Source organism: Rana temporaria, chromosome 9, assembly GCF_905171775.1.
Source record: "Rana temporaria chromosome 9, aRanTem1.1, whole genome shotgun sequence".
NCBI classification, from domain to species: domain Eukaryota; kingdom Metazoa; phylum Chordata; class Amphibia; order Anura; family Ranidae; genus Rana; species Rana temporaria.
Genome location: NC_053497.1, coordinates 98,622,364 through 98,694,381, shown reverse-complemented (window position 1 = coordinate 98,694,381; position 72,018 = coordinate 98,622,364). Strand labels below are relative to the sequence as shown.

The 72,018-nt window shown below is 42.6% G+C and overlaps 1 protein-coding gene and 1 long non-coding RNA gene across 2 annotated transcripts; one reads left to right on the top strand and one right to left on the bottom strand.

Annotated features, from left to right (window-relative positions):
- Positions 1-15,688: 15,688 nt before the first annotated feature.
- Positions 15,689-19,234, top strand: C9H8orf48 (chromosome 9 C8orf48 homolog). The gene is made up of 3 exons (XM_040323954.1): positions 15,689-15,903; positions 18,228-18,380; positions 18,785-19,234. The coding sequence occupies exons 1-3, from the start codon at positions 15,859-15,861 to the stop codon at positions 18,884-18,886; spliced, it is 300 nt and encodes a 99-aa protein (XP_040179888.1). The 5' UTR covers positions 15,689-15,858; the 3' UTR covers positions 18,887-19,234.
- Positions 19,235-36,964: 17,730 nt separating this feature from the next.
- On the bottom strand, positions 36,965-54,341 carry LOC120913760. The gene is made up of 2 exons (XR_005743570.1): positions 54,209-54,341; positions 36,965-38,091 (listed from the first exon to the last, which is right to left on the bottom strand). It is a non-coding gene; the product is annotated as an uncharacterized LOC120913760 (long non-coding RNA).
- Between the last annotated feature and the right edge of the window lie 17,677 nt (positions 54,342-72,018).

The window sequence follows — 72,018 nt, the reverse complement described above, 5'->3', positions numbered from 1 at the left end:
TTTTAAAAAAATGTCATTTAAAATGATCGTGTGTGGGCTTCACATGATTTTTCGGGTTCTGAAAAACAATTTTTTTTCCGAACATGCTGCATTTTTTAACAACGTTTTAAACAATGTCGTTTTTCGAGTTGTAAAAAATTATCGTGTGTGGGCTAAAACGACTTTAAAAACCTGCGCATGCTCAGAAGCAAGTTATGAGACGGGAGCGCTCGTTCTGGTAAAAATACCATTCATAATGGAGTAAGCACATTCACATCACATCAAGCACAAGGACATACAGGGGATATAAAAAAAATGCCAGGTTTCTGTGATGTAAAAAAAAAAAAATGAGACAAGGATAAATGATTTCAGAACTTTTTCAACCTTTTAACGTGACCTATAAACTGCACAACTCAATTGAAAAACAAACTGAAATCTTTTAAGGGGGGGCGGGGTAAAAATAGAAATAATGTGGTTACATAAGTGTATAAGTTATAACTGGGGATGTAGCCGTGTTCAGAATTAAGCAATCACATTTAAACTTGTGTTAAATAGGAGTCAGTACACACCTGCCATCATTTAAGGTGCCTCTGATTAACCCCAAATAAAGTTCAGCAGTTCTTGTAGGTATTTTCTGACATTTCCTTAGGCCCCTATACACACTATTAGATTTTCTACAGATTTTTGTCTTCAGTTTTACCAAAATCATATAATGTGGAGGTCAAAGCTTAAGAGTTTCAATTTGAATGAAATCAGGCAGGCCCTTGCACTACATGGTTTTGGTAAATCTGAAGACAAAAATCTGCAGAGAATATAATAATGTGTATGGGGCTTTAGTCGCATCCTACAGCAAAAGCCATGGTCCGCAGAGTGCTTCCAAAGCATCAGGAGGGATCTCATTGTTAAAAGGTATCAGTCTAGAGAAGGGTACAAAATAATTTCCAAGGCATTAGATAGACCATGGAACACAGTAAAGACAGTCATCAAGTGGAGAAAATACGGTACAACAGTGACATTACCAAGAACTGGACGTCACTCCAAAAATATTGAAACGATGGGAAGAAAACTGGTCAGGGAGGTTGCCAAGAGGCCTACAGCAACATTAAAGGAGCTGCAGGAATATCTGGCGAGTACTGGCTGTGTGGTAGTCAAGGTAGTGGGAATTATTTACAGTTCCAAATACCAGTCAAAATTTGTAGTGTTTTTGCAAAGAAGAGTGGGCAAATTTTGCCAAGTCAAGATGTGCCATGCTGATAGACTCATACTCAAAAAGACTAATGCCCTGTACACACGACCGGTTTTCCCATCGGAAAAACTGTGATGAGAGCTTTTCATCAGGAATCCCAGCCATGTGTATGCTCCATCCCGTTTCCCGTTGGAAAAACTGCCGGAAAAAAAAGAGAGCAGGATCTCTTTTTTTTCCCATCAGGAAAAAATCCTAGCGGGAAAACTGTTCGTCTGTATAATTTTCCAAGGGGTAAAAATCGTGCATGCTCGGAAACAATTCGAAGCATGCTCGGAAGCATAGAACTTCGGCTCATCATAGTCTTTTACGTCACCGCGTTCTTGGCAGTCAAAAGTTCACCAGACTTTTGTGTGACAGTGTGTATGCAAGGCAGGCTTGAGAGGAATTCCGTCGGGAAAACTAACGTTTTTTTGTCAGACGGGAAAACCGGTCGTGTGTACTAGACATAAGAGTGATGTAATCAAATAAAAAGGTTCTTCAACAAAGTATTAGTTTAAGGGTGTGCACACTTGTGCAACCATATCATTGTATTTTTTACTTCCCTCCACCTAAAAGATTTCAGTTTGTTGTTCAGTTTATAGGTGACATTAAAGAAGGAAAAAGTTCTGAAATTATTTATCATTGTCTCATTTTTTTACATCAAAGAAACCTGACATTTTAACAGTGGTGTGTAGACCTTTTTATATCCACCCTAGCTCTTATCACCACTACCTAATCAATTATATGTGCATTTATTACATGTTACAGTGAATTCTTTTTAATGAAGGTCATACTTTGGATTTTACTCTGTATTTAAAAGAAAAGCTTAAGTACAATGACATGAATGGTTAAATATTTGTTGTAAAACACTGCTGAGTATTTAAGTGTTCCAGCATTGCATAATATGAAAAGCTATTATGTACTGTAACAAACGGAGAGCCTATTCTTTTCTGAATACATTTTAATTGTTGCATTGTGTATGCTGTATATAAGTTACTTTTGTGTGTGTGTAATTCATTTTATTTTACATAACTTTTTTTATGTGGTGTGTGTGTGTGTGTGTGTATGTATGTATGTGTATATATATGTGTATATATATATATATATATATATATATATATATATATATATATAATGTGTGTTTGTGTCCTGAGAAATGAGTATTATGCTATATAACAATAGTGTATTATAATACAATTCAAAGAGTACCTTTCAGTACTGAAGTGTTTTCAATTCTACTCTCACCCAGCACTTTCAGTATTGTCTACAAATTTGCTGTTTCAAGATCTTCTTTGAACAGCTTTCCCAGCACTACAAAGCCTCTGGCCAAGGTCTTCTGATTTCTTCCAAGTTGTACCCGCACATGTGTGCTGTGGCCTCCATTAACATCAATGGAAATCCAATTTGTCCGCCTTGCTAATTGATGAAGGCATCTGTTTCAAATTTAAATACCAGTGCCGTCAGTCACTTAGCACTTAAATATTGCCTTTCCATCTTTTAATATTTCATTTTACCAAAATCGACTTCCAGCTAAACTGCCTGTCCTGGTCACATTTTGCTATAGTCCGTTGTTCTCTGAAAAAGGCTGCAGAACATTCAGTGCAATGTAAATTTAGTAAAATATTTCTCCATACCCTTTCTAGATACAAATAGACCAAATACTGTGGTTTTATAGCTACATCTGTGGGCATTCTCATGCCATGTACTTGTTTTGTTTCAAATTTCAATTGGAGCTTAATCAATTGCGTGGTTAATCTTCAATTTTCAAGTGCAATGAGCACATGTTTATTTCGATTTTCCTGGTGCTTTCATGGTTGTCCCTTGGGGCTTTGTCTTTATTGTTTTATGCACTTAGATGCACAGCCTTGATTACATCCTAATTGTTTTTTCATAAAATTGAAGATGATCTTGGTTAATACATTCAGCTACATAATTAAAACGGTGTTCTAAATAAGGGATGAAAATGGGTGCATTAGGGCATTCATTGTGGGAATATTATGGGATAGCATTATTACTTTACCCATTTCAAGTTTTGAAAGATGCTCTCATTGATCTTACACACACAAGTTTTAGACATTTCAAACAGTACATTATTCATGACATAACATGCTTTCTTCTTTTAGGCCCCTTTTACATTGAGGCGTTTTTCCTTGTCAATATATCTTTATTGAACAGTATTAAAGACAAGTGTACATTTGGGAACAGTAATAATAAAATTAAATGGTATTGAACAGAAAGTATTTCCGTATCTAGCCTGTTTACAAATAATAACGTAAGTAAATTCGATAGAGGTGGCCCTATAATTAGCCTTTCCCTCCACTTATGGCATAAGAATTAAACAAAATGATAATCAGGAGCATAGAGGTGTTAAACCTGTCTATACTAAAAACTAATAACAGTCCAGGAATTGTGGCTAAGTGCTACTGGCCCTAGGATCTATAGCATACTTTGCTTCTTCTAAGGCTTCCTGAGTAGCGCGTGGCTACAAATTTACTAAGTTACTTCATGACTATCCTTATACATCTAATTAGTTTGGTAAAGATGGGTGCTTAAGGAAAAAAAAGAAAGAAAATCGGTCTTGGGTGAGTAGAAGAAGATGTGAGGGAAATGGAAAAAGGAAGTAAAAAGGAAGAGAAAAAAAAAAAAAGAAAAAAAGGGGGGGGGGAGGAGGGAGGGAAAGAGGGGTCTGCGGGGTCAGAACAGGAGTCTACCAACCTTGTGCATATCAATGAGCCGGATACCAACTAGATGACTGGGCTACCATGGCTTGAGTACTTCTCCATTAAATGTGTTTTGTGTTACATAATCCAGCCAGGGCTTCCATACGCTTTCAAATCTGGTGATTGTGTCAGCTTCAATAGCAGACATCTTGGCATATACCATAGCAACGTTCATTCTGTTAATAACTTCATTCAAGTGTAAGTTTGGAGATTTCCAGGCTTTCGCTATAGTCTGTTTAGCTGCCGTTAGAAGCTGGTTTGTCAAAGTAAAGTGAACGTGCGGGACATTAACCGGTTTTAGGTTAAGTAAGGCCGTTTTTGGGTCCATGGGGATCGTTTTATTCGTGAGTACATTAATTATTTTAAATATCTCTGACCAGAATCTCTGAACTATCGGGCACAACCACCAGGTATGAAAGTAAGTCCCCCTATTTGCGCAATCTCTGAAGCATAATTCTGAGTAGTTACTCGAGAATTTGGCTACCCTAGAAGGGACCAAGTACCACCTGGAAAGTACCTTAAAGTTTGTTTCTGCCGCTAGAACGTTAATCGACATTGTTTTGGTATTGTTCCATATTTGACCCCATTCCTCCGAACTCAGCTCCTCTCCCAAATCTTCTTCCCATTTATGGACATATGGTATTTTGTTATTGCTCGAGTTCGAGAGCAGAAGGAGGTACAATGTGGATATAACTTTTCTAGCGTGCGGGTCATTATTGCATATGGTTTCAAAAGCAGATAGTCGGTTGTTGACTATTGTCGTACATGCTGTGGGTTGGAAGAAATTCTTTATCTGTAGATATCGAAAGATTTCCTTGGGGGGTATTCCATACAATTTGTTCAAGGATGGGAAGGGGATTATTGTTGTCGAGTCGAAGAACCTATATTTCTGTGTACAATCTCGATCCACCCATTCTGTAAAGGATTTAGGGGAGACCCAGGCTGGGTAAAAAGCTGGGTTTTTGATGAAAGACAGCAGGGGGGTTAAAGGGGACATCAGGAGATGTTTATTTTTTACTTTGTCCCATAGGGATAATGTGTGTTTTGTGATGGGATTATTTATGTGTTTCCGTTGTTTTGGGGTGACCCATAACAAATTCGAGGTTGAGATGGGATCACTTTCTATTGCTTCAATTGACACCCAGATCGGTGCTTCTTGCTTGGCGTGATATTTAGTCAGAATAGCTAATTGCGCGGCTTGATAGTATTTTGCAAAATTGGGGAAACCAAGCCCCCCGGCTGTCTTTGGGAGGTGTAAGATTTGTGGTTTGATCCTAGGTTTGGAGGGCCCCCAGACAAAGGAGGAGACTCGTCTTTGGACAATCCGCAGGAAATGTGCAGGTACTGGTATAGGAAGCACTCTAGAGAGGTACAGGAGTTTGGGTAAAATGGTCATTTTTATGGCTGAGACTCTTCCAAACCAAGAAAGAGGGAGTTGTGTCCAGGATTTCATTAAGTTTGTCAGCTGCTTCAGGAGAGCTGGATAATTACAGCTATAAAGATTTGAGACGTCAGCGGTCAAGTGTACTCCCAGGTACGGGATGCTTTTGACTGGCCATTCGAATGGGAGGCCCACTTTGGCGGCCGATAGTTCTGTATGAGAAAGGGAGATGTTGAGTGCTAGGCATTTTTTGGGATTTATTGCCAAACCAGAGATTGACGCGAATTGATGTAGGATTGGGAGTAAGATAAGTGAAGTGAACTCCTGCGCTGTCTAGAGTGAGGGGACAAGTGAAAAGTGGGGATACTGCTGCAAATAAAAAAGAGGTCTACCTCGATAGACAAAAAGTGATAATTGTAACAAGTGAAATATTTGCGCTGTAAAGTGTTATACAAATTAATGTGTGTGTGCATATAACCACATACATATACAAGTACAAAAAATGGGTGGGGAAAGTCCAAAAAAGGGGGAGTGACACTAATATACCAGTAAACAATATTGTTGAATAGTCATTAATCGAGGGCACAGTGCTGAAGAGGTCCAGGTACAACAAAATCCAACCATGTAGGGGTGCAGTTCATCAATACTTTATCCAATCAATAACGTTGTGAAGTAAAAAATGTTGAAAAACACAGCAATAAAAATAAAATATAAAAATAGAAATAAAAATAAATATAAAAATAAAAATAGGAATAAGGGTCAAAGTATTTCAGAAGAAGGAGGCCTTGTATCCAAAAAGGGTGAAAGATAGAGAGTGAGCCGTAACCAAGATCTCATATATGCACCTCTAGTGATCCCAGCAGCTCACCTCTAATCTGGCAAGCTGGATTAAATCAGCCTGATCCTGATGGGTGTGGTCCGTTGTTGAATATCACATACGGGTCTCCATAAAGTGTATTACATGAAAAAGTAAAAGGAGTAGAAACCAAATGGTGTGATAACGTCACAGAGAGGGATAGCAATGTCTTCTGATTTAAACCAGTGGAGATGCACTCACATGTGGGTGAAAAAACTGGGGCTCTTATCCACGAACGCCAAGCTCGTCAGTCCCTCCTTCCTCTCCCTTACTGATTCTCCAGGGTTAGGAGTCCCGTGTCCCCAATGGTTCACGAGTCGGCTCTTGTTATGTATGAGGATCTCGGTGGTGTATGTGGGGTAAGAGAGAAGGACAAGCCTGATCGTGTGATATCATCAACAATAAACAAAAAACCCCCCAGGAATGCCCAGGTAGTAATGCACTCACATGAACAATATAACATAAAAGACCTTCCTCCACGAGTGCGGACTCGCAATAAATCTGTGCCTCCAACACTTCCCCTCTATCTGTGGCTCAGTCCGGACACTCAGATGTGGCAGTCATACATGGGGGGAAGTGGAATAAACAACCACAGCGTAGCCCAATCAGACGTGAAAAGTTTATTTAAAAACACTTAAAAACTCACATTTAAAATCGAAATTGCTGCATCAATCCGACGAGTGGCGAACTCGTATATCCAGTGGTCGGATGCTGGAGTGTGTCAAGCCCTCCAATCCCGACGCGTATCGTCAACATGTGACTTCATCAGGGGATGAATCCCCTGATGAAGTCACATGTTGACGATACGCGTCGGGATTGGAGGGCTTGACACACTCCAGCATCTGACCACTAGATATACGAGTTCGCCACTCGTCGGATTGATGCAGCAATTTCGATTTTAAATGTGAGTTTTTAAGTGTTTTTAAATAAACTTTTCACGTCTGATTGGGCTACGCTGTGGTTGTTTATTCCACTTCCCCCCATGTATGACTGCCACATCTGAGTGTCCGGACTGAGCCACAGATAGAGGGGAAGTGTTGGAGGCACAGATTTATTGCGAGTCCGCACTCGTGGAGGAAGGTCTTTTATGTTATATTGTTCATGTGAGTGCATTACTACCTGGGCATTCCTGGGGGGTTTTTTGTTTATTGTTGATGATATCACACGATCAGGCTTGTCCTTCTCTCTTACCCCACATACACCACCGAGATCCTCATACATAACAAGAGCCGACTCGTGAACCATTGGGGACACGGGACTCCTAACCCTGGAGAATCAGTAAGGGAGAGGAAGGAGGGACTGACGAGCTCGGCGTTCGTGGATAAGAGCCCCAGTTTTTTCACCCACATGTGAGTGCATCTCCACTGGTTTAAATCAGAAGACATTGCTATCCCTCTCTGTGACGTTATCACACCATTTGGTTTCTACTCCTTTTACTTTTTCATGTAATACACTTTATGGAGACCCGTATGTGATATTCAACAACGGACCACACCCATCAGGATCAGGCTGATTTAATCCAGCTTGCCAGATTAGAGGTGAGCTGCTGGGATCACTAGAGGTGCATATATGAGATCTTGGTTACGGCTCACTCTCTATCTTTCACCCTTTTTGGATACAAGGCCTCCTTCTTCTGAAATACTTTGACCCTTATTCCTATTTTTATTTTTATATTTATTTTTATTTCTATTTTTATATTTTATTTTTATTGTTGTGTTTTTCAACATTTTTTACTTCACAACGTTATTGATTGGATAAAGTATTGATGAACTGCACCCCTACATGGTTGGATTTTGTTGTACCTGGACCTCTTCAGCACTGTGCCCTCGATTAATGACTATTCAACAATATTGTTTACTGGTATATTAGTGTCACTCCCCCTTTTTTGGACTTTCCCCACCCATTTTTTGTACTTGTATATGTATGTGGTTATATGCACACACACATTAATTTGTATAACACTTTACAGCGCAAATATTTCACTTGTTACAGGATTGGGAGTAAGTTGGGCCCCGAGACTTGAGGAGAGGAAAGAAACAACAAAATATCATCAGCGTAAAGGCATAACTTATGCTTTACTCCCCCTAATTCAACACCAAGCACCTTGGGGTCAAGTCTTATCTTTCGGGCTAGGGGCTCAATCAGAAGGGCAAACAGTAACGGGGATAACGGGCAACCCTGTCTGGTCCCCCGTTTTTGATATCAAACATTTCCGACTTGTAGCCTGCATATTTCACATATGCTTTCGGGTTGCGATAAAGTTGCAGAACCCAGCTTATAAAGTTGGGGCCGAAGCCCCATTTTTTCAGTGCAAATTCCATATACGACCATGAGACTGAGTCAAATGCCTGTCTGACATCCAAAGAGAGAAAACAGGCAGGGATCTTCCTTTTTTTAGCTATACATGCCAACAGGCTTGCTCTCCTGATGTTATCGCCTGCTTGCCTGCTGGGCATGAAGCCTACTTGGTCCCGGTGAATCAAGGATCCTATTGTTTTGTTTAGCCTATTGGCCAATATTTTACCGAGTAACTTCACGTCTGTGTTTAGCATGGATATCGGACGGTAGTTGTCACATAGGGTTGAGTCAGAGTGTGGCTTGGGTATCATGCAGATAGTGGCTGTGAGGGACTCCTGCCTAAAGGATTTCTGGCTCAATAAATCATTGAAGGCCACCACCATCATTGGGGAAAGTTGATTACTAAACGTTCCATAGTATCTCGCGGTGAATCCATCCGGGCCCGGACGTTTATTTAATTTTAGCTCTTTAATGGCGCACATGACATCTTCTTGCGTGATTGGTGCATCCAACAAATTTTTGTGTGATTCATTTAGTCGAGGCAATTGCAAATTGGTAAAAAAGGAATCCGCTTCCCTTTCGCTAAAAGAGTTTGATTCTGTGTACAGTTTTTTAAGATGTGTGCTAAATTTTTGCACAATTTTGACTGGGTTACTAGAGAAGTTGCCATTTGTTGTTTTAAGATGTATTGGTTTATAGTTTTTATTGATGGAATTGAGCGATCTCGCAAGAAGAGTGCCTGATTTATTGGCTTTATTATAGAAAGAGTGTTTGCGTCTAAGTATCATCTTATCAGCCGTGTCCGTAAGAAATAGGTCTAATTCCGTTCGTGCTTTGTCCAGCCGGGCTTTTGTCACGGGTGTGTGACTGTGTTGGAAGGCCATGAAGGCTGTCTCATGTTCTTTCTCTAATTTGTGGAATAATTGTTTCCGCTCCCTTTTAAGGATCCCCATTTGCCTTTGTATTTTCCCCCGTAGCACTGGTTTGTGCGCCTCCCAGAGCGTAAGCGAGGAGACATCGGGTGATGTATTAAGTGTTATATACTCGTCTAAATCTTGTTCTATTATTGTCCTATAGGAGGGATGTTTAAGAATAATGTCAGGTAAATACCATGTCGGGTCTTGTTTTTTGGGGATCATAGAGGATAGGACAGTGAGGACTGCATTATGGTCGGACCACGGAATTGGAATGATGCTTGAGTCCAGGACTTCTGGCAGCATGCCAATCGACAGAAATATATGGTCTATGCGGCTAGACGATTTATGGGGGTTCGAGTAATAGGTATAACCACGTTTGGTGGGGTTTGTTTCCCTCCATGAATCCGCTAAATTATATTTTGCCAGTAGGCTGGAAAGGTTCCATTTATTCTGGTGGGACGGGGAAAAGGGCGTTTTGTCAAGAAAAGGGAGGAGAACTTAATTAGAGTCTCCACAGATGAAGATGGACCCAAATTTATGTGCGTTTACTACTTGCAGGAGATGCGACATAAATGGTAGGGGATTTAAATTAGGTGCATAGTATGAGACTACTGTTATTGCGTTGTCCAATAAATGACCAGTTAGGATGAGATATCGGCCCTCGGGGTCTATGATTTCTGATTTAATAGTGAATGGCGTAGATCTGTGAAATGCTATAAGGGTACCTCTTTTTTTGGATTGGGCTGATGCAGTGTAAACCTGTGGGTAGGAGGCGTGGAAGAACTTAGGGGTCGTATTAGGGGTGAAATGTGTCTCCTGTAAACATAAAATGTGCGCTTTCTTGGTTTGGAAGTATCTGAAAGCTTTAACTCGTTTCTGCGGTATGTTTAAGCCCTGCACGTTCAAGGTTAATACATTTAGGGGAGCCATGGTAGCCTAACCATCATGTGCTTCTTACCTTGGCGTCCTGCGCATCGACATCCCGAACTGAGCCCCGCAGACTGGGGAGGGGGAGGAAAGGGGGGGTAACTGAGAACGATAGCCTTCAAAGAAAAAGACAAAACGTTATAAATGAACAAAACAATGCACAAATCAACAAACAACGTGCATACAAATCTGGCCCGTGATCGGGGGGGGAGAACCCGATCAGGGGAAAAGGGGGTCCACGTCTGATCCTCGCAGGTGGTTGCGGAGACCAGAGGGGAACCAATGGTGGCGCATGTGGGTTCCGTGCCCTGGAGACCCGCTGCCTAAAACATTTTTGCAAGTATCCCGAGAGGATACTATGTATAAAGAACTATAAATATATACAAGTAGTTAGCTAGGTGAGATGACCTGTCAGGGGAAGATGTCCAGCTTTTAGGAAGGAGGGGGAGTGGATGCTGTGACATTCTTCCTTGTGGGCATTAAACGCTATGGGGATCCCTCCATTCTGCTTAATATTAAGGGTTATCGTGGGACTGTCTGATCCCAGGTAACACAGAGGGTAGTTGACTAATGGTAATAGTGGACTGGATGATAGTTGATATAGGAAGCTCTGAGGAAAATTAGATAAAGTAAGAGGAAAGTGAGAAAAGAGATATGTAAGGTGGGAATCAATCTGTATACTATGCTTACTAGCCCTCTGAAGGGGAGAAGCAGTGAGATAGACCTACATTGAAGGGATTAGGAGCATCTATTGCTTTTGATGGCGACATGTATGGCCTTAGACCTTATGGCATATATGTGATATGTGGAAAGAGAAGAGAGAAAGAAAGAGAGAGAAAGTAAATACATTTAAATGACAGAGTCCAGAGCTGCTGCTCTATTCAAATGGTACATCTGCAGAAAGGATTCAAGTCGGTGTGCCATGAGGTAAGTAAAATGCATAAGCTCTTAGGTATCAGTCCATCGTGTCTTCTTGATCCTGCTGTTGTTCCACGAATCTGCCACGCTTATGCAGCTGTTGAATACCGTTGCCCTGGTTTTGTTGCGGTGAGCTATCGCGTGGGGAGTTAGATGCCGATCTTCTTCGTGCAGCTGTCGTTGTCGGTGAGGTCTCTATTATTTTAAAGTCAATCAGTGCTTGGTGAAGCTGTTCTGGGGTCCTGCACACAATTTTCGTGCCTTGATAAGTAAAGCGCAGGGAGAAGGGGAAGCCCCATTGGTACCTAATGTGGCGTTGCTGCAATTCCTGTAATAGGGGTCTCATTGCTCTTCTCTTATTGATTGTGAGTTGCGATATGTCCGCAAAGATTTGGTAGTCGTGTCCCTGAAAAGAGAGCTTGTTTTTCTCCCTGGTGTTCTGAAGGATTAGCTCTTTAGTCTTATAGAAGTGAAATTTAGCTATGATGTCCCTCGGGGGACCATCAGCTTTCCTCTGAGTTAAAGCGCGGTGGACTCTGTCCATTTCCAGCCTGTCAGCTGGTATCCCAGGCAATATTTCCTGGCACAGCGCTAACATTGTGCCATTCAGATCAATGATGGATTCAGGTATACCTCTAAATCTTAAATTAGACCTCCTGGCGCGGTTCTCAAATTCCTCCAACTTACTCTGCAGTGTTAAGTTCTCCTCCTTAAGATTTTCAATTTCAGATATGCAGTCCTGAGTAAAAATTTCTATTTCGTCCACTTTAGACTCCAGAGCATCCGTTCGATTACCAAGCTCTCTGATTTCTTTAGTGAGCTTAGTTGTAATCTGATCTGAGGTATTCTGCAGTGCCTTGTGAAGCATTTTCTCAAATTGTCTCATTATGCTGTTAGGGACCGCTGTCCCTTGAGTTATTTGTGAGGTACCATCCTGCGCTACATCCTCCTCTTCACTGTCTGTGGCGGTGCTCCTCAGGGAAGCCATCTGTTTAGATGCTTTAGCTGAGGTGGATTTAGATTTTCCTGAGGTGAGGGCATCTGAGGAGACTGGCGCCTTTTTCAGAGCAGTGCTCTTAGGATGCTGAGCGCCGCTGCTGCTATGTGCTTTCCCTCTGCCTTTTGTGCCGTTTAACACCATTTTGGTGTCAAAATGTTCTCTCACCCTTCAGTTAGCCTTTCCTGCGGTTTTCCCGGCTCTCACCCGCTCCGTTCCTCCGTTATTTGCGGGTCTTTTCCAGTCACGGTGCGGAGCTCTAGTCAGGCATGACCGACCCGCTAGGCTCCGCCCACCTGCTCCATTGAGGCGTTTTTCATGCGGTACATCGCTAAAAATAGCGCTGCTATACCGCATGAAAAAATCATGCCCTGCAGGCTTCAATGTGAAAGCCCGAAGGCTTTCACACTGAAGCGGTGCGGTAGCAGGACCGCTCCAAAAGTCCTGCTTGCCGCATCTTTGGAGTGGTATAGGAGCGGTGTGTTTACCGCTCCTATACCGCGCCTTCCTATTGAAATCAATGGGAAACTGCGGTAATACCACCCGCAATGCTCCTCTGCAGAGGCGCATTGCGGGTGGTATTAACCCTTTTTCGGCCGCTAGCGGGGGTTAATACCGCACCGCTAGCGCCCGAATATCGCGGTAAATACGACGGTATAACGGCGCTAAAAATAGCGTTGCTATGCTGTCACCGCACCTCCACTGCCCAATGTGAAAGGGGCCTTTGTGAAGATATTGCAGGGATCCTCAAACTATGGCCCTCCAGCTGTTGCGGAACTACACATTCCATAAGGCATTGTAAAACTCTCACATTCACAGATATGACTAGGCATGATGGGAATTGTAGTTCCTGAACAACTGGAGGGCCATAGTTTGAAGACCCATGTTTTAAGGAGTCTATGATCAATTATTTTTCACAAAAGAATCCTATTATTTTATACAACTGAATAGCTAAAGCTAAATATGTACACAGACTGCCTAATTAATCAGAGGATTGTCTTACCATTCCCTCCTCCTTCAAAGATTTTCGATTTAGCAATGTTTAAGCATTGAAAGAAATTGTAGGTGTAAAAAGAATATGCTTTATTTCTGTACTGAAGCCACCCCTTCCGTTCTTTAACAGGGCAGTACCAGAGAATTATTGGTTAGTAGAACATTTCAAAACAAACAAAAAAACTACCTGATGTAGACCAGCTTGACCTCCGGAAGATTTACTCCTCTTCAATAATACGGCTAGTTTTTGTGATACTGCACTGCGTTACATTAACTGACAATTGCGTGGCCATGCCACACTGTACCCAAATAAAAAAAATTGTAATTTTTTCCCCACAAATAAAGCTTTCTTTTGGTGGGATTTGATCACCACTGCAGTTCTTATTTTTTGCGCTATAAACAAAAAAAGAGTGGCAATTTTGAAAAAAAAAATTTTTTTTACTTTCTGCTATAAAACATATCAAATAGAAGAATAAAAAAAATCAGATTTCTGCAAAAATGTAGGCCAATATGTATTCTGCTACATACAGTGTCAATCCCAGCCAATCATTGAGTGCCGGTGATCTGCCGTGCTGGTTCCAGGTATCGTGGAAGTTCCAGCGCATGCGCAAACTGATGCACTGAGATGGTTCCAGCTATCGGGAAAGTTCCTTCAAGGACTGCGCAGGTGCAAACTTGCTGACGGAAATCCCCGAACGGCGGCCGGCATCCAAGGCGACGTGGATTTCGAGGTAAGTGGCCAGTCGGCCTCACGTCCTCGCTGCGCTCGGCCTCCTGGCTCTTTTTTTAACATCCTCCAATCCACAGGGATGTTAAAGAATGAGCCTGGATGCCGGGCGAGGTTCGGAGATTTCCGTCAGGAAGTTTGCGCCTGCGCAGTCAGTGAAGGAACTTCCCCGTTAGGGGAACATTGAGGACAAGTCACCGGCACCCGGTAATCAGCTCTGAGCTTCCCTGAACACAACCTTGTAAATATAAACAATACAAAGCCGTGTTCAGTGAAAAGGGATCTTGTTGTTGTTTTTATTCCCTGCTAAGCAGGGAAAAAAAACAACTAGTTCCCACCTGGTAAAAGCAGAACACAGTACACATAATTGGTAGGCACACATTTAACCCTTTAATCACCCTAGATGTCAACCTCTTCCTGCCAAGTGTCATTAGTACATTGACAGTGCATATTAATGGCACTGATCACTTTAATAATGTCACTGGTGATGTCAGTGGCAATTAGTTCCCCCCCCCCCCAGCGTCCGATTGCCCGCCGCACTATTACTTTCACACAAACCAATCCATATACACTTATTGGGATTTTTTTTATACCAAAGTCATGTAGCAGAATACATTTTGGCCAATATTTATTAGGAGTTTATTTTTTATGGGATATGTTTTATAGCAAAAAAGTTAAAAATATTGTTTCCTTTTTTTTTTGTTTATTTATTCTCACCTTATTTTATAGTAAAAAATTAAAAACACAGAGGCAATCAAATACTCTAAAAAAACTATATTTATGTGAAAAAAATTATATAAAATTTGTTACCTGTAGTAAATTGCATGCGATATTTCATATAAAACACAAATATTGCACACGATAAACATTTGTGAATTGACCCCAGGCTTACACTATAATAATGGTTAAAAAAAAAAAAATAGTTTATGATCAGCGGGGCTGTGTTTGATTAAGCATGGCTTTGTTCAGCTAATCTAAGGGCTCTTAAAACTTTTAAACACATTTTTAAATATTGAAAATAATTTTTAAACTTGTATTAGCCCTGCCCGTAATAAGTTAAAAATAAGTGAAGGTATATTAAAAAGCAATCACTATAGATTTCCTAAATTAAGCACATTTTTTATTATAGATTTCCAGCTGTAATTACTTTTTGTTGCAGTCCACAGTTGTATTGGGATCGTCAAAGGCCTTGTCAATTTGGATTTCCTTTAATTTTCTGATAAACTTCTTCATGTACCAGGTTTTCTCCATATAGTATTATTTGGAGAAGGCATCCAGACCATCCCGATAGATAGATAGATAGATAGATAGATAGATAGATAGATAGATAGATAGATAGATAGATAGGTATGCTTCCTAGTTTGACTCATGAGTATGTATGTCTCAGGGGTTGCAGGGGATATATTATTATTTTTTTTAAACAATTCAGCCTCTTTTTTTCTTCTTTTTGTGCATTAATCCAGACTTTTAATGAAGTTGATTGCTGTGCAGAAGTTAGAACTTTAAAGTGGTAATATACCCCAAAACAAAAATGTTTTATATTACAGCTCACCAATTCTTAGATGCAGTGGTTTAAGAATTAAGAAGCTGCATAATGTAGAATTTTGTTTTCGGGATCAATACTGCTTTATCACACATGAATATTAACTCAATGCCTATCTTTTATTTTGTATGTAAAAAAGTCACATTGTTTCAAGTTGTATGCTTAATAGATTTTGGTTACATGAAGTACATGTTATCTTTTCAGTTTCTCGGCCAAATTATACAGAGAAGGAGACTTCTCCATTGCTGTCTTATTGTTCCAAGAAGATACAGCATCTTCATCAACAGCCAACATTAACCCAAGGAAAAAAGCCACATCCAAGACAACAACAGATTTCAACAGATAGGCATCCTTCATGTTACATCCCCAGTGCGATAATGAACAGACTACAAATGCAGAATATCAATGAAACTATGAAACAGGTATATAATGATTGTGTGGGTGAGGCAAGGCCATCTTATGTTTAACAGAAGATATAAGGGTGATGAATAGGCGACAAAGTAAAAGTGAACATTCATAGGTGGATTCCTAGAGAGTTAGGCCGGCGTATCAGTAGATACGCCGACCTAACTCGGAATCTGCACCGTCCCAAGTTAAAGTGTATTCTCAAACTGAGATACACTTAAACCTAGCAAAGATACGACAGCCTGCACCGTCGTATCTTAGGGTGCAATATTTAGGCAGGCCGCTAGGTGGCGCTTCCATTGAGTTCGGCGTAGAATATGTAAATGACTAGATACGCCTATTCACGAACGTACATGCGCCCGTCGCAGTAAAGATATGCCGTTTCCGTAAGAGATACGCCGCCTAAAGATAAAGATGCCCCCTAGGTCACAGTTAATATGCATAAAACACGCCCCCCACATCCTCATTTGAATTAGGCGCGCTTACGCCGGCCTATTTACGCTACGCCGCGGTAACTTAGGAGGCAAGTACTTTGTGAATACAGTACTTGCCTCTCTGACTTACGGCGGCGTAGTGTAAATACGCTACGCTGCTGCAAAGATGCGCGCCCCTACCTGAATCCAGCTATCAGTGTGACTTTATATAAAAGCACTGTTTAAAGTATGAGCAATCGGAAATATACAGTCAATAGTACTGCCATCATTTGTACTCTGTGCAAGTATTTTGCAGTATTGCACACCATGTTTATGAAAAGAAAAAAAAAATGTCCATGGAGGGGGTTATTCACCAAAACTGGAGAGTGCAAAATCTGGTGCATCTCTGTATAGTAATCAATAAGCTTCCAGGCTTTATTGGCAAAGCTTAAAGGGGTTGTAAACACTTGTTTGTTTGTTTTTAACCACTTCAGCCCCGGAAGAATTTACCCCCGGGAATGGTAAGTGAATCCTCTGATTCATTTTATTTTTTGCGCTATACCCAAAAAAAAAAAGAGCGTTGATTTAAAAAAAAAAAAAGCAATATTTTTTACTTTTTGCTATAATAAATATCCCCCAAAAAGACATAATATGTGTTGTTCTACATAATTTTGGTTAAAAAAAATCGCAATAAGCGTATATTGATTGGTTTGCGCAAAAGTTATGGCGTCTAAAAAATAGGGGATTATTTTATGGCATTTTTATTATTATTTTTTTTTATTAGTAATGGTGGCGATCTGCGATTTTTATTGTGAGTGCAACATTATGGCAGACACATCGGACACTTTTGACGTTATTTTGGGACCATTGTCATTTATACAGAGATCAGTGCTATGAAAATGCACTGATTACAGTGTAAATTACTCTGGCAGGGAAGAGGGTTCAGACCAGATGACCAGCACCTCAGTGCATACAGCAAGTAGCCTCGTACTGGCTCCCTCCTCTCTCTCCTAGGTGAAGCCCTACTGACTCCCATATCCAGACCTCCTGTCTGCAGGGTGAAGTCGTCTCCAACTGGGAGCCTAGAGCCTTGGCCTGGTGATTACTTAAAGCCCAGAACACAGCTGACTCATTATTAACCTCTTGCCGACCGAGGACGTCCCTGGCTTTGTGCGGTGATATCTAAATGATGCCTGCAGCTACAGGCATCATTCAGATATCGCCGTCTTCAGCCGTCGATTCTGTTCACGATAAGAACGATCAAAGCGGCGATCCCGCCGCTTGATCGTTCTTATAGGCAGCGGGAGGGGACGTCTCCCGCCGCCATCCGGTGCTTCTCTGGGCTCTCCCGTGCCATCGGGGGGCCCGGAGAGCGAATCGGTCGGCGGTGCTGGAAAGTACATGACTGTCGGAGGCCCGGGCGTGGCTGTTTATTAGACCTGGACCCTGGCAAGGAAGCGCCCTGCTACAATGCTTACTATTGGATGGAGAAGAACCATGATGGAAAATTCTGGGTGTGGGGACCTATGGATTTACAGAATACGTTTACTGAGGTATTTTCTCAAAATGAATGTGTGGAATTTCCCTAATTGCAAAAATGTACCTTGGATAATGGGCACATACATCCTTTTACTTTCCAGAGTCCCCTGATAGCTCTTGATCCTGGATAACTCTGTAAGCAGTATGAGCTCTTATTTGGAATCCAAAAAGCACACATTTTGGAGCTGGGATATGAGGGTTGACACAAGTTTTCTGACTGTGAAGTCTCTTAGCTACTTTGAGGTTTTCCAGTCATTTTTATAACAATGCCCTTTACTGATTTTATCCAATTGGTTCAGCATTCCTTAATTGGAGTCAAACTGGGAGAATAATTATTTTGTTTGGAGAGCTGGCTCATTAGGGCATTCAATTTTTTATTTTTTATTTAGGTCATACGGGCTAAGATGCATGACCCAGCCTCCTGTCCAGATTGTATCCATAAACAGGCAGAGCTCGCCCAAAGTCAGTTTGTCAGGATGAGAAGCACTAAACTGGAAGCTGATTTGATAAAAATGAAATTGGAGGAATACCCTTACAAAAAAGTAAGATTATATTTGTGTAAATGTGTGTATAAGACTTAATAATGGCCATATGCTTAAAACACTTGAGCTTGAATGACGTCTTTCGCAAATGCTTTTCTTTTCTACTGTGGAGTGAGGTCATCGGCCAAACAAGAGTAAATCTAATATAGAGAGTGATACTTATTGAATTATTAGTGTGTGTCGCACATTAGTATAATATGTCGGTGAAGAGAACTGCTTAAAGGTTAAAAAGGGTGTGAGACATATTGGAGTACATAAGAATGCTTTTATAGTTTGTGAATCTCTGTGTACGTAGCTGTGATTTATTCCTTACATATTGCTGCTGTGCAATTCATCTATTCTAATGTTCTTTTTAATGTTGTGTCCTTAGATATTCTAATGATGCTCTTTTATTACCCTCACAGGATCTGATGACTTGCATTGGAGAAATTCACCAAACCCTGCCCAAACCCTCAGATGGTCCCAGTGCCATCTGGCAGAGACTGTGCACTAGTGTTCGGTCATAACCTAATCTGTGTCCTCTGCTCTTCTTGGATTTTTTCAGCACAGTTTTGTCTTTTCTCTATTTATAAGAGCTTGGTGAATCACCACAGATTCAATTCTGCTAAAACTCTTTTTTTTGTTCGGGTGTCCAGATGCGAACCATAGCTACCACCCATTCGGCATGCAGATCTAAAATCCCAGTTGAATTTTTTGGGCTTTCACATGTCCTGAAGATGGTGGAGCTACAGAATAGTGGTTTGCAGGATGCAGAATGATGTGACATTTTATCAACTGAAATTGTATTTGTCATATCAAAATGTATACCCATAAAAGTGTAATGCTAATACAGGAAAAAAAAAACTAACATACAGGGGGTCCCCGGGTTACAAATAAGATAGGGTCTGTAGGTTTGTTCTTAAAGCGGAGGTTCACCCAAATAACCTCTATATCAGACTAAATTCTTTATGCTTCTAACATGTACAATTGGCATTTTTTTTTTTTAGGCTGCACATACCTTATAATCTATATTTGCAATCCGGCTTCCGGGTACTTCTTCCGCGGGAGTAGGCGTTTCCACGCTGAGCCGCAATGTAATCTGGGAGTTCGCCCAGATGATTGATGTCTATCAGAAAATGTTCCCCCTGGCGGATAAGGCCCCACCCCCCGTATTGCGTAGTTGCATCACGAGTGTCACAGAGTTTCCGAAAGAACCCGAACATGCCGAGCTGCGCGTCAGCTCTATACGGTGCCTGCGCAGTCAGCTCTACACAGCTCCTAGTCGGTGCGCAGGTGCCGTGTAGAGCTGACTCGCAGCTCAGCATGTTCGTGTTCTTTTCGGAAACTCCGTGACGCAACTACGTAATACGGGGGGCGGGGCCTTATCCACCGGGGGGAACATTTTCTGATAGACATCAATCATCTGGGCGAACTCCCAGATTACATTGCGGCTCAGCTTGGAAACGCCTACTCCCACGGGAGAAGTACCCGGAAGCCGGATTGCAAATATAGATTATAAGGTATGTGCAGCCTAAAAAAAATAAAAAATAAATGCCAATTGTACATGTAAGAAGTATAAAGAATTAAGTCTGATATAGATGTTATTTGAGTGAACCTCGGCTCGACATTGAACTAAAGGCTGTAATGTAACAAAATAGGTAAAAAGCCAAGGGGGTGAATACTTTTGCAAGGTACTGTACATGGCTAATGTGTTTTGGGTTTATTCTAAATGCTTTTATGTTTGTGTGTGTGGTTTATTGTATAATTGTCCAGGGGTCAGTTGGCTAATAAAGTTATATATTCTTAACATATTGATTAAGTTTGGATATTTATAGTTGGTTGGGTGTTTTTTTTTTTTTCATTTCATTCTTGGAAAGACCCCCGAAGCTCTTGTTTTTCATTGTGTTTACCATTTTTGCTCTGGAGCCAGGGTTTGTCTCTCCCATTTTGTTGTTCATTTTCTTTGTCAGGGTTTGCGTTTCCCTCTTCTTGGATACAGTTTAAGTGTAATCTGTAGGCGATAGCTCACACTGATACCATTATATTGCATAATTTACAAAAGACAAAACCAACATAATTCACTTGTCATTTTGTTCTTTTTATTTCAAATCCATCATAAGATAAATTGAAGGTTATGCTCATACCGTAGCTTTCAGTGAACCTTATTGTGAAGAACAAAAGCATTAACATAATTACTTAGCGTTGTATTTATTGAAGCACTGTGTAATATTCTGACACTACAATGTCTCAAAATGACTGGCTGATTATTTTCTCGCTGACTTGTTAAAACATTCAGGGTTAATAGCCCTCATTTTCTTTGACTTAGCATGTTTTCTTCACACAAGAAAAACTTACAGTAAACAAAGCCTTTAAAATGAAAGCTGCATAATACACTATTTTATTAGAAAAGTAGTTTTTATGTCAAGTTGTTTTAGAAATGTATTGTAAAACACCTACACTCAGAATAAATTCAGTAATTTTTTAGACCGTTACTGTCATACATCCTACACAAAGTACTGCTGCACTAGTAAGCGGTATTGTGACCAGAAAAAATGAATTTTTAATTAAAACGGTTTTAAACCCTTAAGCCTCGTACACACGGCCGAGGAGAGCCGGCAGGAGAGCATTTGGCCGGGAATCTGTATGCTTACCTGTCCCAGGTAAACCCGCGCATGCTCGATAAGAGTTTGACGCATGCGCAGTAGCATACAAGTTTAGTGTGGGGTGTAGCAAGATGGTAGCGACAGCATCGAATGTGACGAGAGCCGGCTCGTTGTAGTCGATGACGTCACCGCATTCTTGCCATTTAAAAGAACAGCGGTTCTTTTTAATGTCCGTCTGTATGCATGGCTTTGCAAGAAAAGCTTGCCAGGAATCGCGTCAGGAAAACCAACATTTTTTCCTGACGGGATTCCCGGCCGGGTGTACAGGGCCTAACAGACCACTTTGACCTACAGGTAAGCCCAGATTAAGGCTTACCTGTAGGTCCAAGAAATATCTCCTTAACCTACAAGGTCAAGGAGATATTATCAAGAAAAAACGCACCAATGTCTAAGGCGCGCAGGTGCACTGAGCGTACCGCTATTAACAGCATCATGCCGTTGGTGGCGGCTCCTGTGCGCATGTGCGGGAGTGATGTCATCACTGCTTCGGCCAGTCACAGCTCCTGAGCAGCGATACCCGGAAGTCACTCCGGGTATCATGGCAGCAACGGAGGTGGTGTCCGAGGACCGCTGCTGGGGCTTCGTTCTCAGGTAAGTAATTCATAATGAGCTAGTATGCTATGCTAGTATAGTATGCCCTTGTCTTGCTTTTTTTTCTTTTTAAAGCGGAGGTTCATCCATAGAGAACACATTTTCCCCTTAGATGAATGCTCGTTTTGTCTAGGGGAATCGGCTAGTTGTTTTAAAATATGAGCTGTACTTACCGTTTACGAGATGCATCTTCTCCGCCGCTTCCGGGTATGGGCTGCGGGACTGGGCGTTCCTTCTTGATTGACAGTCTTCCGAGAGGCTTCCGACGGTCGCATCCATCGCGTCACGATTTTCCGAAAGAAGCCGAACGTCGGTGCGCAGGCGCAGTATAGAGCCGCACCGACGTTCGGCTTCTTTCGGCTACGAGAAACGCGATGGATGCGATTGTCGGAAGCCTCTCGGAAGACTGTCAATCAAGAAGGAACGCCCGCTCCCGAAGACCCATACCCGGAAGCGACGGAGAAGATGCATCTCGAAAACGGTAAGTACAGCTCATATTTTAAAACAACTAGCCTATTCCCCTAGACCAGGCATCACTAAATGGCGGCCCGCGGTCCGCGTCCGGCCCGAGCTGCTGCTCTTTCCGGACCGCGGCGATCGCGCCATTTAGTCGCCGCTTTGGTCCCCAGCCTCCTCCGCTATTATTAGCAGAGGAGCGGACAGCGGGAGGCGGGACCAGAGAGGTAGCTGCCTGTCGTGTTAGATGGGAGGTGATTGGCTGCTAGGAGGCGGTCCTAGCAGCCAATCACCAGTTCGCCGAAAAGTCAACCCGACAGCTCCCGCGCCTTCAGTCCACGACTGTCCCGCCTCCCGCCCCGCGCTCTGTGAAAGGTAGGAGTGGAGAGGGAAGGGAGGAAGGGAGGAAAATGTATGAAAATGATAAGGATGGGGAGCGGGGGCAGTGCTGTGTGTGTGAAGGGGGGGTCATGTAAAGGGGGCATCATGTAAAGGGGGCAGTACTGTGTGGGGGGAATTATGTGATGGGGCAATATTGTGTGTGGAGGGGGGGAATATGTGATGGGGCAATACTGTATGGGGGGGGGATCTGTGATGGGGGTCATGTAAAGGGGCAATACTGTATGGGGGGGGATCTGTGATGGGGGTCATGTAAAGGGGGCAATACTGTGTGGGGGATATGTGATGGGGCAATACTGTGTGGGGGATATGTGATGGGGCAATACTGTGTGGTGGGATCTGTGATGGGGGTCATGTAAAGGGGCAATACTGTATGGGGGGGGATCTGTGATGGGGGTCATGTAAAGGGGGCAATACTGTGTGGGGGATATGTGATGGGGCAATATTGTGTGGGGGATATGTAATGGGGCAATACTGTGTGGGGGGATATGTAATGGGGCAATACTGTGTGGGGGGATCTGTGATGGGGCAATACTGTGTGGGGGGATCTGTGATGGGGCAATACTGTGTGGGGGGATATGTGATGGGGCAATACTGTGTGGGGATATGTAATGGGGCAATACTGTGTGGGTGGATCTGTGATGGGGCAATACTGTGTGGGGGGATATGTGATGGGGCAATACTGTGTTTGGGGATATTAGATGGGGCAATACTGTGTGGGGGGATCTGTGATGGGGTCATGTAAAGGGGGCAATAATGTGTGGGGGATATGTTATGGGGCAATAATGTGTGGGGGATATGTGATGGGGGTCATGTAAAGGGGGCAAAACTGTGTGGGGGGATATGTAATGTGGTAATACTGTGTGGGGGGATGTGTAATGTGGTAATACTGTGTGGGGGATATGTGATGGGGTCATGTAAAGGGGGCAAAACTGTGTGGGGGGATATGTAATGGAGCAATACTGTGTGGGGGATATGTGATGGGGCAATACTGTGTTGGGAGATATGTGATGGGGTAATACTGTGTGGGGTGATATGTAATGGGGCAATACTGTGTGGGGGATATGTGATGGGGCAATACTGTGTTGGGAGATATGTGATGGGGTAATACTGTGTGGGGTGATATGTGAAGGGGGGTAATACTGTGTGGGGTGATATGTGAAGGGGGTAATACTGTGTGGGGGGATATGTGAAGGGGGACAGGGCTGTGGTGGGGAAGATGTGAAGCGGACAACCAGCTGCGCACAAAATGAGGTGCTGCACAGAAAACGTAAAGGGGTACCATTGACTCCTAAATGCACTAAAATGCAAAGTGCAATTTTCTGCACATGGAAATTGCATGGTACAAAAGCATCATGCAGTTTCCTTGTGGCTGCCTTTTTAAAAAGATGCCAGGACCTTTTCCCAGCAGAAACACAGGCGCAGCAGCCCATTCAAACGAATGGTGTGTCGTGCCTGCACCCTTGGGCTGCAATGTAAAGAATTGGGGTAATTGCACGAAACTGCGATGCGGACCTCGGCTGGAAGAAAATTTTACTTATCGGACCTCCATGAATTTTAATTCAATACCCCTGCCCTAGACAAAACGAGCAGGAATCTAAGGGGAAAAGGTAAAAAAATAAATAAATGGGTGAACTCCCGCTTTAAGAGAGGGTTTACTTCCTCTTTAACCTCCCTGGCGGTATGATTCTTTCAGAAAAAACATGCTGAAAGCGGTACCATTATTTGCAAGGAAATTTGGCGTTTTATATTGTAGGTCTGTAATTTTTAGAAATAACTCACTTAAATCTGACCAAACAAGATTCTAATAGGCATCCCGGGTATGACATTTTTTTAAAAACAAAATTATAAATTATAATATAATAAATAATTATAAATAATTATAACAAATAATAATATAATTATAATAAAAATTATTCAATAATGTAATCAAATTAAAATCACTGAAATTTGCTCAGTTGCAGAATTGTTGCTGTCATTATTTTTTTTTTTTTTATGACGAATTTCCCCACAAATCGCTATCGCACAATTCTGCAAGTGATTATAATTTATTATCGCTGTTTTTTAGCTGATCTAAAACTATTTTTGACATAAAGGGACACTTTTGGTTGCTATGGACAATCTACAGTTTGCAGGGAGAAAGAAACGTTTTTATTATATAAAATGACATGCATGACACAGGACAGACCACTAGGGACAAGGGGGGTGTGTTTTTTTTACATACAGTACTGTAATCTATAAGATTACAGTATACTGTATGTATAGTGTTTGTTTACTTTTTTGAATTTGGCGCCGTTCTCCGTCCCCGTGCGTCGTAACGTCGCAGGGAACGGAGATCGGCGTCACACGGAGGCACTATGTGAATCGAGCGAGGTCCCGCTCGCTCACACAGCGCGGTGGCATCGCTGGATCCAGGGACAAGGTAAGTAAAAAGTGCCTGTGGATTCAGCGAGGCGAGCCGAGACTGACTCGGGGTTACCGATCGTAGCAGGAAAATCTAACCCCGAGTCAGTCTCGGGAACACCGCCAGGGAGGTTAAAGATAACATTCTTCCAAAACTGTTAATCCAAAGAAACTTATAATGAATGAATATCGGGCCCATCAATGTTTAATTAGTGAAGATGCTAATTGCCTGTCTTTCTCTGCTTTAATAACTTTTTTGAGCCCATCACCTGGAACAGGTAGGGTAATGGGTTTCTTTTCATTTTTTATGTGATTGCTTGCAAATTTAACCACATGCTTTCTTTTTATATCTCTCAAACAAAATTGCAGTTGTGAGCTATTATTATCACAAATCCATGCTCCATATGACTTCTGAGACCATTATAAGGCAAATGTATTTTGTAATGCTCCCACAGTAGATCGTGGTGTAGTTGGGGAGTTCAGCTGAGAGAGAGTGGCATAGCTTTATAGGAGTGTCAGAGACACAATTTTTTCAGAAAGATTTCCCCACTGACATTTTCAGGGAGTCATTAGAAGCCCGTAGGCAATTAAATCCAAGAATGATACCAGAAGCAGAAATGTTAACTTTGGTTGATAAACAAAGCACATCCCACTATAGTGTGTGCTAACCAAGTATGGTCATCTCTCTCTGCTATCTGCATTACGTGCTGCTAATAGATTAAAGTGGATATAAACCCAATTTTTTTTCTTTTAATTTAGGCTTATATCTTGTACAGTATGGGATTTCATATTGCCTGCGCCCAGTCTTGCCACGAATAGTTAATCCAGCTCTGATCAATCCTCTTATCTTTTTTCAGTGAGATATAAACAGACAGACAGAGAAATACCAGTCAGTTCTTCCCCTTTCCGGTGATTTACATATTTCATGCAGGAGCCTTAGAGAGGCATTATGTGTAATTCTCATCCCCTCCTTTCTTCTCCAGCTCTCCCAGGATTGGCTGCTTCACAACTCAGCATGATTGGGCATGCTGAAGTCATGTGGTGACTTTTCTGGGTTTTAACTGGATGTTAGTGATCATAACAGAAGTTCAGTGTAAGAAATGCACAGGAGAAAATTCATGTTGACAAGGGGAGTAGGTGTGGAGTCTACTGATATCATGACTCCACCCACTGAGCTCCGAACAACAGACCCACCCACAGAATGTGCAGTTTTTCGGGTCTCATGACAGGCAAAGGGGAGACATTTGTCATGTATATTCTTATAGATAACCACTACGCCAGTAGTTTTGAAAGGATGAGAGTGGGTTTACATCCACTTAAAGTCAAAGCTGGAACTCAACCCTTGAGAGCGGTCGCTGTCTTTGCTATTTCCTATGCATTGCACTGAAAATCACAGAAAACCTGTTCCTATGCCTTTCGTGCCAGTTTCAGCATTCATCCAAGGACACTTGGGGTAGGGGGCCCACGCTGCCTGCGACCAAGTTCTGCTGTGATCATACACAGCAGATGCCGATCAGTGGGTGCCGTCAAATAAATGACTGCCAGCAATCGTCGGGAACACACACAGGACAGGGCTCTGCCTATGTAAACAAGGCAGACCTCTGTCCTGTCAGCAGGCAAGTCACGTATTTTCTTTGCAGGGAAAAAAAATCGATTACTTCCCTTAGTAAAAGCACCACACACAGTACACCAAAACACTGACTATGCACACATTTGACCCTTTGATCACCCTAGATGTTTAACCCCTTCCAGCCAGTATCATTAGTACAGTGACTGGGCTTATTTTTAGCACAGATCACTGTATTCGTGTCAGTTTGAGTCTGATTGTCTGCCGCAATATCACAGTCCAGCTGATCACTGCCAATACTAGTAAATAAATACAAATTCAAGTATATATACCATAGTTTGTAGACACTATAAATATTGGGCCAGATTCACAGATGAAATACGCCGGCGTATCTACTGATACTCCGGCGTATTTTCAAATTTGCCGCATCGTATCTTTATTTTGAATCCTCAAACCAAGATACAACGGCTTCTGGCTTCGATCCGACAGGTGTACGCCTAATTTTTTTTTATTTTTTTTGCGTAAGTCGTCCGTGAATAGGAAAGGACGTAACGCACGTCGCCATTCAAAAAATTACGTTGGTGCGACGTCGTTTCGCGCAAAGCACGGCGGGAAATTTCAAAACGGAGCATGCGCAGTACGTTCGGCACGGGAACGCGCCTAATTTAAATGATACACATCCCATTTGAATTAGGCGGGCTTGCGCCGGACGGATTTACGCTACGCCGCCGCAAGTTTACAGGCAAGTGCTTTGTGAATCAAGCACTTGCCCATAAAACTTGCGGCGGTGTAACCTAAATGCAATACGTTACGCCGCCGGAATTCTATGTGAATCTGGCCCAAAGTGCTTTCCAATAAATATCCGCTTATTGGGATTTTTTACCAAAAATATGTAGCAAAATACATATTGGCCTAAATTTATGATGAAATTTTATTAAAAAAAAAATAATAATAATTATTGGATATGTTTTTTTGGCAGAAAGAAAAAAAAAATATTTTTTCAAAACTGTCGGTCTTTTTATGCTTTCTAGCACAAAAAAAAACAAACAGTGGTGATCAAATACCACCAAAAGAAAGCTCTATTTGTGGGGGGGAAAAGGGCCACCATATTTGTTTACATTGTTGTATGACTGTGCAATCGTCAATTAAAGTAAAGCAGTGCTATCAATCTATTGAATCAGCACACGAGATACCAGCTAGAGGTGGTGTGCTCGTTCCTGTCTGGAGAAAGACAGGGTTCCGGTAAGTATAAGGGGGGCACTGGTACGTAGCAGGAGGTTTTTCACCTTAATGCATTAGGCGAAAAACCATGACGGTTTACAGCCCCTTTAATTGGTTCCTGTACAAATTGGCCCTATTATGTGTATGTATGAATGTGAGTTAGGGACCTTATATTGTAAGCACCTTTAAGGCAGGGACTGATGTGAATGTACAATGTATATGTAAATCGTGTAAATTGATGGCGCTATATAAATAGGTGTAATAAATCAGACTGCGTTGTCGGGAAGGGGCCCTTGTCCTCATTAACTTGGGGACAAGGTGCTTTGGGATGGGGGGCCGCAGGGCACCCCCCTGCCCCAAAGCACGCACCCCCAAGTTGAGGGCATGCGGCCTGGTATGGTTCAGGAGGGGGGGGCGCTCGCTCGTCCCCACCCCCTTTCCTGATCGGCCGGGCTGTGTGCTCGGATATAGGTCTGGTATGGATCTTGGGGGACCCCCATGGCATTTTTTGGGCGTAGGGGGTTCCCCTTCAAATCCATACCAAACCCAAGGGGCCTGGTATGCCCATGCCGGTTTTTTATTTAAAATTTGGCATGGAGTTTCCCCCTCATGATTCATACTGAACAGTGCCTGGTATTGGCAGGCATCCAAGTCGAATCCCTGTTCATTGAAAGTTGGACGTAAGTCGGCTTGAAGTCACAGGGCAAAGTCGGATCCAAAGTAGGATGGCTGTCGTGTCGCACCAGTGTGAACCCAGCCTCAAACATTATTAAACACTTTTAAATAAAACCGTGTAGCAGTTACCCTGTAATAAAAGAATCAAACCGTAAAGAATCGATTTTCTGTCATGGACCTTGGTGTTATCAGATGTGACTTGGTACATCTGGTGGAGGATGCATCACCATGTCATCAGCTGGTGGTTTGGAGTATTATATGTAATGCTGTGGTTAATGTAAGAGAGGCCTGAAATTTGGAGTTGTTACTGGAACAGGAATGCAGGAAAAATCCTCCAATGTGGACAACTGTTTCATTGACAATTACATTTTTTTCTTCCTGTTGGGTCTCAAGACAGGATGTGAAAGAAAGTCCTCGCAATGCGCCACAGACAGCAAAATGCTGTTTTAATCATTCCCTAATTATTTGAAAACGAAGAAAAATATGTTTTTGTTTAGGGTTAGGGTTTCTCCTTGAAGAACTAGGCTAGGACACAGGGATTGGAATAGGGACCTCCCCCAGAGGTCAAAGGTCAAAAGGCATGTCCCCAGGGATCAATGGTCACGAGGCGTGGCTGACCTACCCCATCAAAGTGTGTCGCCTACCCCAACTAAGTCAGGGAATGATTAAGTTGGAGAGAGAACAAGTTGGGGAAAGTCCTAACCCTAAACCCCTAACTCTAATCTTATGGTTTTATATAGGAAACATAACCCTGGTTTTATTGGCTACAACCCTATTAGGCTACATGTAAACTAGTCAACCCTGACCAGCCTCTGGAAAATGCAAAATGCATTTTTGACGTGTTTTGTATTTTCCCTCGGCCGGCAGTCAAAACGTTCCTATCCTGAATGCAATTTTTCCACGTTCAGGAGAGGGAGGGTTAACCTCACCTAAACGCGACAGCTCCTAAACTCTGCTAAAAGCCTACGTGTGTATGTGTGTATATATATGTATATATGTGTGTGTGTGTGTATGTATGTATGTATATATATATATATATATATATATATATATATATATATATATACACATACCGTATTTGCCGGTGTATAAGGCGACCGGGCGTATAAGACGACCCCCTAATTTTACAGTTTTTTTAAGATTTTTTGCCTGTACTCTCCATATAAGACGGCCCCCCTTCCAAGGCTTCCGATGCTTCATATTTCTTCCTTCTGCAGCTATATATTCTTCTTCATTCTTGCTGGAGCTGGAGCCAATCACGGCGAGCAAAGTATTCTATTAATGAATACAAAGCCTGCTTGGATTGGCAGAGGCTGTAACATCATCAGCCCACGCCTCTCTGACTCTCAAAGCCAATCCGAGCAGGCTACTGTATGTTTGAGGAAAAAAAACGTCAAGAGCTCATAAACTTAAGTTTAGGGCTGCCAGTGTACATGAAGCCTTATGCCGCGTACACACAATCATTTTTCGGGTTGTCATTAAAAACTATCGTGTGTGGGCTCCAGAGCATTTTTCGGGTTCTGAAAAACGACCAAAAAAAAATTCGAACATGCTCTATTTTTTTTAACAACGTTTTTAACGTTGTTGTTTTTCGGGTTGTAAAAAATGGTCGTGTGTGGGCTTTAAGGACGTGAAAAATCTGTGCATGCTCAGAAGCAAGTTATGAGACAGGAGCGCTCATTCTGGTAAAACTACCATTCGTAATGGAGTAAGCACGTTCATCACGCTGTAAGGCCTTGTACACACGGCCAGACATGTCCGATGAAAACGGTCCGCGGACCGTTTTCATCAGACATATCTGCTGGGAGGTTTTGGTCTGATGTGTGTACACACCATCAGACCGAAATCCCCGCGGACAGAGAACGCGGTGACATATACGACACCGACGTTCTCTGACACGGAAGTTCAATGCTTCCACGCATGCGTCGAATCAATTTGACGCATGCGCGGGATTTCGGTCCGCTGGTTAGACGTACTAACCAGCGGACATGTCCGACGGACAGCTTTCCAGCGGACAAGTTTCTTAGCATGCTAAGAAACTTTTGTCCGCTGGAAACCTGTCCGCTAGGCCGGAAAACTGTCCGGTAGGCTCTACACACGGTCGGACATGTCCGCGGAAACTGGTCCGACGCACCAGTTTCAGCGGACATGTTCGGTCGTGTGTACAAGGCCTCACAGACAGAAAAGCGCTAATTGTCTTTTACTAACACGAAATCAGCTAAAGCAGCCCAAAGTGTGGCGTCATCCGAATGGAACGTCCCCTTTATAGTGCCGTTGTACGAGTTTTGTACGTCACCGCGCTTTGCTAGAGCATTTTTTTTCACGATTGTGTGTGGGCAAGGTCGTTTTAATGATCAAGTTGAAAAAAACTCAGTTTTTTTCTAGAGCCTGAACAACATCATTTTTTAGAACCCGAAAAATTATTGTGTGTACACGGCATTAGACCTTTAACATTGAAGTGTTTAGATTAACCCTGTAGGTTTAGTCTCTTTTCAATAGTGTGTGGTGGTGGATCACAAGATGTCTTGTGGCATATATATATTTTTTTTTAAGCACTACAACTTTATTACATTATCACATTCTGGGGCAGCAAATGATGAAAATATTTCTATATACTTTGTAAAGCACCAAGCAATACTGTATATTGGCACTGTATAAATAATGTAAATCAATGTACTGTGAGCTACACTGTATATTTATGAATGTTCCAGTGACAGCTTTATGTATTTGTTTTATTGTCTACATACAATGGGCCCCAAACTGCAGACTGGATGTGGCACTTTGCTTTCCTTCAACTAGCTCTCAAGGCACGATTTCTTTCACTGATAGCAGCAATGAGGCACTATTCCCCCCACTGATACCAATGATGGGCGCTATTCCCCCCACCGATACCAGTGATGGGCACTATTCCCCCCACTGATTCCAATGATGGGGCACTATTTCTCCCACTGATACCAATGATAGGTGTCACTGTCAGTACATTTTGTAAGTAAGTAACTTTTCTGCGCTGATGTGCGTTGATGCGGCGGCACTTATGGGTACTGATAGGCGGTAGTGGTGGGCACTGATAGGTGGTGCTGATGGGCGGTACTAATGGTAGGCACTAAAAGGCTGAACTGACTGGCATCACTTATGGGCACTGATTGGTGGCGCTGATGAGCACTGATTTAATGGCACTGATGGACACTGCTAGGGCTGTCCTGTAATCAGTGCACCGAAGGTCTGGGTGGCAACTGGTTAACAATGATGGGGTACTAGTCCTCCCACTGATACCAATGAAGGACACTATATTTCCCAATGATACCAACAGTGGGGTACTAATTCTCCCACTGATACCAATGATGGGGTTCCAGTGCAGTTATGGCTCCAAAGAATGTGCAGACCTTATCAAAGTTGCATCCAAGTTGCACTACATAATCAAACTGGAAATCCGATCAACATTGGATTGCAGCAGTGTGGACCTAGCCTTAATTTTCATTAAGAAAAATACTCTCACTGCCTGTGGCTATTCATATTTATATTAAGATTTCTGCAGGTACTTTGGTTTCCCCCCACACTCCAAAAACATGCTGGCAGATTAAGGCCTGCTTCACATCAATGTGATCTACGATGCGACTTGAATTGCACTGAATCGCATGACAACAGAAATTACATTATTCTTTATGGTGCCCATTCACAGCAAAACATAGTACGTTTTTTGAAAAAGGGTCCCCTGCTTTTTTTGGTGCAATTGCTACACAATTGTGGCCTCTAATGCCGCGTACAAACGGTCGGAATTTATGACAACAAATGTTCGATGTGAGCTTTTGGTCGGATATTCCGATCCTTGTGTATGCTCCATCGGACATTTGCTGACAGAATTTCCGACAACAAATATTTGAGAGCTGGTTCTCAATTTTTCCGACAACAAAAGTTCTTGTCGGAAATTCCGATTGTCTGTAGCCAATTCCAGCGCACAAAAATCCTACGCATGCTCGGAATTATTAAACTTAATTTTTCTAGGCTTGTCTTGGTGTTGTACATGACCACGTTCTTGACATTCGGAATTTCTGACAACATTTGTGTGACCGTATGTATGCAAGACAAGAGTTTAAGGGAACAGTCCGTCTGAAAAAAATCCACGGTTTTGATGTCGGAATTTCTGATCGTGTGTACGCGGCATTGGACTTCAATGGAAATGCACCAAAAACAACATGCAATTTTTTCCTGCATTTTGTGTTGGCACCCGCCAGTGTCCTTACAACCAGTGACTTATTACTGCTGTCAGCCAAACACTCTCGGGTGACAGCAGAATGTAAACAAAGAAGCCCTGTCATAAAAAATGGTGAAATCCCATAATCCATGCCAGACCCTTATCTGAGCATGCAGCTTGGCAGGCGAGGAAAGAAGGGAAGGAGCATTCACCCCCCCCCCCCAAACAATACCAGGCCACATGCTCTCACAATAGTACTTTTCTGGAGGGAGGCAGGGTGACCCTGACCCCATATGACATCATTGACTATATATAGACATGTCCATATATGGTCAATTACATCACCGGATGACCTCACCCCTATGTTTACTTTAGAGGCAGGCAGAACTGGCAATGTTTTTGCTGAAGTTCATCATGATTGACATGTACCTACAAAAAAAGAGAAGCATGGGTGGCATTTTAAATGAAGCATACATCCCAGGACATAAACAGCAAGAAATGATTATGGCAGTATCCTGTTGCATTGGAACTTAAGACATTAAATAAAGGCATTGCAAATCAACAATTGTCAGTCATTACTTTTCGTGGTCATCACCACTCTTCAGGAGCAAGTATACGATGAATGTCTAAAATGTTAAAAAATAAAATTATGAAACTAAAAATAACGTTTTGTAATGGGTCTCGCTATAAAGAGGGGGGAGAGAGAGGGGGGGGAAGTAGAGGCAACAACGATTCCCCAAAATTACTTACAAGTGAGTCTATAACTGATGGCGTAGGCGTGGAGGGCAGATGGCTGGCCGAAGTAAGGTCAGCCCCCGGGAGCTGAGGCAGACTGGCCCCACCATAAAGCTGGAACTCCAGTGAAAGGCTAGGATCCCCAAGGAGAGGCCTCCATGGGTGTAAAAATTGTTGGTAAATCCAAATGAGTGAGGCCATCTAGAGAAGAAGGATGTATCAGTATTAATGGGTGATGTGTGAATGCACAAAGTGACAGTCACAGAAGGTAATAGATAAAAAAGCCAATAGGTGATAAGGAGTTTGGTGGTAAAAATTGTATCAGGGAGAGTGGGATGTGCCCCAATTGTGGTGATAAAGTAGGTAATAAGGGGACTGAAAGCCAACCCCTCGGCTAAAATATATAACCCAATGTAGGTGAGGAGTAAAAAGGAGAGAAAGAAAATTGGTGATTAAGTCAGTAGATTGATTTAAGATCACAGGGATTTACCTGAAACAAAGTAAATAGGGTCCAAAGGTGCACAAGGTGAACATAGAGGTACCAATCGGGTGGGGGGGTAGGCTACACTGGACGAAGTAAATTCTCCAATATAGTGGCGGCCGAGAGAGGAAACAGCCGCGCTAGACAGCCGAGCAGCGTGAACCGCCTACTATCCTGTGCCGGCCGCCTCGTGAAGGACGCCAGAGTGGAAACAGCAGCGTCAGCGCACTGACGTCACAGACATTTTTACACCCATGGAGGCCTCTCCCTGGGGATCCTAGCCTTTCACTGGAGTTCCAGCTTTATGGTGGGGCCAGTCTGCCTCAGCTCCCGGGGCTAACCTTACTTTGGCCAGCCGTCTGCCCTCCACATCTACGCACACCTAGTAATTTTGGCGAATCGTTGTTGCCTCTACTTTTTCCCCTCCTCTCACTCCCCCCTTTTCATAGCGAGACCCATTACAAAATTTTATTTTTAGTTTCATAATTTTATTTTTTAACATTTTAGACATTCATCATATACTTGCTCCTGAAGAGTGGCGATGACCATGAAACACGTCGAGCCAACAGATGCCCCACTGCGCGTTTATGCTACCTTTTTACCAACTACCCCAAATACCAATTGGACTCTACCTACCAATTGGGACTACATCTATTATGGAGACTCACTCCAATTAACTGTTTTTTTTTATGTATTGGGTACTAATTTTGTTGTCATACCATGCTATCTTGAGCTTATTAGCTCACTTGTCTATATACTGCACCACTATCAGCAATCATTACTATATATTAACTGGATTGTACCAACATATCTAGGCTGCACCTATCCAGTATGGAGATACACCTATGAACTGGCCCAGTTGCATTGTGTCAATTATGAACTTATCATGTTATTATACCTTGCTACTAATATGGTTATATTTTATGTATTATTCCATTTTTAACCAATATACTAGGTATGCTGTTACCATTGCTGTTACCATATTTTTGTTATATACCGTATTTAAAGCAATGACTGTCAATTGTTGATTTGCAATGCCTTTATTTAATGTCTTAAGTTCCAATGCAACAGGATACTGCCATAATCATTTCTTGCTGTGTATGTCCTGGGATGTATGCTTTGTATGCTTCATTTAAAGTCCAACCCATGCTTCTCTTTTTTCAAAGTATCGGGGATGGTGGGTGTCTGGCTCTACATACCTCACGCCTCCCACAAAATCCCAAAAATTCTTAGTCTTAGTTTGTATGACATGGACCTACATTGGTGAACAACATGATTGATGATGAATGTACATTTTTTGCTTTTGTCTTTTTATTAACCACTGATTTTATTTTATTTGGTGAGTAAATATGGATACTATGTACCCCTTACTCATTCACATAGGGGTGGGGTTGGGATCTGGGGGTCCCCTTATTGTTAAAGCGCTCGTCCCTTCCCTTTCCTGGCCTGCCGGGCTGCATTCTCAGATAAGGACCTGGTATAGATTTTAGGGGAGGACTTCACACCATTTTCTTTGTGTTTTGGCATGGGTTCCCCTTAAAGTTCATACCAGATCTGTAGGACCTGGTATAGATGGTGGATGGACCCCCACGCTGAGGTTTTTTATGTTAATTTTTAATGATGACTCGTTTGCTCCAACCACTGTATTGGGTTAAGGGGGGTGGTTGGGGGGCTGAGTGGTTTATCAAAAGACAATGGGTGAGGCTGATGCCACTCACAAAACGGCTGTGTGTTATCAGCCCACAATAGAAAATTACAAGCTCAGTGCATTTCTGGCAGAACAAAATGTAGTTTTCTGTACTTGCAGGAATAAAACATAGGCAAATGAACATTTATTGCACATATATACTGGATGTTTTTTATTATTGTTATTTTTATTTGTAATTTTGCCTTGACATACACTTTGAGAGTAAAATTAAGCTAGGAATAATGTTGGGTATGACACATCTAAAAAAGACCTGGTCTGCCCATTTTCCTGGCACAATAGATATTTGGCACTAGTTAAAATATCAAAATATACGTTTTCCCTTTTCTGGTAACTGAATATTCAATAACATATAAAATATTCAAACGAGAATTCTACATTATTTACACAGTTTTCTGGATTTTGTACAAAAGAGCATATATTTAATTCTTTAAGCATTTGTATGAGAAATGTATGCTTATTTCTCTTTTTTCACAAGCTTGATTTCTGACCAATCATCTAATGCAAAAGGAATCTACAGTCTTAATCTGTTCTTATAGATAGCTATGAAAAGTTATTAAATTAATGTCAAAAGTCTGATTACTGTTTAGGGATTAATGTTTTTTTATTTGTTCATGTATGGTTTTATGTACTTGGGCAGCCCTATAACATTACATATACAGGCTCTGTTCTGTGATTTAGTATTAGAGCACAATGTTGCACCTTACTGTATCCAATGCCTCGTACACACGGTCAGACTTTTGACCGTGCAAAAGTCTGTCAGAAGTCCGACGGACAGAAGGAGAACAGGTTCTCTATCTAAGGTCCGTCGGACTTCCGACAAAAAAAAAAGTCAGATGGAGGCTACACATGGCCGGACTTTCCAAGAAAAAAGCCTGTCGGACTTTTTTTCACGGAAAATCCGGCCATGTGTACGAGGCATTAGGGCCCACTGGATTGCAGTAAGAAGTGCAAATTACTGCAATGTATTGGGATGCTATTCATTTTCCATGGTACCCCATCGCATCTAAAGAATGCACCCGTACAACACCACAGTGCAGCACACCACAACACAGGATATGCAATGCAATGAAAAACAAAAAACGGTATTGCCTGCTTTAAGCTGCCAATTTAAAATAATTACACGCTATTGTGCATTGCAGCTCAATGATATCATGGTGTGATGGGTCCATACTTTCAGTACACATATGTGGGTCACTTCTGACCTACTTAAAAACAACCACTAGAGGGAGAACTTGTTTTTCTGTATATGCAGTACAATAATGGAAATGTGGCACCACAAGCTTGTAAAATAGAATTATAAAATCATATCTACATTCTCACTAAAAAAAGTCTATAGTTTCCCTTTGAGGACTATTTTTTTCACATTGCTCTATGAGTAGGAGCTAACTTTTCAACGTTGGCTCATAGTATGTACACTCCAATATTTGTATTTACTCTGAATGCCCGTTCTTTATAACCTACTAGCATATTTACATGCCTGTGTAGAACAGCCATGCTTATTACTATTGTTGCTCTTTTTTTACACAATGCAGATAAAAAAGGCATCACAATAAAATACTGCAGATTCCATAGTTGACCCCCACCGATACAGTATGTTTATATAATAAAGACTGCATAAAAAACGTCTAAAGGCAAACAGCTGTAGGACATCACTTTCCGCACATGATAGAAATTAGGTGGTCCATTTGCTGGAGGGTAAGCTGTCAATATTCAAGTTTTAGTCCATGTGTCCAATGATACTTTCCAGCTGAAGCAATCATTTTGAGTACATTCTATGAATTCAGCTCTTTTAAAACTGTAACTGCCCTTGAAGTCAAGAAGTACAAGGTGATTCAACTTTCTCTTGGTCTCTTTGGTACTCCTCCTGAGCCCGTTCTAATTTTTTTACTTTGAGCTTCCATTTGTGGAAGCAAAAAGTTAGTAGAGATGTCACCACCAAGGTAAAAATAATTGTTAGCACCACAATCAAAACAAGAGTGGAAGACAAAGCTCCCTCCAAAAGTACCAGCTCCATGTCCTCAGTCACATTCTGCTTTATGATGGTATCACTCTCACTGGTGTATGACAGTGTAGAGGGTAAATCCATTGTTGGCTTCATTAGAATTAATGAGAAAGAGACACGCAATATAAGCAAGTGCAACTTTACATTTAAAGTTGAATTCTCAATTTTTTTCTTTCAAATTTCACATTTATTTGTGTGTTCTCTTTTTTTTGCATCATAACAAGAAGAGTTATGATTGTTCTTATTTATGTGCAGCTGGAAACTGAAATAGTTTAAAATTTAATTACGTACAGACACAACTGTTTCATCCTACATGAAGCCAATTTCTCTCCTTCTTGGTAGCAATATGCAGTTTGTGACTAGTAAAGATTGCTGACCATTGATGACACAGCAGATCACCATTACCTTGTTTCATAATAGGTCTGTATTGGTGAAACCAATATTTGTAAGGTCGTTACATATATATTTTTTTGTTCTTTTGTTCTTTTTCCTTATTTTCCATTTATTTTTTGTTTGAGTTTGCAAGCATATTCCTGGTGGATTTGTTGTGGTATCGTTGCCAGTTGTAGAGCCATTCAGTAGATCCCAAGGCAGAAAATCCAACCCGCTGACAATTTCCGCTGTTTTTCTAATTTAAATCTGAAAAACAAAATGTTAATCAAAATAATTTGAACAGGAACATACATTAGTGTTTTTGTGTGCTATGTCTGGAGTTTGAATCTAGAAACATAAAGGAACACTGTCACCTTATCCATTCAGGGGAAAGCGTGCCTCCTGATAATCCCCCTACCCCAGGAGGTTGGTGCCTTGCAAAAATATTTTGTTACATTACAGCCTTTAGTTCAATTTTTTTTTTAATCCGAATTATATGTAATAGATCAGAACACAATAGTCTAAGTTGGTGAAGTAAAATTAGAAAAATATATATACATAAAACTATTTTTCAGAAATAAAAAAACAAAAAATTGGCATGTGCGTATGTATTCACCCCCTTTGTTATGAAGCCTATAAAAAGCTCTGGTGCAACCAATTACCTTCAGAAGTCACATAATTAGTGAAATGATATCCACCTGTGTGAAATCTAAGTGTCACGTGATCTGTCATTACATATACACACCTTTTTGAAAGGCCCCAGAGGCTGCAACACCTAAACAAGAGGCACCACTAACCAAACACCGCCATGTAGACCAAGGAACTCTCCAAACAAGTAAGGGACAATGTTGTTGAGAAGTACAAGTCAGGGCTAGGTTATAAAAAAATATCCAAATCTTTGATGATCCCTAGGAGCACCATCAAATCTATCATAACCAAATGGAAAGAACATGGCACAACAGCAAACCTGCCAAGAGACGGCCGCACACCAAAACTCATGGACCGGGCAAGGAGGTCATTAATTAGAGGCAGCACAGAGACCTAAGGTAACCCTGGAAGAGCTGCAGAGTTCCACAGCAGAGACTGGAGTATCTGTACATAGGACGACAATAAGTTGTACGCTCCATAGAGTTGGGCTTTATGGCAGAGGGGCCAGAAGAAAGACATTACTTTCAGCAAAAAACAAAATGGCAGGTTTTGAGTTTGCGAAAAGGCATGTGAGAGACTCCCAAAATGTATGTAGAAAGGTGCTCTGGTCTGATGAGACTAACATTTAACTTTTTGGCCACCAAAGAAAACGCTATGTCTAGCACAAACCCAAAACATCATCCAAATAACACCATCCCTCGGGACTGGGAAACTGGTCAGAATACCACTCTGTGTGTGATTTGAGGCTAGGGCGGAGGTTCACCTTCCAGCAGGACCATGACCCAAACACACTGCTAAAGCAACACTTGAGTGGTTTAATGTGTTGGAATGGCCTAGTCAAAGCCCAGACCTCAATCCAATAGAAAATATGTGGTCAGACTTAAAGACTACTGTTCAGAAGCGCAAACCATCCAACTTGAAGGAGCTCGAGCAGTTTTGCAAGGAGGAATGGGAAAAAAAAAACAGTGGTAAGATGTGGCAAGCTCATAGAGACTCATCCAAAGCGACTTGGTGCCATGATAGCCGCAAAAGGTGGCTCTACATAGTATTGACTTTGGGGGGGTGAATAGTTATGCACATTGACTTTTTTTGTTATTTTGTCCTATTTGTTTGCTTCATAATCAAAAAAAAATCTTCAAAGTTGTGGGCATTTTCTGTAAATTAAATGATGCAAATCCTCAAACAATACATGTTAATTCCAGGTTGTGAGGCAACAAAACACGAAAGATGCCAAGGGGGGTGAATACTTTTGCAAGGCACTGTATACTCACTTTGCCACCATCAACATGCTACTGGAGTATACCAAGAATAAGCTCAGGTATTTAAACTTAACTGGGTGGATGGGACAACTGATTCCCCCCCCCCCATTCCCACACAAGACAGTGACAGTGTTCAGACCTGGTGATGGAGGCCCAAGCACTGTCACTCAAATGGAGCAGGGTGGGGGCACAGGAGCATGAATCCTTAAGCATACTTTGTTAGAAGGAGGTCTATCAGGGCAGTGTCTCTTTGACTCATGTTTATTAAAGTGCAAGTCCATTAGGGGGGCAGGGGCACCGCCCCCTCTAATCCATGTGCCCGTCCCCTAATCTACATGCAGGGCACCGGACACATGGAGTTTAATTTTTTTTTTAAGCACATGATTAGAGCCTGAAGCTCTTATTGGCTTCAAAAAAGGGTGGGCTTGGGGTGCAGCAGAACATGTGATCAAGCAAAAAATTTGTACGAACACCGTTAAAGTATATGGGATGCGAACGTGAAAAATCAAAAGTGCTAATTTTAAAGGTTAATTAAAGTGTTCGGGGACCTGTATCAATGCAATATTTTTTTTTAAAAAACGTCAGTTTTTTCGTGAGCGGAGATTTTAATAATGCTTAAAGTGAAACAATAAAAGTGAAATATTTCTTTAAATTTCTTACCTGGAGGGTGTTTATAGTATGCCGGTAAAGTGGCACATTTTTCCCATGTTTAAAACAGTCCCTGCATAAAAAAAAGAAAAAAAGTCATTTACAACTACTCTATACGCGGCTATAATGAATTGTTAGGTCCCGGCAATACAGATAAGTAATTGAAAATAAAAACAGCATGGGTTCAGGAGGGGGAGGGGGGGATGAGAGCGCCCCCCCTCCTGAACCAGGCCACATGCTCTTAACATGGGGAGGATGTCCCTATGTTGATGGGGACAAGGGACCCCCAGATCCCGTCCCCCCTATGTGAATTGGTAACAGGGTACATCGTACCCCTACCATTTCACCCAAAAAAGTGACAAAAATGGTAAAAAAAAACCACACACACACACACCGCTTTGGACAAGTCCTTTTAATTAAAAAAGAAAACAAAATTCCAGCGATGTAGTCCTTCCACGACCCAACGATACAGGCTGCTACGATCGATTCCACCTCCATGGGAGACGCCCGGCGAATGACGTGAGACCCGCCGTGACAGCTCTTAAATAGCCAAGGGCGAGCCACCCGTGACGTGCGCGGGTGACCCTGCCCCCCTCTGATGCAGCAGGGGTTTCTGGCGGGTTCCCCATGCGTTTTATGACAATACCATGCATACAATTAGCACTTTTGATTTCTCCCATAGACATTTAAAGGGTGTTCCACGGCTTTCAAATTTGCCGTGAACACCCCAAATTGTTCGCTATTCGGCGAACACCCGATGTTCGAGTCGAACTTACGTTCGGCTCGAACATTGGGCTCATCCCTATTGAGAAACAGCTGCCACTGTTAAAGTGTAAAGTAAAAAACAAGACATATGCTACATATTCTATATCTTCCCTGATAGTTTGCTAATTACTTGCTAACTAGACTTTCCTGTCATTATAACAGATATGTCTATATCTTAGACTTCATTCTAAAATGACAAAAAATAGCTTATAACAACACTAAACTCAAGTTTATTTTACATCAGTTGATTCAAAATATCAAGTATACCATGGTTCTGTTTGTATTAACTCTGGGGAATATCACTGAACAGTCTCTAGTGCTTAGTAAATCAGCCACATTACATTTACATAAAAAAAAACAATATAATAATGCACGCTGCAAAAGGCATGGTATAGGAAAAAATAAAGCCTAGTGCAAACAATCAGAAAATTGGACAAAAAAGTTAATCTGCCATTATCTGAAGGGAGAAACATTTTTGTCGTCCAATTTTCATCTAATCAGCACAGTTTTCGTCCAAAAAAAAAATCCAAAGCGCAAAGCCACTCATGCTTGGAAACACAAGAATACACATTATATTACAATACATTACATCACTTCCAAAGTTGTATTCTGTCATACGAGAATTTTCGTAAGTTGAGTAACCTCTTAATTTTCAATATGAGTCTAGCATGCAAAAAAAAAAGACGATAATTTGTCCAATATTCTCATTGTGTGTACAAGGCTTAAGTCTTTGGATGTACTATACTGTAGAGTGTTTTCTCTACAAATCTTATAAAACACCTAGTATTATTTTTATGTCTAAAATAATACAGTAAAATAATAATAATGTATGCTTTAATATGTTTGCATTTAAAGACTGTGTGTAAAAAGGACATGATTCATTAACTCGCACTACAAAAATGCTTTTTGTAGCATGAAGAAAACTGGGTTACGTTTCGATAGCAACAATGGATGTAATAGGATTTCTAGGTAAAGTCATCTTATTTTCTCATCGTTTTACATGATAATTGGCCACTAGTGACTTTCCAGTCCATGAAGAGATTCCAGTTTACATTCGGTAGCATCTTTTATTCATGGCATTAAGGTGTTAGTTTCTCATGCCTGGTAGAAAGCTTATGAGGCATTGTTTGAGCAGATTGATGTTTGTAATGCAATGCTTACCATGAACCTAATCTGAAACCAACAATACATCTGTGAAGGTAACATTTGTTGACATTATTAAATTTTTTTGTCAGAAACAAACTCAAAATTATTGGTATATAATCTTTAGGGAAGGAGAAATTACCTGGGTATTCAAGGTTGTTGGAGCACAGAGAAATCAAGCAAGATACTGTTTCTATTGCTGCAAACTCTGGGCCAGATCCACATAGATCGACACCGGCGCAGCGTATCTAAGATACGATATGCCGCCGTAACTTACTTGGCTTTGTTTCAAATCCACAACGAATTTGCGCCGTAAGTTACGGCGGCGTAGTGTATCTCTGGCGGCGGAATTCAAATTGGCGATTAGTGGGGCGTCCCCGCGCCAAATGAACTGCGCATGCTCCGTTTCAAAATTTCCCGCCGTGCACAAGGACGTCATTTTTTAAACTTAGACGTGACTTACGTCCATCCCAATTCACGGACGACTTACGCAAAAAAAAAATTCTAATTTCGACGGAACGACAGCCAAACTTAACATGGCATATCTAACTATACACCGCAAAAAAGCAGCTTTAACTATACGCCGGAAAAAGCCGACTAGAGACGACGTAAGAGAATGCGACGGCCGCGCGTACGTTCGTGGATCGTCGGAAATAGCTAATTTGCATACCCGACGCGGAAAACGACGCAAACTCCACCCAGCGGACGCCAAAGTATTGCATCTACGATCCGAAGGTACGCCTGTCGGATCAAACCCAGATGCCGTCGTATCTTGGTTTGAGGATTCAAACTAAAGATACGACGTGGGAAATTTGAAAGTACGCTGGCGTATCAGTAGATACGCCGGCGTACTCTCACTGTGGATCTGGCCCTTTGACTCTACAAATTATATTTCTTCTTAATCTTTGCTACAGTCTAAAATGCCCAGAAACTCTCCCAGCCTATTGTCTACCTGCCTCTGCATAAGTGGTATTAGAAAGAACTTTCAGAACTATTAGCAAGTTAGAACACGATGGGGATGATGTGGTGAGCATGAGCATACCTGCCTAAGAATGCATTGTGCAGCTATGAAGTGCAATATTGTAGACCAGGCATATGCAATTAGCGGACCTCCAGCTGTTGCAAAACTACAAGTCCCATCATGCCTATGCCTCTGGTTGTCATGCTTGTGGCTGTCAGAGTCTTGCTATGCCTCATGGGACTTGTAGTTCTGCAACAGCTGGTGGTCCGCTAATTGCATATCCCTGCTGTAGACTGTCTCTGAGAAGCATTGTGAACTGTACATGAAGAAGAGCATACTGAAAATGGCTATTACTGTGCTGTGCAATACTATTTCTTAAGGGCTGTGCCAAACTTCATTACGCCTCATAATGATTGATTTCTCAGTAAGAGCTATAAATTATAGCTCAGCCCTCAAAATTTCCACTCGCCTGCTCGCATTTTGCGAGTGGATTTTGAGGGCTGTCGAGTGTGGGAGTGATCTTAGGGGAAGAGAGAGGAGAGGAGAGTCGCCGATGCTGCCGCCATTGTTCAAAGCGTGGGCAACATAACAGCTTTCAATTCAATAGCTGTGTTCCCGCCGTGAGCCGTCATATACAGCCCCTCCCCCTTGTCGGGGCACTTTGATAGACAGATCACCCATCCAAGGATTGGACGCGTGGCTGCACCGGGGACACGTGGCTGCACTGGGGACACAGACTGCATTGGTAGACATGGGCAGGCTGCATTTTTGGGCACGGATAAAGTTGTTAATATTTATTTTTATAACTTAATTCTGCATAAAACATTTAAGTGTCGTTTCATGAGATAATTTAGGAGGGCGTGTCTAGGGGCAGGACATGGTAGGGGTTGGGCGGGGCAACTGGTGGCGAGTAACCCTTGAGGCCTGGATAGTAGCTCAGGACTTGAAATTTTGAGCCCTTTTATAGCTAATTAAATCGACCTTCATATATTAAAAAGAGCAAATGCTTGATTTAGGGCAAGCTATTTGTGACTATGAAGGCCACGATCTTTAAAGCAGGGGTTCCCCCGTTTTGTTTTTTAAAGCCAGCAGCTACAAATACTGCAGCTGCTGACTTTTAAAAAAATGGACACTTACCTGTCCAGCGCGCCCGCGATGATGTCAGCCGAGGACGAGCAATCGCTCATCCCTCGACTGCACCCGCCCCCATCCTCGGTTGGGGAATCGGGAAGTGAAGCGTTGCAGCTTCACTGCCTGGTTCCCTACTGCGCATGCGCGAGTAACGCGCCGTCATTGGTCCCTGCTCTCTCCTGGGAACAGTGTGTTTCCCAGAAGACAGCGAGGGCTGCAGGTAGAGGCGTGTCTGTCTCATAAACCTGCCTTCCTGACATACTGGAAGAACTAACTGATTAAAAATATGGAGGATCACGCGGGTTGTGGAGCACAACATTGTTTGTTGGATGAAGTTGCACAGTTCACCTTTAGTTGTGGAGTATTGAATATTTTTCAAGCATGAACACTTTAAAATATTGTATTGTAGTCAAGGTAGTAGTAAGGTTTAAAATATATAGAGCTGTATATATAGTACTATATTGTGTTTAGACACTTGCTTGGGTTAAGATACAGCAGCAGATAATTGTGGGCCAGATCGTAGTGTGGGATAAGTTACAAGCTCTGTTACACTGTTACTTCCTCTTCCCCATCCTTTGCTATCATAGGCTAGTTCTTTCTTATTCAAGAGCAATTTTCCTGTTACAGCCCATGAGGACAGGGCCTATTTAGGCTGCTAAGCAACTTTAGTTTTAGGTTCTTTCTGGTGGAGCAATGATTGTTTAGTTTTGACTGCTCAAGACTGCAATTGATTTCTTCCCACTACCTCAAGAAAAAGTTTCTAGAGTTTAGGGAGGGAGAAATAAAATGACTGGCTGGAATATTGGGCAGGGCTGCCAATCACTGGGGAGGTGTGCGAAGGTGGTGGCTGGGAGAACTGTTAAGTAGTGTGGAGCCCTGAGGAGACTGTCTCTTCTCCCTGGAGGAAAGGGATCACTGAGCTGACAAGGACAGAGCCTGCTTGCCTCTGGAGTCCTGGGACTGGACATTGGATTGTTTTAAAGGTGGCTGGACCCATGGACAGACAGACCCTGAACCAGGACTCTGTTAGTAAAGCCTCCCTTCACTGCTGCACTTTAAAGCTACTTCATGGTCCTCAGCCGACTAGCTATTCCTGTTCTACATTCTACCTCTCCCCTCTTTTTGATACGTTTTACCTCATGGTCCACAGCTGTGAGGGAATAGCCTGTTCAGTATTCATGTTCAGGCAAGGAGTTGTCGTCCTCGAACTGCTGTTTGTAAACCGTTTTGGCAGTGGCGGCTGGTGCTCAAAATTTTGGGGGGGGCGCAAATGAAAAAAAAAGAAAAAAACAATTGCAGCCAAACTGTGCCCATCAAATGCACCCACTGTGCCATGCCATCAAACGCAACTACTGTACCATGCCATCAAATGCAGTCACTGTGCCATGCCATCAAATGCAGCCACTGTGCCATCAATTGTCACCACTATGCCATGCCATCAAACACAGTCACTGTGCCATGCCATCAAACACAGCCACTTTGCCATCAATTGTCACCACTGTGCCATGCCATCAATTGTCACCACTGTGCCCATCAATTGTCACCGCTGTGCCCATCAATTGTCACCACTGTGCTCATCAATTGTTACCACTGTGCCCCGCAATTGTAGCCACTGTGCCCTGCAATTGTCGCCACTGTGCCCTGCAATTGTCGCCACTGTGCCCCGCAATTGTAGCCATTGTGCCCCGCAATTGTAGCCACTGTGCCCCGCAATTGTCACCACTGTGCCCAGTAAAATGTTGCCACTGTGACCTGTAAAATGCCCCCCCCCCCCCTGGCACTTACCTTTCTGGGGTCAGCCGTGCTTCTACCGTCCCTCGACCAGTCTCTCGTCCCGCCCTCGATGACGCTTTAGCCAATCTGGTTACCGATTACCAGAATCAGATTACCTGATTGGCTGAGACGCCTGTCAGTCTTATCCAAGGAACGCACCGCTGGTACGTCCCGAGGATAACCATTCAGGAAGCCGACTAAATATAAAGATTCATACAATGCATGAATCTATATATTTTAGTGGCTGTGCGAGAGCCAGAGGGGGCGTCGCTCAGGCGCCCTCTATGGACGAACCGCTCCTGCGTTTTGGAGTATCTAATTTCACCTCTAAACCCCTCTCAAATTTATACCAGCAAATTAACCACAAAAAGACAAAGCCCTGTAATGTTCAGTGAATATGAGTAAATGGACTGTTGCTGTGTGCCTGGCTGCTTCTGCGCTGTGTTGGAAAGAACCAGTAAATTCCCGCGGCTCCATCGAGGGTAGCACTCTAGATGATTGCCAGGTATGATGTTAGAGAAGTGCTGACACTGATGCAAGCAATGCAACAAGGAAGACCACAAACTTCAGCCGCTGCCCTGCTGTCAAGACTCCTTTTAGGAAAATGTTGCCAAGGTGGAAGTAGAAGTGAGTCAACATTTCTTGAATGACGAGAAAATCTCACCTTTGTAGAGAAGGTTGGCCTCCTGTTTAGTAGACATCCCAGGTGTAACTACGAATATGAAAAAAATAAAAAGATTCCAGTATGGGTGGGATATTGTAAGCTTTGTTCTTGCCTGTATACAGAAGTAACGGAATACCTCAGGATTCAGGCAGGGTAAGATTAAACATTTGGAGCAGTTAGAAAAGATTTCTGGTTTTCAAATTTTTCACAGCTATAAAAGCCAAGAGAAAAAGGTCACTGGTACTCGCCGGCAACATTAAAAATGAATGTACTGACTATAGACAGAGAATTCACCAGCACATCCACGTATTTTCATAAATGTTGACTTTATTATCCACAGTTAGAGAAGCCCATAACGCTGACATTTTAAGACTTTCACTGATCAAATAGCCACAAAACCACTTCTGTGGATCAGGTCCATTTCTGTTCCCTAAAGCTTTGTCACTTTATTGCCACTTCCATCTCTGCCAGAGCTAGAAATACCAGCACTGCCAAGGGCAATAACAATCGCCAGACTTAAAAATAGCAAATTTTCTAGCAGCTGTGTTACACAAAGTAATCAAAATGATCCCCTGCTTTACTCATTTGTACTAGATATCCACAACCCCAACTCCATGGCCCTTTCTGGTGCTTGCTTATCCACCAATAAGGGTTCTCTTATAAAGAATATTCATTGTGGTATGAGATGTTGTTTTCCCAAACATACATCCCAAGACAGCTATTCTCAACCAAGGTTCAATGGCGCCCTATCATTCCTCCAGAAGGTGCTAGGAGTTGCTTTGGCTGTAGTTGATTGACCTCCTATAAGATGGTACCTCCATAGCTCCATCACCACTTGGCAAACCCAGCAGCATTACACCAATAAGTGGTCAATAAGGCTGACCAACACTGTGAAGGTTGTGTTCTTCCTACACCAATGAAAGAGGAATTTTTCCCATTGACCCCTGATAAACTGGTTTTAGTAAGGGTTCCCTGAGACCTAAAAATTATTTTAGGGGTTCCTCTGAGGTAAAAAGGGCTGGTATAGAATTTGTCAGACGCTAAAATAAATTAACCTAGATTACTGAGAAATTTGCTTGGGCCCGATACAATGATGACTTTTCCCTTGTTCATCGAAGTTCCTGCAAGCTTTACTTTAAAGTGGTTTTAAACCTTAAACATAACATATTAATACTTTAATACAATAAAGTTTAGAAAAACCTTGGAGTGGGGTATTTGGGACCCATGAAGCCATCTGGAATCCACAGGTTATTTGGTTGTAAGACTGACAAAGGGGAGTCCTATATAATAAAGGTGGGAGTAACATCGACAAGCTGTGAGGCCCCGTACACACGTCCGAGGAACTCGACGGGCAAAACACAACTTTTTGCTCGTCAAGTTCCTTGTGAAGCCGCCGAGGATCTCAGCGAGCCAAGTTTCCTCATTGACTAACGAGGAAATAGAGAACATGTTCTCTATTTGGCCCGACGAGATCCTCGTCGGCTTCCTCGGCCAAAAGTGTACACACCACCGGGTTTTTCGGCAGAATACGTCTCCGATCGAGTTTCTGGCTGAATTCTGCCGAGAAACTTGGTCATGTGTATGGGGCCTGAAACAGATTTGTGTTCTTATAATTTGTGATACAGTAAATTTGTTGTGCTGAACTATGTTATGCCATAATTTAAATTATTTTTGTATGAATTAAATAAATGAATTACATTTTCATAGTGTTATGTGTACATCACATTTTAGGCACCTTTTAAAGCAGTATTAAACCCAAATACAAACATTTATTATATTGCAGCTTACCAACCCTTAGATGCATTATGCCTGTATTTCTTTCCATTTTTAGGCTTTCTTTCTTCTATTTGTATCTGGTAATTCAGCCAGCAAGCCTATTGTTTTTCACAGCAGACATTCTCCAGCAGAATGTATCAGTTTACATGAATGAGACAAACCACTTAAATCAGAGTTCCACCCACAAATGGAACTTCCGCTGATCCGGTTCCTCCCCCCCTCCGGTGTCACATTTGGCATCTTTCAGGGGGGAGCAAATACCTGTCTAATCCAGGTATTTGCTCCCACCTCCGCCGCAGAATCCGTGGCGAACTACGCCATGTCCGGCCCCTCCTCCTCCCCACCACTGTCTTCTGGGAGACACACAGGTCCCAGAAGATGACAGGGTCCATTCAGAATGTGCAACTCTGCATTGTGCAGTAGAGAACCAGGTTGTCAACTCACAAGGCTTCACTTCCTGATTGCCTTACTGAAGATGCTGGCGCCTGCACCTGGAGCTGAGGGACAGGTCGGCTTCGGGTGAGGACATTGCGGGTGCCCTTGACAAAGAAGTGTCCTTATTTTAAAAGTCAGCACCTGCAGTATTTGTAGCTGCTGACTTATATTTGATTTTTTTCTGGCGGAGCTCCGCTTTAACACTGGCAGGGGTACTTAAAATGTTTGTTGTAACTAATTCTAAAGTGTGAGCTGAAGTTTGGCTTAAAGAGGTGTAACGGAACGTCCCACACTCAGCTTGAGTGCTTCCCCAAGGGGTTTTAAAGCTTCTTGTTTTTTCACCTTAATGCATCCTATGCAGGACTCGGGAGCATGCCCACACGGGTGCCCCCATGGAAAGCGGCTCTCTGTGGGGGCACTCGATGAAGAGGAGGGGCCAGGAGTGCCACCGGGGGATACCAGAAAAAGAGGATCGGGGCACTCTGTGAAAAACCTTAAGTATGACATGTTTGTTATTTTAAAAAAAAAGTTTGTTGTGCACAGAATGGCCCCGATCCTCGACTTCTGGGGTCCCACGGCAGCGCTGGTAGCTCCTCCCCGCATTGAGTGTCCACATTGGAGAAGGCTTTCCCAAGGCGGAAACCCATGTGGGCGCGCTCCTGAGACCAACATAATGACCCTAGTGAATTTGTGAATTTTCATTTAGTGCATGAGGTGAAACATGAAAATTGACTTCACAAAGTCTCCTAGTCTAGTCAATGAGATGTTGAGCTAACTTGTCATGTACAAGAAAAAATCCTGTTTAAAAAAAAATATATATATATATATATATATATATATTGGCCGGGATTCAGAAAGAAATGCCTATCTTTAGGCGGGCGTAGCGTATCTCATATACGCTACACCGCCGTAACTTTGAGAGGCGAGTCTCGTATTCAGAAAGAACTTGCGCCCGAAGTTTCGGCGGCGTAGCGTATATGGGGCGGCGTAAGCCCGCCTAATTCAAAATAGGCTGGTAGGGGGCGTGTTGTATGCTAATTAATCGTGACCCCACGTAATTGACGCTCCTAACGAACGGCGCATGCGCCGTCCGTGAAAGTATCCCAGTGCGCATGCTCCAAATTCCGCAGCAAATAGTCAATGCTTTAGACGTGAACGTAACTTACGCACAGCCCTATTCGCGTACGACTTGCGCAAACGACGCAAAATTCTACGCTGTCCCGACGTCCATACTTAACATTGGCTAAGCCTCATATAGCAGGGGTAACTTTACGCCGGAAAAAGCCTTACGTAATGACGTAAATCAATGCGCCGGGCGCACATACGTTTCTGAATCGGCGTATCTAGCTCATTTGCATATTCTATGCGTAAATCTACGGAAGCGCCCCTAGCGGCCAGCGTAAATATGCACTCCAAGATACGACGGCGTAGGAGACTTGCGCCGCTCGTATCTAGGCAACAGTGAGGCGTATCTGATTCTATGAATCAGCCGCAGAGATGCGACGCCTCACACTCAGAGTTACGACGGCGTATCTGGAGATACGCCGACGTAACTCCTTTCTGAATCCGGGCCATTATTTTATTTATTATAATTTTTTTTTGATTGGGTATTCTATGCAAACAGAATTTTTAATTTGTCTCACCTTTGCCAAGTGAAAATTCTCTACTCTCTTAGACATTCAATCCCATTGACAGCTCTACTTTGATATATTTACCGGTAATTTGACACAAAATAACCTTAGGTGTCACCTAATATTTAGATTATACGAGAAATTTAAGAGCAATTTAATTCTTTAGATAATATTTAATAAGACAAAGATAAAATAAATATATATATATATATATATATATATATATATATATATATATATATATATATATATATATATATATATATATATATACAAAAAAAACAGTCTGTTTGCAACTAATTAGAATTCATCTTTAACGTATCTGACCTTAGTAAACCAACATCTAGTTGGTTGCCATGGATTACTGTATTTTTCAAATCATCATTAAGTAAGTTGGCGTGCTTTATGTGGTATTTATATCTACCCAGCTTGAACTGCAGTTTCTTCTCCCTAATACACCTAACAATTGTACACTCCAGTTACACTAGTCGCAAACAGTGGCTCTTATCCTTGTACTGTGATAAAACTGTAGTTAATTATGTGTTTTCCTAAAATCCACAGAGCAGAGTATCAATTATAAAGTGATTACAGGTCAGTCCTTTATTCTAAACAAGGAAATGTTAGAGCCGGGGCATGTCGTGCTGTGTGCCATCAGTGTGCCATCAGTGTGCCATCAGTGTGATCCTGGAAGTAGCAGGTGCTTTCTCACTCTTGGAAGAACTGAGAATATTTATTTTTAGCATCCAGTCATTTTATTACATATTCTGTTTGCCTTTTATAGTATGGTATTCCGCTTGCTGTGATTTGGATGCATACTGTGGAAAGCAGATTGTTAAACTAAAACAAAGGGACACCAAAATTAAGGCATGCATGTATTACTGGAGCACTATCTGATTATCTATCTATCTATCTATCTATCTATCTACGGTATCTATCTATCTATCTATCTATCTATATGAAATGTATACCTTTTGTATGTTTATTTTATTATAAGACGTTAGGCAATAGTAACCCTTCTGCAGCAGCAGTACAAAGGGAATATGCAGATAGTAATGTAGTTTATTAAGAATATTTCAAAGTAATTTGTCTCTAGGAAGCTTTCTGTCCAGCATGTCCAGTGAGAATGTCAGTTAGATTCTGTAACTGACGTTATTTACAAATCTTAGTTTCTATTGTGTTCAATGCAATCCATTCCACAACCTCACTATACAATCCACAGAACCAGCCCATTTATAGTTCTTGTGTGAAGGGTGCTTCCTGGAATACACCAATACTAAAAAGGTAATATAATGTATTAATGGGTATATATATATATAATACAGTAAAACCTTGGTTTGAGAGTAACTTGGTTTGAGAGCATTTTGCAAGACAAGCAAAATGTTTTAATACATTTTTCCTTGATATACAAGCGATGTCTTGATATAAGAGTAGCGCCATGTCACAACTGAGTATAAAAGAGAAGAGAGAAGCCTCTAAGTGTAGCAATATGGTTACATTTAATGAAGGAACAACATTTAGCAACTTATTGCTACACTTAGAGGTGCCTCTCTTCTCTTTTTTACCCTTTTAAAAAAAATGCTTTGATATACAAGTGCTTTGGATTACAAGCATGTTTCTGGAACAAATTATGCTTGCAATCCAAGGTTTTACTGTATATAAATTACAGCCATGTGTTAGCTTTCCTTTGTGTTAGCATGCTGCCAATCTATCCCTGTGCAGAGTGCCAGTCTGCTCCCAGATATACAATACCAAGAAATCGCTCACCCTTCATTCCTGAGAACTTTAACAGCATTCAGCTTAGCAGGCAAGTAGATGTATTCCTATGTGTGGCTGTATTCCTATCTGTACATTTATTCTATCTGTGGCTGTATTCCTATCTGTACATTTATTCTATCTGTGGCTGTATTCCTATCTGTACATTTATTCTATCTGTGGCTGTATTCTATCTGTGGCTGTATTCCTATCTGTACATTTATTCTATCTGTGGCTGTATTCCTATCTGTACATTTATTCTATCTGTGGCTGTATTCCTATCTGTACATTTATTCTATCTGTGGATGTATTCCTATCTGTGGCTGTATTCCTATCTGTGGCTGTATTCCTATCTGTGGCTGTATTCCTATCTGTGGCTGTATTCCTATCTGTGGCTGTATTCTATCTGTGGCTGTATTCCTATCTGTGGCTGTATTCTATCTGTGGCTGTATTCCTATCTGTGGCTGTATTCCTATCTGTGGCTGTATTCCTATCTGTGGCTGTATTCTATCTGTGGCTGTATTCCTATCTGTGGCTGTATTCCTATCTGTGGATGTATTCCTATCTGTGGCTGTATTCCTATCTGTGGCTGTATTCCTATCTGTGGCTGTATTCCTATCTGTGGCTGTATTCCTATCTGTGGCTGTATTCTATCTGTGGCTGTATTCCTATCTGTGGCTGTATTCTATCTGTGGCTGTATTCCTATCTGTGGCTGTATTCCTATCTGTGGCTGTATTCCTATCTGTGGCTGTATTCTATCTGTGGCTGTATTCCTATCTGTGGCTGTATTCCTATCTGTGGATGTATTCCTATCTGTGGCTGTATTCCTATCTGTGGCTGTATTCCTATCTGTGGCTGTATTCCTATCTGTGGCTGTATTCCTATCTGTGGCTGTATTCCTATCTGTGGCTGTATTCTATCTGTGGCTGTATTCCTATCTGTGGCTGTATTCTATCTGTGGCTGTATTCCTATCTGTGGCTGTATTCCTATCTGTGGCTGTATTCCTATCTGTGGCTGTATTCTATCTGTGGCTGTATTCCTATCTGTACATTTATTCTATCTGTGGCTGTATTCCTATCTGTGGCTGTATTCCTATCTGTGGCTGTATTCCTATCTGTGGCTGTATTCTATCTGTGGATGTATTCCTATCTGTACATTTATTCTATCTGTGGATGTATTCTTAACTGTACATGTATTATATCTGTAGATGTATTCCTATCTGTGGATGTATTCCTATCTGTGGATGTATTCCTATCTGTGGATGTATTCCTATCTGTGGATGTATTCCTATCTGTAGATATATTATATCTGTGAATGTATTCTATCTGTATTCTATCTGTGGATGTATTCCTATGTGTAGATGTATTCTATCTGTAGATGTATTCCTATCTGTGAATGTATTCCTATGTGTCTTCATTTTTTCACATCTTAGATCCAGTGTCATGTACTCTTGCCCTGCGCACAGGCGATGGGTCTTCCAGCTTTCAGTCTCATATATATATATATATATATATATATATATATATATATATATATATATATATAAAATGATATTTGATTTAAGTTATTCAGAGTGTTCTGTACTGAACCCAGTTTGCCTGCTGCATTGTATCTGCAGGATGTTCTTTGATGCAGATGGATTTGGGATAGGGATGGAAGAGGGCAGAGAAAAGCACCAATCTGTGTTCGATAAATCCTGATCTAGAGTCTGCTATTTCTATCTGATTCCAGTGCAATCCCTGGTTCCTAGTGTACAGTAAACCATTGAGCAATACACACAAGATCATGCTCTTACCTGTGTTATCCTGTGCTGTAGCAATGCAGATTTCCCCCAAAAAGAGGTTGCAAGAAGGACTGTCCGTGCTGCCTGTGCCCCTGGAAAGTTTTGCTGCAGACTGGAGGAGATCCACAATCCAGGCAGCCTAGCAGATGTATGTAGAACTTTATTTGGGAAGGGCTGGATCACATGGGGCTGTTCTTTCACTGGGAGGGACGATGGCACAGCACAATCAGGTCAGCCCCAGCACACAGCATGCAGCGAGTACGGATCGCTGGGAGACAATGCTGGGCTTGTAGCTGGGAACGGTGACCTGGCTTCAGCTTACAATGTCATAGCGGAACATCGGGACCCCCTACAGTGCTGGATGGGGGGTGCCTCTGATATCTGACATTACTATTAATTGTGCCCGAGGGTGTAGAGGGAGATGCCCCCCCTCAGTCAGTGAAATGACATGGTGCATTCCTACGCTAGGACTGCTGAAGCAGCAATGAAAACTAATTAAGAGGACTTTAGGAACTGTCACTCACAATGACATCACAGGTCCTCAGAGCAGGCAGGGACTGTCTCATTACATTACTGAAGGCTTCCACATATGACATGCTAATGAGAATCTAGCAGGGACTGGCCTGTGCGCTGCGGAGCTGTTCCTGGTGCTGAATGTGGCCTCCCTAACTGATCACTGGAGAGATAGAGGGCCAAATTCAGAGAAGAGATACGACGGCGTATCTCTGAGAGACGATTGTCGTATCTATGCGACTGATTCATAGAATCAGTTACGCATAGATAGTCCTAAGATCCGACAGGTGTAACTTGTGTTACACCGTCGGATCTTAGGCTGCAATTCTAGGCCGGCCGCTAGTTGGCAAGGCCATTGCGGTCGGCGTAGAATATGCAAACGACTAGTTACGGCGATTCACGAATGTCCGCTATGCCCGTCGATCTAACTTTACGTCGTTTCCGTAGCGATACGCGTCGTAAAGTTAAGTCTGCCTCCTAGGTGGTCTAAGCAATGTTAAGTATGGCCGTCGGTCCCGCGTCGAAATTTTAAATTTCACATCGTTTGCGTAAGTCGTCCGTGAATGGCGCTGGACGCCATTTACGTTAACGTCAAACCAATGACGTCCTTGCAACGTCATTTAGCGCAATGCACGTCGGGTAATTTGACGGACGGAGCATGCGCAGTACGCTCGGCGCGGGAACGCGCCTAATTTAAATGGTGCCCGCCCCATTTGAATTAGGTGGGCTTGCGCCGAGCGGATTTACGTTACACCGCCGCAAGTTTACAGGTAAGTGCTTTGTGAATCAGGCACCTACGCTGTAAACCTGCGGCGGTGTAACGTAAATGCGATAGGTTACGCCGCCGCTGCGCAACGTAATTCTTTCTGAATCTGGCCCAGAATGTACATTATTATTTGCATCCAGGGTTAAAGTGTTCCTAAACCCAGGACCCTGCATTCACTATATATGCTCTTCCACGGCACACAGAAAATGGAAATGCAATTAAAATAGTAAATATAAACTGCTAAATACCTTTCCTTAAATAGCAGTCTTGTGACTTCTACCAGTGTCTGGTTAAAGCTTGTAGGTGGCCTATGGGGCTGCAGGACCCCTGACCCTCCTTCTGGACAGTGCTGATTGTCCCTCCTGTGCTGATCACATGCAACCTCCCAAGAAAAAAAAATGTGCAGAGTGCCCCCAAAGGCTCTGTCTTATCAGTAGATCAATTGGGGACAGTAAAAGAAGAGAAGGATCAGAGAGGACAGGATCAAACAGCCTTTATACACAATGCAGGGGGTTAACCCTTAGGTTCCACAGTGAGTATAATAAGCAGTGAGAGCCCATCCATAGGGGGAACATGGGTGCTTCCCCCCCTCCATGCGTCCGGCCCCCTAATCTACATGCGCCGAACGCATGGATTTTTTATTTTTTTTTGTAGCACACAAGGCTTCAATTGGCTTAAAAAAAGGATGGGCTCGGGGGACAGAGCACTGAGCCCCAAGCCCACCCACTTGTGTGACAATAGCAAATTAATTGTAAGTGTAAACATCCCTTGTATATCCCTTGTAATAGGAATCACTCTGACAGGTCCTCTTTATGGAGAGATGTGGGGTCAATAAGACCCCACATCTCTCCTCCAGACTTACAAGCTTGAAATCGGTGAAAAAAAAAATCACGGATCACATGCCAACAGCCGCAATTGCGGCTTTGTTTACTTGCAGGTACCGGGCGTGACGTCATAATGTCGCGCCCGGGCCTCCGACGGTCATAGAGATGACTGGTGACCATCTGGTCACCAGTCATCTCTATGCTTCTCAGACAGCGCCTGCCGATTCGCTCTCCGGGCCCCCGATGGCACAGGAGAGCCCGGGGGAAGCACCGGATGGCGGCGGGAGGGGGGGGACGTCCCCTCCCGCCGCCTATAAGAACGATCAAGCGGCAGAATTGCTGCTTTGATCGTTCTTATAGTGAACAGAATCGGCGGCTGAAGACGGTGATATCTGAATGATGCCGGTAGCTGCAGGCATCATTCAGATATCGCCGCACAAAGCAGAGGCTGTTTAAACGCGGCCTCCGGTTGTAAAGTGGTTAAGGCATATGATTGTATAGTCAAATTTTTTAGTTCTGGGTAAAATGGGAAACAATTAAAAGCACTGGTCAGGTCATGTGTATGGCCTTTGTGTCACACTGGGAGATTTACCTTCACTTCCTGTCCCAGAGGTGTAATAGGAGGTTATAAGAAATGTGCCCAAAGTGAGAAGCATTCCCATCTCATACAGTTATCACCAGAACAGGTGCCCCCCCATTGGAAGACCTTCCCTTCTCTTGCTCTGGTATCAGCTCTAATGCTGCGTCCACATAACAGTTTTTCATGTCATGGAAAAAAACAACGTTTTTCTCGACGGGATTTTTGTCAAGCCTGCCTTGCATACACACAACCGTGAAAAAAAATGCTCAAGCAAAGCGCGGTGACACACAACACATACAACGGCACTATAAAGGGGAAGTTCCATTCGAATGGCGCCACCCTTTGGCCTGATTATGCAAATTTTCCTTCTCATAACTTGCTTCTGAGCATGCACGTTTTTTCCCCCGACGTTAAAGCCTACACACAGCCGTTTTTTACGACGAGAAAAACGACGACGTGAAAAACGACTAGAGAAAATAGAGCAAGTTCTAAAATTTTTAATGCCCATTTTTCTCGTCGAAAAATGCTCTAGAGCCTACACACGACCATTTTAATGACCAACTTAAAAAAAATGCATTTTGTGTCGTGTGTCGTGTGTACGCGGCATTAAAAGTTTGGATCGCCTCACACTTTCTTGATGACATCAGGTCATCAGGACAAATCTCCCCAGTGGGAACACAGGGAGCAAGATTTTTCCTTTACATACACATTAATGCCATACATCTTGTTCTGTTTCACCTATTTGTATTTTTTATTTGTTTTGTATTAAACTACATCAGGTTACTATTGTTTTCATGTATGCTGTAGTGGTTTAGGTCCACTACAACTTGTTTACTTATGTGATTTAGTATCTCCCTCTGTTCTCCTCTCCTATTTAGTGCTAGATCCTCTGTTTCTTTTAGGTTCCCTCAGTCATTGTTAGTTCTTCACAGAAACAGGGCTTAGGAAATTACAGTATTGCCTCGTACACACGACCGTTTTTCTCGGCACGAAAAAACTGACGGGATTTCTCTCAAGCCTGCCTTGCATACACACGTTCAGGCCAAATACCGCCCGTCCAAAGCGTGGTGACGTACAACACGTACGACGAGTCTATAAAGGGGAAGTTCCATTCAAACGGCGCCACCCTTTGGCCGGCTTTTGTTGATCCTCGTGTTAGTAAAAGTTTGGTGAGAGATGATTTGCGCTTTTCATGCGCTGCATTAAACGATGCAATAATTTGCAGCGTGACGAATGTGCTATCACCATTCTGAACGCTAGTTTTACCAGGAAGAGCGCTCCCGTCTCATACTTGGTTCTGAGCATGCACGTTTTTTCCCCCTCGGAAAAGCATACACACAAGCGGTTTTCCCGACGGGAAAAAGTCAGCCGGGAATCCCGATGGGAAAAAAGAAAGCTGGTTCTCTTTTTTTTTCCAGGCAGTTTTCTCGTCAGGAAAACTGCGATGGAGCATACACACGGCCGGTTTTCCCGGCCAAAAGCTCTCATGGCAGTTTTCCCGATGGGAAAACCGGTCGGGTGTACGAGGCATAACTGTCTTTTTACAATGCAAACATTGGCCCGGATTCACATACATTAGCGCATATTTATGCCGGCTTAGCGCATCTCATATACGCTACGCCGACGTAGAGCAGAGAGGCAAGCACTGAATTCTCAAAGCACTTGCCTCCCAAACTGCGCTGGGTTACCTCGGCGTAAGCCGTCGTAAGTGGAAGTGGGCGTGAGCCATGCTAATGAGGCGTGACCTCATGCAAATGATGGGCCGAGTGCCATACAAGTACTTAAAACGAACGGCGCATGCGCCGTCCCGTGGCCGCATCCCTGTGCGCAGGTTTAGAATCACGTCGGAACTACTCCCTAAGATACGACGGATCACTGCCTACGACGTGAACGTAACCTACGCCCAGCCCTATTCACGTACTACCTAAACGACGTAAAATACGACGGTTGTGTTCCCTGGTCCATACCTTAGCATGACTTGCGCCTCATATATGGGGCTTAACTTTACGCCAGACGTACGACTTACGCAAACCGCGTATATTATGCGCCGGGCGTAAGTACGTTCGTGAACCGGCGTATCTCCCTCATTTGCATATGTGCATAGAAAATCCATGGGAGCGGCCAATGCGCCCAGCGTAAATATGCGCCTACGATACGCCGGCGTAGGAAAGTTACGTCGGTCGGATGAAGCCTATTTTCAGGCGTATCTAGTTTTGTGGGCACGGCGCACAGATACGACGGCGCATATTTACACTTACGTGGCGTATCTCGAGATACGTCGGCGTAAGTGCTTTGTGAATCCGGGCCATTCTCTGTACTGCAATTATGCATTGGATTCAACTTCTGTGTCAGCCGGTGACCATACTGCTTTGACAGACTGGGTCTATGGAGGTATGCGTAAATCAGCATTTGAAACATAATACATCTGTAGACATAGGGAGGCTTTTACATCAAAGGACAGCATTCAAAGATTGCCCCTGGATGCAAAAGAATCTTCAAAAAAGGCAGAACTATTATAGGCAATGAATGCTATTTAAACATACATTATTCAACTGCCCTGTGTTATCTTATTACAAAGATCAGATTGAGATTTGCTTTACAGCAAATGTGTCCAAGATGAAGGAGAGCCAACTAACAATGTAAACATTACATTTTTATAAAAAAAATGATGCTACTATTGCCAAAAAGTCATCAGTGGAAAACTGGCACTTTTGGCATTTAGCTGTATAAGAGGAAGCTGCAGAGTCAAGAGGTCTGGCAGCCTGGACCTTATCTGTGCCTGAGCTTTTCAGATAACTGTTTCACATAGCCAAGAGTCAATTTTGCATTACACTGAAAATATTAATGTGGACACTAAAAGATTGACCTAAATTTGGTACTTTATCTACTTAGTTAGCTAAAGCTCCAAGAATTCCTTGTGACAGATTCCCATTAAGTGCACCCCTTTGAAAAATGAACTATTATATTCCCACATCGCTGATCAATAGGAACAATGCACTTAGTACATTGGATTTTTTTTAAAATAATGTTTAACATTGCATTGCCTTCCCTTCCTCAACTCGCTTTTGATGTAAATCAGGATCTTTCGGATATCATTACTGAAGATGTATGAAAAAAAAATCCTTATGGATTATAACAACCAGTTTCTCCTTTTTATTTTATAATCTGCTTTAATAACCTGAAATTAAAGCAGAGGTTCACCCTAAAAACATTTTTCTAACATTACATTGTGCTCACTTCCAAAATTGACAGTATGCTGATTTTTTTATTTTTTTTGCTGTACATACCGTCGTATAGCTATTTACCCGGCTTCCGGGTAGTGGCTCCCGCGGGAGTGTGAGGCTAAGTGATTGACGTGATGACAAAAACTTCCCCCCGGCGCATAAGGCACGTCACGAGTTTCTGAAAGAAGCCAAACTGCGTGTCGGCTCTATACGGCGCCTGCGCACCGACGTTTGGCTTTTTTCGGAAACTAGTGACGTGCCTTATGCGCCGGGGGGGGGGAGTTTTTGTCATTACGTCAATCACTTAGCCTCTGCATAGGAACGCCCACTACCGCAGGAGCCACTATCCGGAAGCCGGGGGGGGGGGGGGAATAGCTATACGACGGTATGTACAGCAAAAAAAAATTAAAAATCAGCATACTGTCAATGTAATGTTAGAATTTTTTTGTAGGGTGAACCTCCGCTTTAAGAAGTTTTTTGGTTACTGTGTCTAAAGCCAGGTACACATGTACAGACTTTTGGTTTGTGTGTACTCTTCTATGTTCAACAGAAGCAGGTATAATGATTGGTTTCTATCGATCGGTCATGCTAGAAAGCCAGCATTTGATCAGCGCTTGCTGCCAATACCTGCAGCACTGATCTGTGTATTCTGATGGGGGAGCCCTTGCTTTCTGAATACAATTCCCTGCACATCGCTTGTGTGAATGCGGGATCTATCAGATTTGTTTCCATTCAACCCACTGGTTGAATGAAAAAAACAAAACCAATAGTGCATGTGCACTTTGCTTTACACAGCCACTTCTTTTAGGCACTTTTAGTCACAGGCTCCTTTATTCCTTAAAGTGGATGTAAACCCGATTCATGAAGTTTGAGTTGAGCACATATATCTGCAGTATTTTTTTTATCTCTTTTCAATGAGCTAAGTCTTATAGCTCTCTTCTGAACGGTTCATCTGTTATCAGCCTGAGAACTCCTGACATATTTTTTGACTTTTTAGACAAAAGCAGCCTGAATCTTTTGTCAAAGGAGGTTACTAAAATAGATTAGCAGAGAGCAGCTCCTATTACAAAACAGCTCGGAGAGTATCTGCCTATGATGAAAGTGCCTTTCCTCCAATCAGCAATGTTAGCTATCTTGGCTGTATGCTTAGACATCACACTCTGTGTTAACCAGGAAGAGAAAATCTCTTAACAGGATCTCAACTTTATAAACAGTATATAAATGTGAAGACAGCAGATATACATATAAAACCTATGTAGGGAGATTTGGTTCATCTCTGTGTATCACCTGAAGCTGTTCACTTCACTGGGTGTATGGAGGGTTTACATCCACTTTAAATGCTCCTGATAAATAAGCTTTACTGATCCGAATCCTATGTGAGAAAGATAAGCTATTATACAATAGAAAGGGCAAAACATTAAACTTTGTGCGTTGTAACAAAGGAAGTTTTGAATTCCCAGTTTAAATGGTTGTGGTAAAAAAATAAAATTTGATAGCAGTCTTGAAGTTTGCTTATCATACATAGTAAATATCATTTAATGAAGCCTTGTGGGACAGTCTAATGCAACTTGTAATAGCTGTTAAATGAATGCATTAATAATAAAATACAATATGCCTTTTTAGAGTTTGTAAAAATGACATACTTTATGTACGTATACCCTATGCAGAGGATCTTATTAATACAGTGAAAGAGGCAATAGGGAATAGCAGCCATTTCCTTTTCTTTTTAAAAGATTGTAGAGGGGTTAGAACCAAAAAAAAATTATACCAGACCCTTGAGGTCTGGCATGGATTTTAAGGGGACCTCAAGAAAATAAAATGACATGGTTCATCTCAAATTCTATACCAGAGATCTTTTTAGTCTGGCATGAATTTTAAGGGGGAACTTCACGCAATAAAAAACAAGAAAAGAAAGCGCAAGTTCACTCCCAAAATCAAAACCAGACCCTTATTCAAGCATGCGACCCTCCCCTCCCTGAACCATACTATGCCACATGTCCTCAACATGGGGGGGGGGTACCTTGCAAAGCACCCTACCCCTATGTTATTGAGGACAAGGGCCTCTTCCCAACAACACTGGCTTGATGGTTGTGAGAGTCTGCAGGTGGAAGGCTTACCATAATCTGTAAACCCCCTTTAAAAATAAGGAGCCCCAAAAATGACCCCCCCCCCCATGTGAAGGAAAAAGGTATCTCTACTCATTCACAAAAAAAAAGAATGTACCCTAGAAAAAAAACACAATAAAACTCATGTCAAGTCATGTTGTCTAGCATTGTAGGTCCACATCAATCATGGATGATGATGCCCGGCCACTCAATGATAGAAAAAACCTGACACTGCCATGAAACGTGCTATCCCATTACTTTCCTTGTACCACATTACATCTATGGGTCCCTGCTGCTAAAGAAGGGAAAGGGTTAGGAGTCACCTGGTGATAAGGAAAAGCTCATATTTAGTCATTGACATCGCTGGATGACCTCCCTCTTTTGTTTACTTTTTGTGATGGAGACCTGCAGATGAACCCAACTGACAAAAAAAATATAGGGCAGGGATCATCTGAATGAAATCTCTGGGTCCCTGCCGCTTAAAGAGGAGTTCCACCCAAATTTGGAACTTCCTCTTAACCCACTCCTCTCCCCCTTACATGCCACATTTGGCATGTAATTTTTTTGGGGGGGGAGTGGGGGCTTCAGCACGAGTGGGACTTCCTGTCCCACTTCCTCCTTCCTGTAGGCGACTAAGCTTAATCGCCTTCAGGAAGTGGCTGCTGTAGGCGATCGCCTAGGACACGTCACAGGTCCTAGGCGATCTCCTGGTCAATTACACGGCGCCGGGCCGCGCCGCTCGCGCATGCGCAGTGCCGCGCCGCTAGCGCTCGCGCATGCGCAGTGGGTGCCCGGCCGTGAAGCCGAAAGCTGTCACGGCCGGGTGCCCACACTGAAGATGAAGACGCCGGCCGGGGAGGGGGGGAGAGGAGCGGAGCCCCGGCCGGCGCGTCGCTGGAGCGCTGGAGCAGGTAAGTGCCTGTTTATTAAAAGCCAGCAGCTACACTTTTTGTTGCTGCTGACTTTTAATAAACATAAAAATGGCTGGAACTCCCCTTTAAGTAAACAAACAGGCTGGGGTCATCGGTGATATCATTGACCAAATATAGACATGACCGTATTTGGTCAACGATGTCATCGGATGACCCCATCACTTTGTTTTGTTTAGCTGCGGGGACCCAGAGATGTCATTCAGATAATCCCTGCTGCTAAAGTAAGCAAGGGGTCACCCATGACAATATTGACCAAATATAGACATGGTAATAATACCACAGCTAAATATTTAACTTTACTCTGCAGCTGAAGTTTTTTTTAAGCCAAACACCCATTTGACCATTCGCAGAAGATTCTCCATAAACTGCACAAAGTGCAGAAATCTCCCTCACATTATATACCTTGCTTGTCAAATTTTCTTAGCTCCTTATTTTTCAGATTCTGATATGTGCTCTGTCCACAGACCCCCCCAACCAATAGGCTAGGGTTGTAGGATAGAGGCCCTTGTTCTTATCAACATGGGCACAGGGTGTTTTGCCAGGGGATCCCCCCTGGAATGGTACCCACCACCATGTTGAGGGCATGTGGCCTGGTGTGGTTCAGGGAGGAGGAGGGCACATGCAGCTCTGTAATTATTACTACATCATTAAATGTATATTTTAAGTGGTTGAGTCAGACTTGGTATCATTCTTTTGTGCTCCCTGTACAGCAGAGGCCAGACTAGAGAAGGTAGAAGTGGCACAAGGAGAAAATCAGGTGTGTTACAGTGCAAGGAGCATGCTGATAGGAGTAGGAGAAGACAGAAAAGTGACAGAGTTAAAGGGCTCATCATTCTGCTGCTCTTCTTTTCACTGTCCAGTCACAGGCTTGGGAGGAACAAAAACCTGTAATGCCCTGTACACACGATCGGAATTTCCGATGGAAAAAGTCTGACAAGAGCCCTGGGGTACCCTACTATTGCTTTGATTACTCTGATGCTGGTTCTTTTATCCCTGCTAACATTTAACGTCTTAATACTGCAAGATCATCTCCCATTCTCTGATAAATTGTCTGTTGCAAATTAAGCACCTACCGGTAGATCGTACCCTATTGTTTACGATTTTGTTTATTTTGCCCATTATCAAGGGTGGAGATTTTGTACATTCATTTATTGGAATGTATTCTTCATTTGCACTGTATGTGTACTAAAAACCTTTTGTTAAAACTTCAATTAAACTCAGTGAAAGGAGAAAATTCAGGCTCCCAGCCCTGCAAGGCAGAGATGTGCTTAGTGGCAGAGCTAGGTGTATTTTAAAACTAGATGGACAAGAATACAAATCCTTTAGTAGGTGAAATAGTTATAATATATGTGTTTTGTTGCTGTAATTAACATTTTGCCTGGTGTTTAGATTAAACAAAAACAGTGAAGTGTAATGGAACTTACAGCACCTATCAAAGCTAACAGAAGAGCCATTTCCTTCTGGTCCTCAGAGATGCGGGTGCCTGTATGTGTATTCACTTATCCTCCAATGTGGAACACATTGCCTATTAAGAAGCCACACTCTGAGCCCTACAGCAATGTGAATGTGGATATGGCATGGCCTCAGACAGCTCTCCTTGGTGTTTCGCCCCGCCCACCAGGGCTTAGTCATAGCTTAGTCTATGACTAAGCCTCGTGGGTGTGGCAAAACGGATCAGGGTGAATTGCCAGCGAAGGAGAACTGTCTGAGGCCATTTCATATCCACATCCACACTGCTGTAGGGCTCAGAGTGTGGCTTCCTAAAAGACAATACAAACAGTGAAGAACATTTAGACGTGTTAATTTCATCTAAACAGTACCCTGAAATATTGATATTTGTTCTTAAATTCCCAATGAAAAAAAGCAGTGTATGTCCTGGTATATCAGGGTGTTTAGACAATCCTTTGCCTATAGCTTCATGGCTGTATAACTAAAATGTGAGATGTAAGGCACTGCTATCTCTCTGACTGCTAGTCTCAGGGGGGAAATTTGGCGATGTCACTACTGTGCTGCTCAGTGTTCTCCTTGCTGAAGGCTCTGACATAAGGGAAGCAAAGCCCTGTCTCTACCAAGATGGTCAACCCCATACTGAGATTTAGTGCAGAACAAGGCATCACAAGTCAGGTTCGTCATTAATGGGGGCACGATCAGCTTCAGAGAGGCCCAGTGGTGTATTTTGGTTTTGTGCTTCCCCAGGTAAGACTAAAATCAGGTGCCCCCCCCCATCTAAATTTGTCCCACCCCTGTTTACGATCCACCCTTCATCTGTAAACTCCCCGACTCTTTACAAATTCCCCTATGTGCAAATCCCCCCCACACACTTCACAGCTCTCACCTCTTCACAAACCCCCTCCACACTTCACAAGTACCCCCCACTCTTCACAGCTCTCACCTCTTCACAACCCCCCACCACGCTTCACAAATCCCCCCCCACTCTTAAGCTCTCTTACCTCTTCAAAACAACCCCCCACTCTTCATAGCTCTCACCTCTTCACAACCCCCCCATCCCTTCACAAATTCCCCATCCCCACTCCTCATAGCTCTCACCTCTTCACAACCCCCCTACTCTTCATAGCTCTCTCCTCTTCACAACTCCCCTCCCCACACAAAGCCCCCCACTCTTCATAGCTCTCACCCCTTTACACCCCCCATAAACCCCCCCTGCTCTTCACAAATCCCCCACACACTCCTCATAGCTCTCACCTCTTCACAACCCCCCTCCACTCCAGAGGTGTAGGTAATTGCTGCCATCTTCATCTCCACTATCTCCAAGCTGACAGGTCTGGGGAGACTGTGGCAGAGTGTACAGCAGAAGGCACCATACCTGCAGGCTCAAGGGACTACCTGGGCTCCCTCCCCAAATGCTTCCACTGATTCACTGGTGGCTTTTTGGGTGCTGGCAGCCCGTCCTTGGGCATCCCAGGGTGTCAGTGAGCAACAGGAATCTGGTGGTGAGGAGTAGCAATTGCAAGGGATCAAAAATGCCGCCCAAGGCAAACGCATTGTTTACCTCGTGGCAAATACGCCCCTGGGGAGGCCACAGGCAATACTGGTGACTAGTGCTTTGCTCTCTGTCTGCCTTTTTTGGGCACAGCTTTCAGAGTTAAAGTAAAACTATAGGCAAAACTTTTTTTTCCATCTTGGATAGAGTAAGAGAGGATAATAACCCCTGTAAGGTTTATTTTTTACCTCTTTGGGGAGATTTACCTTCACTTCCAGTCCCATAGCCAAAACAGGAAGTGGGAGGAAATCCCTGCAAATTAAAGTGGAAGTAAACTTCCATCTTTTGCTTTTACCTATAATAAGGTTTACCTTTTAGGTAGGATAACTATCCCCTAAACGTGCACCATTCATGAGATATTTACATTACATGCAGCCAGTAACATTACTGGCGCATGTGCTCCGAAGAAACGGCCACCCGTGTCGTTCCTTCAGAGCCCTGTGCCATGAACCGCCGGTGGCTCCTGCATGCATGTGCAGGAGTGACGTCATCGCGGCTGTAGCCAATTACAGAGTCGAAGTCCACCAACCCGGAATCAAGATGGGTGAAGATGGGAGCCCCTGCAGAGCTGACATCTTGTTTTAAGTTAATGAAAAAATAAAAAGCCGTGCAATGCATACTAGTACATTATGGCTTTACCTTGCAGGTTCCCAAGAAAAAGGCCAGCGGTTTACAACCGCTTTAAAGGAATCTTTTGAGGACCCCTAGGTCACCAGAACTAGTGTTCCCATTGGAAGATTTCACCACTATCACTTTTCTGGGGACAACCCAAGTTGTTCACTTTCAATGACAATGGTAAACAGGACAAATTGAGAGGGTGATGCTCCCTAGTGGGGACACAGACAGCAATAAAAACTGTCAGGCATTGCAATCACTCTCCACTGTATCCAAAACTAAAAAAAAAAGACGTTTTGCCTTCAGTTATACTTTAAGTTCCTCTGTAATTGAAGATTTTCAGTTATAATTGTTCTAGCGTGCAAAACATAACCTAGCAGAGTAACCAAGTGTATTTCATATTATTTGAACTTTATTTCAAGATATTTCCTCTAGGTTTAATAATGTTTTAGTTGAGCCCTGAGAAACAGGTAACTAAATTGTTTTATACCCAGTGGAATCACGCCAATGTTTTCTTCAAAACTGTATTACAGTACCAAGTTTTTCACCTCTCCGTTGCCATCCTGTTTTTTCTGTCATTTGTTAAGTACTTTATCTATTAAATGTATGCATTCAGAAGGTATACGATTGCCTGTTACAAAGAATACTATACTTATATATCATAAAGATGATTTATGAATTTACTTTTTTGACCTGGCTTTTATTACAAGCTCTAATTGTAAATGCCTATATAAGCATACTAAACTAGCTATATGATCCAGATGCATTCCCAATGGATTACTACCACATGAAAGTTGGACTTCTGCAGGTTGTTTGAGCTGAAGACACTTTCTCCTCTTCTAAGTCTACACCTACAAACAGATTGCAGACTAAGCGCCAAGTCTTCCACTTTGCCCCTTAATTAAGTTTTCATCGCTCTATGACACCTAGGGAACTCGCTCTCTGATTGTTTTCACCTATACCTACCTCAGATTCCCATGGCAACCAAGAACTGTGAGCTTTACATTACATTACACCCCTTCCGTAGACTCATCCCCTTCATCCCGGAAGAGGACACGGCAGTAGTGGTGGGAACGATCATCAACTCACGACTCGACTACGCAAATTCCCTCTATTTAGGACTACCAAAATACCAGATTTCACATCTATAAGTCGTCCAGAACACGGCAGCCAGACTGGTAACAGGTAAAAAGCCGTGGGAATCAGTCTCCCCGGTGAGGTCTCTCCACTGGCTGCCCGTACAGGATCGGGTGACATTCAAGACACTCTGCCTCACCCACAAATGTATACAGGGGAACGCTCCCCAATACTTAAGCGAGAAAATAAAAGCCTACGTCACCAAGCGTGTTCTCCGGTCAACCAACCAAAACCTTCTCCAAATTCCGCTACAAATCGAAGGGAGAACGTAGATTTTCGATCCAAGGACCACGACTCTGAAATGCTCTACCCACTACCATCTGCTTGGAAGAAAACCATCGGGCCTTTAGGAAAAAATTAAAGACCCACCTCTTCTGAAGGACCGGTACAACTCTGGATGGAAAGCGCCTTGAGGCGGTTAAGTTCGCATTTGTTGCGCTATACAAGTTACTCACTCACTCCAACATTCTGGGGCTAATAGTCCTCAATGTTTATGTTGCTCATCCTACTCTTAATCTAATTGTATTTGCGGCAATATTATTTTAAAAAGTTCTGAGGTCCATTATCTTGGTCAGGGAGTTGGTTTACTGCCCCTGCTGGACCAGAGTTTGCATATATCACCATCACTGACCCAGATGGGGCACTCTGTGCTGAGGAACTATTCCTATGATCGTCTGGGGTGCTATATAACTAGAAACCTTACCAGATAGTATTAACTCATATTGTTTATCACCCAGGGATTCATGCAGAGCATCCTCTTCTCCATACACTTTACTTCAGGTATGTGTCCCTACTTGGGATATCTAGGAGAAAAATAAAAAGGCTAGCAGCATCAACAAAGATTCAACTCACCCAGGATATGGTGTGTTTATGCTACTTCTGTCAGAAAAAGATACAGAGCAATCAAAACACACACAAACAGATTGAAGCGCAGTTTCTTTCCCAGAGCTGTACTATTCATTACTTCATCATACATAAACACCTTGGTACTTTAACGTTTATATGCAAATATTATATGAGTAGCTTTTTTCTTACCTTTATTATGTTTGCATTACTTTAAATATATTTGTAATATTTTCACAGGCTGTTGCTTGGATTTGCATGATATTGGTCTGTAATGTACAGTATCTCACAAAAGTAAGTACACCCCTCACATTTTTGTAAATATTTTATTATATCTTTTCACGTGACAACACTGAAGAAATTACGCTTTGCTACAATGTAAAGTAGTGAGTGTACAGCTTGTATAACTGTGTACATTTGCTTTCTTCTTAAAATAACTCAACAGACAGCCACTAAAGTGGTTGTAAAAACAAAACAAATATATAAACAACTTGCAAGACACAGGCATAATGAGCTAGTAATGCTCACATACTAGCTCATTATGAAATACTTACCTTAGATTGAAGCTGTTGCAGCGGTCCCCATACACCGCTGTGACCAGTGACTTATTTCCGGGTTCGCAGGCTCCGGCATTGTGATTGGCCAGAGCTGCGATGACGTCACTCCTACGCTTGCACATGGGAGCCGTCGGTCACAGCACAGCTCCTGAAGAAACGTCACGAGCAAGCTGTTTCTTCAGTGCGCATTTGTCGATGATGTCGGCACATGCGGATACAGTGTAAATCTCCTAAACGGTGATTATGGAGATATTCATGGTACCTACAGTTAAGTCTTATTATAGGCTTACCTGTAGGGTAAAGTGGTGTAACAGCATTTACAACCACTTTAATTTCTAAACTGCTGGCAACAAAAGTGAGTACACCCCTAGTAGAAATGTCCAAATTGGATCCAATTAGTCATTTTCCCTCTTCCCGGTGTCATATGACTCGTTAGTGCAGGGGTGCCCAACCAGTGGCCAGGGTCACATGTGGCCCGTGGAGCCTTTTGACGTGGCACACGACCTCCTGCTTTGGGATGGTAGTTTGGCAAGCCAGGTTGCTGACCCGTCATCCCAGAGCATCAGTGTTGTGAATGAAGCTGGCGGTAGAGAAAGCAAGAGCCACATAAGCTAATGTGTCCTGTATAGCGCAAGCTCTTGTCACATTCAATACCAAATGCACTCAGCCTGGGACAGCAACAGCCGGGAAAAACTGAATGGAACATTGTTATTAAAAGGTAAGTTTATTATTGAAATATATGCAGTTAGCCATAGACTTCTGTTATTACCTGTGGGTTTGGTGCACTTTCAGAAATTAAGATACACCTGCAGGATACAATAGAAGTCTATGGCAATGTGCAGCTAACCTGCTGGAAAAGCCACAGGTGCATGTGGTGCATCAGTGTGAAAGCAGCCTTAGGACCCAATCGGACCCTCCATTCACCTCTATGTCCATTCACCCTCACTTACCTCCACGTATCCTGAAAACAAAAGTGCACTACAGCTTGGCTAAAAAAAAAAAAAAAAAACAGGAATAAAAAGGAAGCCACAAGCCATATTTATACGTCTGGACCCACATGTAGATTGGAGGAGGGGAGAGTAGGGAGAAGCAAGATGGGGGTGTTTTCTTTTACACCCCCTTCCCTTTTTTTCTAAACTCTTTTCTTCTTTTGTTTGGTAATTTTTTATTGTTTTGTATTTATTATGAAATTACCGTATATACTCGAGTATAAGCCGACCCGAATATAAGCCGAGGAACCTAATTTTACCACAAAAAACTGGGAAAACGTATTGACTCGAGTATAAGCCTAGGGTGTCTATCTGCATGCCTCCCTGTGCCCATGCCTCACTGTGCCCATGCCTCACTGTGTCCATGCCTCACTGTGCCCATGCCTCACTGTGCCCATGCCTCACTGTGTCCAGGACTAGACTTACATTTAACATGGGAGTATATAGAAGGGGTGCCCAGCTTTGAAAAATCGGTGCTCCCCAGCCGTAGGTCCCCCAGACAGCAAACATTAAACACTTGTAGAGGAGAACTGGGGCTACATGTGTGCCAAGTTTCGGGTACTATGGCAAGCCAGTCCCAGGTCCCCAAATTTACAGGAGAAATTACCGTTTAACATGGGAGTCTATAGAAGGGGTGCCCGACTTTGAAAAATCGGTGCTCCACGGACGTAGGTCCCCTGAACAGCAAACTTTGCACAATTGTAGAGGAAGAATGGGGCTATATGTGTGCCAGGTTTGGGGTCCAGGGGACCTATGGCCGGCTGGTAACAGGTCCCCAAATTCCAGGAGATCAGATGCAAAAAGGTGACTCGAATATAAGCCAAGGGGGGCATTTTCAGCACCAAAAAAATTTCTGAAAAAAATCGGCTTATACTCGAGTATATACGGTATATGTGATATTGTTTTTTGTGAATTGCTTTAGCCATCTCCTGTATGTAAATTTTGGCCTGGATCCTGAGGAAGCCGTTTATGTGAAACCCGTTGATTATACATGCTGATATACTGTAACAATTCTTGTATTAAGATAGGAATATGTGATAACTGGATTTGATATTAATGTTTTTTTAACAATTGGACAGTGGTTTTATCTGATTTTGTAATAAAAAATATATTTTTATTTATTGTTATTACTTCTACTTTCCCCTTACTTTGGCTCATTTTAACGTCCCACTCTTTGTCTGGGGTTCTCCCCCATCTTGGGATGTATGTGGGAGCCCCAAGAAAAAATGAAAAGACACATTTCACACTTAAAAATACAGAGGAGAGAGAGAGCTGTTGCATTTGCTTAGAGGCCACTGCTGTCATAGAGATCCAGCCAGCTGAAGGAGTCGGGTGTCCCTGGCTTTGTAAGAGATTGTCACTAAAGTGTCCATAGCTGCCGCTGACGCAACAGGTTCTGGACACCAGAGAACTAGAGGAGGCTTCACAACAGACTGCATAGTGGTGAGAGCCTGAGGCCACTGACTGCAACCTCATTACCCTTCTATTATAGGGATAGTGCCACCCTAACTTGGGACTTAGCTTGGGGACTTGCATTCTTTACCGTAGGATTGCAAATTTACTTACGTACTCAGGACTCTAGGCCAACGTTTAGAACCACACTAGCCAATGGGAAGTGTTTTGGAGAGACTCTAGGACCTTTCAGCCTGTAGTTAGGACCTCCAAAGGTTTGGGGTTCAGGTATTTAGAGAGGGGCTTTAATCTTGAAATATTTGGGCTTTGCATTGTCCTCAGTG

Coding starts and splice junctions, on each gene's coding strand:
- C9H8orf48 (XM_040323954.1), top strand. CDS start 15,859: ATGAACAGACTACAAATGCAGAATATCAATGAAACTATGAAACAG. Junction 15,904..18,227: donor TCAATGAAACTATGAAACAG/GTATATAATGAT, acceptor TTTTTTATTTAG/GTCATACGGGCTAAGATGCA. Junction 18,381..18,784: donor AGGAATACCCTTACAAAAAA/GTAAGATTATAT, acceptor TTACCCTCACAG/GATCTGATGACTTGCATTGG.